Consider the following 61,210-nt stretch of genomic DNA (forward strand, 5'->3'; position numbering starts at 1 on the left):
CTCCAGCCCTCTGGCTACCGATTGTCCTGGCTCAGAGCCTCGCAGGGCTCCAGCTCCGGCTCGTGTCCCGGCAAGCTGCCGGCCGGAGAGGTGGCCACGGCGTGCACCTTCTGGTGGTGGTTCAGCGACTGCCGGTGCCGGAAGCTCTTGGTGCAGCCGTGGCACTGGAAGGGGCGCTGCTGGGTGTGCCGGCGCTGGTGCTCCTCCAGCGACGCTTTCTGGGGGAAGCTCTCGGCACACTCGATGCAGCGGTAGAGCCGCTCCCCGGCGGCGCTGCCCCGCGCCGGCCGGCCCGGCCAGGCGCTGCGGAGCTGCGGCCCGTGGATGCGCTGGTGCTTCTGCAGGTGGTGCTTCTGCACGAAGCCCTTGCCGCAGGCGGGGCAGCGGTACGGCCGCTCCCCGGTGTGGATCCGGTAGTGCTTGTTGAGGTTGGACTTCTCGTTGAAGCTCTTGCCGCAGGCCGGGCACTGGAAGGGCCGCTCGCCCGTGTGCAGGCGCTGGTGCCGCAGCAGCGCGGCGTGGTGGGCCAGGCTCTTCCCGCAGGACGTGCAGATGAAGGAGCCGTTGCTCTTCCTCTCCCGGCTCTGCTGCCGCGCCAGGAGGTTCCGCGTCAGCCGGACGCTCTTCCAGCCCGGCGGCAGCGCCCGGGGATCGTCCTGGGCACTCGGCCGCTCCCAGCCGGGCTGCGGCGACGCCACCTCGGCCGCGGGGTCTTCTCCCAGCGGCATGCCCTGGGCGAGCGCGAACGGCTGCTCCGTGCCCGCGCCCAGCGCCTGCTCCGTGGGGAAGGGCAGCCCCGGGGCAGGGTGAGCCTCCACCGGCACCACCACCGGCTTGAATTCCCCCAGGCAGAATTCCCCCAAGCCCTCTCCGGCCGCCTTCGGCCCGGCCACGCCGTGGCTCTCCCAGGAAACCGGCTGCTCCTGGCTGAGGGGAACCTCCTCGTCCAGCCTGACCGCGGGCACCATCGGCAGTGCCAGGAGCTCGGCTCCGTCCTCCTGTGGCTGCTGCTCTTCTGTCTTGATCACGATCATCTCACCTGTGGAGAGAGCACAGTTCATTCCCGGGAAGGGAAAGCCTCCCGTGCCTACAGCTCCAGAGTGGGAGTGGGAGCAGAGGTGAGAGGAACTGGCAAAGAACGAAAGGGAGCAGAAAGGAATTCCCAAGAGGAGATGAGGTGAAGGGGGGTTGACCAGGCAGCTTGTTGGACCTCAGGGACATCACGGAATCACGGAATTAGGGAGGTTTGCAAAGCTCTTAAATATCATCAAGTCCAATAATCGACCAAGCACTGCCAAGGTCACCACTGTCCCGTGTCCCCAACTGCCACATCCACACAGCTTTTAAATCCTTCCTGAATGGAGACTTCACCACTGCCCTGGGCATGCTGGACTCAATGTAACTATGGACTGACAATACAATCCTCACAAAAAAACCAAACCAGAGGGAATGTGAAGGCAAAGCTGAGGTACAGAGTCCTCCATCCTGGAAAGAACCCCATGAGGAATGGCAGAGTTTAAGCGTGTGAATCCAGGGAAAAGGATCAAAGCAAAGCCTTCCCAAAGCAGGAGGGAGCATCCACCCACAGGTACCCAGCTCCAGAGCCACTCTCACTGAGCCTTGCCCCAGGTTTTCCCATTTTCCATCCTTAAGAACGCTGCCCAGTCTGGGCAGGTTGTCAGTGCCCATCCTCAGTCACCCTCGCTGCCACTCACTGTCACCAAGCTGTCCTGGCACCGCTCCCTTCGCCGGCAGCCCGGGGCTCCCTGGATCCTCCCTGTCCTCAGCCGGTGGCAGCAGTGCAGGCTTGGAGCCAGCATCCTCGGGCCCTGGGAAGGAGGAGCAATGAGATGAATTGCTGACAGTGGGGACCACCCAAAGCGGGGTCCTGGAATTCCAGGACATCTGATCACACAGGCCACTGGCAGCCAAACCAGGCACGGGATTTTTGCTTATCCCAGGAAGTGCCTGATGGACACTCAAGCTGTAAAATTTCAGCCCAAAATTAATGAGTACTAAAATGTAGGACTCTCTGCAGCAAGTCCTGCAGGGTGATCCATGTACAGCCCGTATCCCAGGAAAAAACAGTGCAGGAACATTGGCTGCAGGACATGTCACCTGGAATCCCCCCAAGTTCCATGTGTGGAGGGTTTGGAAGCTGCATCAGCCCAGAGATGATGATGCTTCTGACATGATCTGTGTGATCCTCACCGGGAGGGACCATGGCCTCGTAGTTCCCCTTCCTGGCGATCCCACGGAGCTCCCGGCTGCCCACGCTCCCCAGCTCCTGCTCCAGCAGAGCGGCCTCCTCACCCTCGCCCGCCGCTGGCACCTGCAAGTACAGGAGGCTCCACCTGGGGGTCCCCACTGAGCCCCTCCCCGAGCCCCTGGGGGTCCGGAGCTCCTGTGGACAGAGCCTTATCAGGGGGGACATCCCCAGACACCCCAGCAAGGCTCAGCTGTTCCTCCCCAGACCAGGGGCAGATTGCCAGGATCCATCCTGGCAGCCAGGTGAGCAGTGACACCTCAGGTGGGAGCGGGACAGTGGCACCATCCTACATCACCCCAGTAGGGCCCTGAAATATGACTGAAACACTTGGGGTGGGTGTTCTGGTCCCCCTCTTCCCTGGGGACAGGGACAAGCACCAGACGAGCCATGTCCATCCGGCTCCACGCAGCTCCTGAGAGGCAACAGCACTTCCCACGGCCACATTTTCACCTGGGGCACTTTCCCTCTGCTTTGGGCACATCTCTGTCACCTGTGGCCTGTCCCTGCCACGCTGAGCACATCCCTGAGAGCTGGGACACATCCCTGTCCATCTTTGGCACATTCCCATTAGCTGGCGCTTGTCCCCGTTTGTCACCGCTGGCATGTCTCTGTTATCTGGAGCTTGTCCACATCAGCTGGGGCTCGTCCCCATTACCTACACCCCATCCCTGCCACTGAGGGCGCATCCCTGTTCCCTGGGACTCATCCTCATCACCATGGGCTCATCCCCATCCCGTTACCCAGAACTTGTCCCTGCCACCGCTGGCACCTCCCCGCTCCCACTCCTCAGAGCTTGTCCCTGTCCCCGTGGGCTCAGCCCGATCCCCATTCCCCGGTGCCCGTTCCTTTCTTCATTCCCTGGGGCTGGTTCCCCTTCCTCGGGTCGCATCCCCGTCCCCCGGGCCCATCTTGTCCCCGTGCGGGCCCGTCCCGGTTCCCTGGGCCCCGACCCCGTGGCGGTTACCTGTGTCCGCTCCCTGGCGGTCCCGGTCCCGGTGCCGGTCCCGGCGCGGTTGCCCCCGCAGCGGCAGCGGCGGAGCTGGCGCTGGATGCGGCGGAGGCGGCGGGAGTTGTCCCTCAGGAGCGCGGCCAGCCGGGCCCCGCCGGCCCGCACCGTGCGCTCCAGCCCCGCCACGCGCCGCTCCAGCCGCTCCAGCCGCCGCTCCGCCGCCTCCACGCTGCGCTCCAGCCGCCGCTCCGCCACCGCCACCGCCCGCAGCGACAGCCCCGCCGGGGCCGCCCCGCCGGGGCCCGCGCCGGGATCGGGGCCCGCGCCCTGCCAGGCCTCGGGCGCCCACTCGGGGTCCTGCTGCGGGGGAAAGAGGGCGGTGAGGGGCGGCCGGACCTGGGGTCCCGCCGGGGGCACGGGGGTGCCGGTGCCGGGGGGTCCCGCCGGTACCTGCGCGCGGCCCCACTGGGCCATGGCCGCCGCTCACCGCCGCCGCCGCAGCGCCCCCTGCCGGCCCCGCGCCGCCCGCGCCGCCCCGCCCGCACCGAGAGACCCCGGCCCGGCCCGGTTACAGCCCCATCCCATCCCATCCCATCCCATCCCATCCCATCCCATCCTATCCCATCCCATCCCATCCACAGCCCGACCCCACACTATCCCCATCCCAGGAGGGGTCAGGCTGGAAGGGGCCACAGTGGCTCATCTGGGCTCACCTCCCTGTTCAGGCAGGGTTATCCCAGAGCACATGGCACAGGATTGTGTCCAGACCATTCTGGAATATCTCCAGTGAGGGAGGCTCCACACCCTCTCTGGACAATCTGTTCAAGGGCTCAGTCACTGCACAGGGTGAAAGTTCTTCCTCCTGTCCAGGTGGAACTTCCTGGGCATCAGTTTTCTGTCTGTTCTTCTTGTCCTGTTGCCAGGTCCCACAGCAAAGAGCCAAGCTCTATCAGTCCCATCCCATCCTATCTCCATCCTCATCCTGGTTTCTATCACATCCACATCCCCATCCCATTCTGTCACATCCCACCTCATCCCAATCCCATCCCTACATCCATCCCATTCCCATCCACCCCCATTCCATCCATCTGTATCGCCTTTCACCCCCATCCCACCCATTCCATCTTCATCCCATCCATCCCCACCGGTGCATGAGGACCACAGCTCCAGCCCTCAAATCCCCAGTGCCCAGCAACCCCCAGTGCCATTCCAGAACCCCATCCAGACCCCCAATCCCATCCCACCCCATCTCAGACTGGGACTGCAGCCCCCCAGCAGCAGCTGACACCCCCCACCCAGCGTTCCATTCTCACTTTTATCATTCCATCCCACGGATCCCATTCCTGGTGCTGCCCACCCAGCTGGACCCAGCAGGACCCTCCCAGAGCCCCCTCAAGGAATCCACAGGCAACATCCTGGTTTCTATAGCATCTATTGGCACTCTCCAGAAAAGGGACCTACTCCCATCATCCCACCCACCCCACCAGGGCTTGGGAACAAGGAGCCCCCCTCACATGGGCTGGGCAGGTGTCCCCCGTCCCCACACCAGGGCAGGGGAGACAGAAAATGTTGTCCATGTTCCAGCCTTCAGCTGGAGAGGGACAGAGGGGAGAAGGTCTGACAGTGGCCTCCGGTCCCCAGGAGGTCACTTCAATATCCAGCAGCAGCATTGCATCCCTGGGAGTCACTTCAAGGTCCACTAGCACCATCTTGTTCTCAGGACGTCACCTCAAGGTTCAACAGCAGCATCTGATTCCTGGGAAGACACCTCAAAATTCATCACATATCCCATTCCTGAGAGGACACCTTAAAGCCCATCAGCAGCAGCATCCCATTCTTCACCTCAAGATCAGACAGCAGCCTCTTATCCTAGGGAGGTCAACTTAAAGTCCATCAGCAGCACCCTGTGTCCGGGACATCACCTCAAAGTCCATCAGCAGCATCGTGGGAGATCACCTCAAGTCTCTGGGACATCACCTCAAATTTCAGCAGCAGCTTCCCACCCCTGGGTGTACACCCTGAGATCCAACAGCGGCCTCCCGTTCCCAGGAGGACACCTCAAGGTCCGAGAGCAGCGCCCCATCCCTGGGGGGTCACAGCCTGGCTTCCCACCCCGTCTCCTGCTGCGGGTGCCGCCACAACGGGCCCCGGGTTGACGCAGGTGAACGGCCCCTCCTGCCGCCTGTGGATCCTCTGGTGCGCCTTGAGGTGGGAGAACCTCTTGAAGGTCTTCTGGCAGATGCCACACTGGTGGGGCCGGACGCCCATGTGCATCCAGTGCTGCCGGACGAAGTCCGAGACCCAGGTGAAGCTGCGGTTGCAGCAGGGACACAGGATGAGGTGGTGGCCGGAGTGCCGGCGCTGGTGCACCGTCAGGAAGACCTGGTTGGAAAAGGTTTCCCGGCACTCGGTGCACGTGTACATCACTTTTGCAGGTGGCAGCGAGCACCTGGCGGGGCCGGGCTCCTGCCACACCGTGCCACAGTCCCTGCTCGGGGCTTGTGGCTGGGAGGACGGGCACAGGGTCTGGCTGGGACACTCCTCTGGCTTCGAGGCCTGGCAGGTCCCATTGGCTGCCCAGGTTTGGGGCTGGGATGTTGGACACTGGGATGCTGGGCATGGCCCCTGGCTGGGACAAGCGTTTGCATCCAAGGGCTGGCAAGTGCCATTGGGTACCCAGGCTTGGGGCTGCGATGTTGAGCACGGTGTCCCCTGGCTGGGACATGCGTTTGCATCCAAGGGCTGGCAGGTGCCATTGGGTGCCCAGGCTTGGGGCTGAGATGTTGGGCACGGTGTCCCCTGGCTGGGACATGCCTTTGCATCCAAGGGCTGGCAGGTGCCATTGGGTGCCCAGGCTTGGGGCTGAGATGTTGGGCACGGTGTCCCCTGGCTGGGACATGCCTTTGCATCCAAGGGCTGGCAGGTGCCATTGGGTGCCCAGGCTTGGGGCTGAGATGTTGGGCATGGTGTCCCCTGGCTGGGACATGCCTTTGCATCCAAGGGCTGGCAGGTGCCATTGGGTGCCCAGGCTTGGGGCTGAGATGTTGGGCACGGCGTCCTACTGGGACACTCCTCTGGTTTTGAGGCCTGGTACGTCCCGTTAGCTGCCCAGGTTTGGGGATGGGATGCTGGGAATGGCACCTGGCTGGGACACACCTCCAGCTCCGAGGGCTGGCACGTCCCGTTGGCTGCCCAGGCGCGGAGGTGCCGCCTGATTTTCTTCTTGGACATGAACTTGCGGTCACAGTGGACGCAGACATAGGGCACCCAGTTGGTGTGGCCACGCTGGTGGATCAGGAGGTTGATCTTCAGCAGGAAGGTTTTCCTGCAGATGGGGCAGGAGTAAAATTCCCGGGCGGAATTTCGCTGCCAGGCCACAGGTCGGCCCACACAGGAGTCCTTCCCTGGCTCCCCTGGACTGGGATCTGCCTGTTCTGTCGTTTTGTGGACATCTGGTGTCACCTCCTTTCCTGGTTCTTCAGGAATGTTGGCTACCAGATCTTGGCCAGTATTCCCTGAATCTTTCACAGCCTCCTCTTCCTGACCCTTGCCCTCTTCCAGATCCTTAGAGGGTGTTTTGGGCATTGACGGCTTCTCTGCGGCAACCTCCTCCTGCAGCACCTCCATTGGGATCCCCGCTTCAGCATCTCCTGGGAATTTTTTAGAATCCAAACATCACTTTCCACATGGTTTTAAGGCATGAACAGCAAAGGGCTTTGCTCCCACCCTCACTCCCTCCCTCCCGCCCTGTTCCCAGCCAGCACAAATCCCGGCCCCACTCTACTCTTCCAGTTCAGTCTCTGGACTATATAAAAGCCAGGAACAGCCACAGCTCATCCCTGTAGATACCCCAGGAGCGGTATGAGGTGGAAAACATCACCAAGGGGGACAGGGGACTCTGACAACCCCCTGGGGCTTGTCTGGGCAGGTGCACTGATGCCTTGCCATATCCCTAACAGTTTCAGGGCTGGTAACAGTATTTGCTTCCCTTTCCTGGAAGCCCCAAGCCTGGAGAGAGGCTCAATAGACATCCCCAAGCTACTGGCCCCACCAAGGAGGGCTGAGGGTTCTGCCCCAGTACCTGCTGCAGGGGGAGAACAGTTTTGACCCACGGCTTCCTGGCAGTGCACGGAGAGCGGGTGGGGAGGGGATGGGGTCGGCTGGCTGAGATCCTCCAGGACAGCAGTGGCTTCCAGAGGGACAGGTGCTGTGAGGGCAAGAGCAGTGATGAAGGGGGGTAAGAACAGGCAGGCAGGGGTCCAGGACCCCTTACAGCAGCAGCAGGATTTGCCAGGCACTCACGTGTGCTGCAGTTCTCTGGGACCACTGGGCTCCTGCTTTCCTCCATCAAGTTCCCACTTTCCTCTGCTGGGTTCCCACTTTCCTTTGCTGGGCTCCTATTTTCCTCTGCTGGGCTCCTATTTTCCTCTGCTGGGCTCCTGTTTTCCTCTGCCGGGCTCCTGTTTTCCTCTGCCGGGCGCCTGTTTACCTCTGTCACATCCCAGATTTCCTTTATCAGGTTCCCACTTCTCTCCACTAGGCTCCAGCTTTCCTCCACCAGGTTCTCACTTTCCTCTACCAAGTTCCCACTCTTCTCTGCCACATTCCCGCTTTCCTCTGGCTCCCTGCAGCCCCTCTCCACTGTCTCTGTCTCCAGCAGTGCATCATTGCTGGTGCAGTTCTGAAGAGCTGGCTCTGTGGAGGACAAGGACATTTGGATTCATCAGCAGCCAGTGAAAAATCCCATTCCAGAGGGTGTCAGGATCTCTCACACTCAGCAGCTGCTGGGGCAGGGGCTTCCAGGCTATCCCCATGTCCCAGCAGGTGTTCCCTCACAGTAGACACCTCCCAATCCCTGGGAGCGTCCGTGGTTGGAAAAGGCTTGGAGCAACCTGCACTAGCGCAAGGTGTCCCTGCCCATGGCAGGGGCTTGGAAAGAGATGAGCTTTAAGATTCCTCTCAACCCAAACACAAAATTCTGGGATTCACGGTCCCAGTGAGCAGCCAAAAGCTGGTGGCACAGAAGGAACCCAGTGTCACCCACCTACAGCCAGCTCTGGGGACACCTCTGCTGCCTCTGGCTCCGATTCTGGGGGCATGCTCAGCTCTTCTCTTTCCAGCTGCAGTAACAGTTCAGGCTTGGACAGGGCAGAGTCTGGGCAAGAGCAGGACAGACATCAGGAACATGATGGGACAGGGACTCTGCACCCACAGCTGGGCAACAGAGCCAGTCCCAACCCAGGAAACTTCATGTCCAACCGCAGCCACGACGGGAGTTATGGATACAGACAGGAAACAGCAGCCAGAGCTGACAGGAGAATATGGAAAGCAGCCTCTGACAGTCCCCTGGGAACAACTGCAAGAAAACCCATCCTTGCTCTGCCCCTGCTACAGAATTCCCTGTTCTCCCAGAAATTCACCTTGCAGATAGGAAAATACCCTGAATGATGGGAAGGGAATTGTGAGGCTCCTGACTGCATGAGGGCAGTGCTGAGGGACCACCTTGAATCCCGGGGGCAATTCTGGGCCCCTCATGCCAAGGAAGACATTTAGGGGCTGGAGCGTGTCCAGGGAAGGAAACAGACCTGGGGAACAGAGCACCAGGAGCTGGGGGGCTCGGCCTGGAGAAAAGGAGGCTCAGGGGGACCTCGTGGCTCTCCACAACTCCCTGACAGGAGGGTGCAGCCAGGAGGGAATCAGACCTGCTCCCACAGCACAGGACAAGAGGAAACAGCTTCAAGGGGAGGTTCAGGTTAGATTGTAGGGAAAATTCTCATGGAAAGGGGTGTCCCAGGCAGAGAATTTTGGAGGTGACAACCCAGGGAGATGATAACACCAACAATGTACCTGTTCTCCACGAGGAAAAGACACCAAGCACTTACTACCCTGTCCTGCGTGTCCCTGCCACGCTCCAAACGCTGCCGGAGGGGACAGGGGAAAGGGAGGATTATTTGAGAGCTGGAAATTGCAGCGAAAGGCAAAGAGGCAGAGAAATGACCCCAAGAGAGCTCCCTGGGGCTGCCAAACCGGCGCAAACGCAGCCTACACAGGGACACCAGCATCTCGTAGTTGCCTTCCATGACGCTCCGGTACATTTCCTTCTGTCCCTTGTCCAGGCTTGCCCACTCCTGCCGGCTGAACCGCACTGCCACATCCTCGAACAGCACCGGGACCTGCAGCACCGGCTGGGATGGGGGACAGGGCAGCTACCCCGAACAACTCCCAGACCCTCAGACTCCCCCAGCCCTTCAATAGCTCCAAAACCCCCACACGGATTCCCCCTTACTTATTCCCAGTCTTCTAAACCAGCCTGCTCCCAGCAGCCTACTGGATTAATCCCGTCTCCTGAAACCCACCACAGCTCCCTCAAACAGCTCCCAGATCCCCAGGAGTCCACGTTCCTGAAACCACTGCTGCCCCCTGAGGAGCCACTCGAGCTGCTCCCGGCCAGCCGGGAATCCACTGGATTCCCATCCCGTCTCCTGAACCCCACCGCAGCCCCCTCAGGCGCCCCCCAGAACGCTCCCAGCCCCGAAGAGCCCGATGGGCGATCCCCAGGCTCCCTCCCAGCCACAAACCCTCCCTTCAATAGCCCCATAAGCGACTCCCAGCCTCCCCTTCAACCTCCCACCAGCCCCTCAGTGCCCCCCCAGGCTCACTCCCAAGCTCCAGCCCCACAATGACCCCATAAGTGACTCCCCCATGCCACTCCCAGCCCTCCTCGCCCCGCATCACTCCCCTAAGCGCCCTCAGTCTCACCCTCAGCCCCACAAGCGATCCCCTCTCGCCCCCTCCGGGGCTCCCCCGGTTCGCCCATCGCGGCGCTCACCCCGTGGAGCTGCAGGGCGGCGAGGGGCCGCTCCCGCAGCGCCGCCTCCGCCCGCTCCATCCGCCGCTCCAGCGCCTCGAGGCGCGCCTGGAGCTCCGCCATGGCCCCGCGCCGCCGCGGCCGGGGCGGGACCGCACGGGACACGCCGCCGGAGGGGCGGCACCGAGCTCCCGGAGGGCTGGCTTGGATGGACAGAGGGACGGAGGGATGGGTTGGGAGGGCGGCACCGAGCTCCCGGAGGCGTGGGTTGGTTGGATGGACGGACGGAGGGATGGGTTGGGAGGGCGGCACCGAGCTCCCGAAGGGGTGGGTTGGCTGGATGGACGGACGGAGGAATGGGCTGGGAGGGCGGCACCGAGCTCCCGAAGGGGTGGGTTGGTTGGATGGACGGACGGAGGGATGGGTTGGTTGGATGGACTGAGGGATGGGTTGGAAGTGGCTGAGTGGCAGCTCCCGGAGGGTCAGTGTCGGTGGCACGGGGTGTGTCTGCAGGAGGGGGCTCTGCTGAGCTCGGTGTTGTTTGCCTGGTTCATCACTGGCCTGGGTGAAGGGGTCGCTGAGGGCTCAAAGCTGGGAGGAGTGGCTGATCACCCCGATGGGAGTGCGGCCCTTCAGAGGGACCTCGCAGTTGGAGTGATGGGCAGAGAGGAAACTTCTGGAATTCAACAAGGCAAGCGCAGGTGCTGCACCTGGGGAGGAACAACCCCAGGTACCTGCACGGGCTGGGGGTCATCTGCTGAAGCAGCTCCGTGGGAAAGGAACTGGGGGTCCTGAGTGACAATGAGCTGTCCCTGAGCCAACAGAGTGTGCTGAGGAAAAGAGGCCAGTGGAATCCTGTAGTGGATTGGGAAGAGCATTCCCAGCAGGTCAGGGAGGATCCTGCCCCTGTGCCTAGCCCTAGAGGCACCTCTGGGTGCTGTGTCCAGCTCTGGATCCTCAGCACAGCAGGGACAGGAGCTCCTGGAGCTGAGCAAGGGCCTGGAGCATCTCGGTGCCCAGGAAAGGCTGAGGGAGCTGGGGCTACTCAGCCCGGAGAGGAGCCCCAGCTGAGAGGAGCCCTCAGCCCTGGCTCTCCCTGGGTGTCCCTGGCTGTCCCTGTGTGCAGGGAGGGTCAGAGCAGGGCCAGGCTCTGCTCCAGGGACCAGCGATAGCACCAGAGCCACGGGCAGGGACTGATCCCAGGAATTCCCCCAGCACAGGAGGCAGAACTTCTGCCCTGGGCAGTGCCCAGCCCTGAGCAGACACCAGAGAGGCTGTGGGATCTCCCTCACCGGGGATATTCCAGAACTGTCAGGATGTAATCCTGCACCCTGTGCTCTGGGATGGCCCTGCTGGAGCAGGGAGGTGCCACCAGTGACCCACTGTGGTCCCTTCCATTCAGAAATTCTGGAATTCCGTGTCCTGCGGGGAAGCGCCGCTGCGGTGGAACCCCGGGAAGGTTTCCTGCCCCTCTGATCAGCATCAGCCTCTTCACGGTGACTGACAGCTGTCAATCACTGCGGGGGCTGCCGGCCGGCGGGGGCCGCTGTGGCGGCGACGGAAGCGGATGAGGAAGAGGAAGCGGCGCTTCTTGGCGGCAAGGAAAGGAAAGGCGGCGGCGAGGCAGGGCAGGAGCGGCGGCGGGCAAGGGCCGGTCCGAGCGGAGAGCTCCAGCCCCGGTGCGGGGGGAACGGGAAGGAGCGGGCCGGCCCCCGTGTGCGGCGGCCGAAGCGAGGCTCTCCTGGCCCGCTGTGCGCCTCCGCCAGCCCCGGTGCCGCAGCCCGTCCCTGCGCTCCGTCGCTCCCGGTGCGGGGATGGAGCTGGCGGGCGGCAGCACCATCTCGCTGTGGACGGTGGTGGCGGCCGTGCAGGCGCTGGAGCGCAGCGTGGCCGCACACGCGTCCCGCCTCTTCAGCCTGGAACACCGCGCCGGGAACAGCGAGAAGAAGCACCTGGACTGCGAGAAAATGGTCGGGGAGTTCGGGAACCAGCTGGAGAGCAAGTGCGCGGCGCTGGGCACCCTCATCCAGGACTACGGGCGGCTCCAGCGGCGCCTGGAGAACATGGAGAACCTCCTGAAGAACAGGAATCTCTGGATCCTGCGACTGCCCCCCGGGATGGAGGGCCCCAAGGTAACGGATGGGTCTTTAAGGGGCCTGGGGGGGACAGGGACAGTGCAGAGGTGCCTCCGCTCCTCACCTCTCCCGGCAGCCTTCCACCATGGAAATCATTCTACGACCTCTGCCAAGATTTCTTCTGTCGCCTGTCGTGCTAAGGCACGAACCAGGAAGTGATTGCTCCTGTATATTGTTAGATTCAGCTAAGTTTCCCTACAAAAGGATGGGCTGTCACGTTTTTACTAACAGCGGGAAGTTCTTCCCCACTCTGAGGTCCCCAGTGGGCTCAGGCTCCAGGGGAAAGTAAGAATATCGTGCAATAGACAGTTCATCTCCCAAAGTTTAGCAAAGATCCTAAGTGTTACTCTCAGTGTCCAGAGGATGCCCCAAGGCAGGAATTTTCTTTCCCTGACACCTGGTAGCAGGGATAAGTAAGGAGTAGGATTCTCTGTGTTCCAGGAGTGGTGCTGAGTGTAACTTTTGGGATTGCAGGCCCCAGCTGTGGCGTTGGAAAACGACTCCACCGGCTTTTCCACTCAGGAGTGGGAAAACCTGGAGGAGTGGCAGAGGGAGCTGTATGGAAAGGTGCTGACAGGGAAGAGAGAAGCCTTGGTCCTGCTGGGTGAGTGTTGCTGTTGCGTCAGTTATCAGCACTTTCTGCTTAGGGAGTCTTTCCCAGACGTGGGAAGCAGATTTGTGGGAACATGGTGAGACTGCTGCCTGTGTTTGAGGACTCTCTGTGCTGCCCAGCCATGTGTTGTAGCTGCTGGAGCTGGTTTGGGGAGCGCTGCTGGGTGTGCTCCTCCCTGTGGATGCAGCACAGAAACATTCATTCCTTTCTCTGTTCCTTGTCAGACGATGTCATCTCCGAACCTGCCCTCCTGTCCCGGCTCCAGGGAGGAGAAGCACCCTGCAGTGAGGAGGCGGCAGCTCCTGGAGAGATCCCAGCAGAACCAGGTGAAGGCCAGGGATGAATTAAAGCTTTGGTCCTGAGGGTGAGGGTCGTGTGCTGCTGTCAGCAGACAGAGGCTGGCACGAGGTGATGGTCCTGGTTTGCTTGGACGGAACTACTTGGATCTCAAAAGGAGCAGGTTCAGGGGGAGTAACAGAGGGTGATAAAAAAGTGTAACAGGTTTGATTTTTAGGATTACAAGTCAGGAAGAAATTCTTGGCTGTAAGGATGGTGAGGCCCTGGCACAGATTGCCCTGTGGCTGCCCCTTGATCCCTGGAAATGTCCAAGGCCAGGCTGGACAAGGCTTGGAGCAATCTGGGATAGTGGCAGGTGTCCCTGTCCACAGCAGAGGGTGGAACAAGTTTAACCCAGACCTTCCTGGGGTTCTGTGATCTGATTCCATAATTTCTGGCATTGGCAGAGGCTCTGCTGTTTGAACTCAACGTGAGCAGTTGGGATAGTAGAGAAGAGCAGGAAAACCAGGAGGGAAGAGCAGAGCTGGCTGAACCTGGCCATGGTGAGTGTTGTGGAAGGGCCTGGGCTCGAGGGTGTGGAGAACCCTCTGGAACTGGGGAGAACAGGAGGAACCACTTCCCTGTAGGGCAGAACAGAGCTCCCAGAAGCAGGAATGGAAGGTGCTGGAGAGGTGTGTGCCAGCAGGGTGGGTGAGTGGGCACAAACTTCTGGGGCAGCAGGGGAGGAGTCCAGTGGGGCTGTGATAACCAGTAAAGGAGTTTCCTCTTTCCCACTAAAGGAGTTTCCTCTCTTCCTCAGCAGACTGCAGCATTCCAGAGCGGAGCTTTGCTGTCACCGTGAAGCAGGAAGAAGAGGAAGAGCCATATGCAAAGGAGCAGGGAGCCATGGAGGGTGTGGAGTTCTCTGAGCTTGGTCTGGGTGAGTTCCAAGCGATCCCACAGTGTCCTGTGCTGCTGGGGATGTGGGAATCCCTGACTTTCCTGCTGTGGAACAGGGTGCTGGGATGTGGGGTCTGAGGGGAGGCAGTGGGGAGAGAGCAGGAGCCCTGCTGAGGTGGGGAGTAGGCAGGAAGCCTGAGGAGAGGTTTATTTTTGGGAAGGTGGAAGAGCTGGGAGGATGAGGCACTGCAGGTGAGGATTCTGGCATACCTGGAATGAATCCCTCAGAATACAAGGAATTATTAAGTTGAGAAAAATTCAGGGCAGGGAGCTTGTTTCTGTCTATTTTAAAAATGCTGATTAAATTTGCAGCAGTAAAGACTTGATTTTTAATAAAAATAACAATAAGCCTGTGAAGTTCTAAAGGCTTTCTTTCAATCTTTTTTAATTTTTCACATCATTTTACCTGCTGTAAATGGTCAGTTGTAGTACTGTACCTTATGGATGGAGAGACAGAAGTTGATCTCAAATCAACAAAACCCCATGATGTTCAATCGTTTTTAATTGTTTTTCAATACTGTGGTGGAACCTGAGCAGGAGAATGGTTCTTGTGTGTGTATCCAAGATCCAAACAGGTCTGAAGTGTAAAAATGTCTAAAAATAGGGTGTAAATAAGCTCACAATACAATTCTCACGCAGATCACGTCAATCCTGTAGCCAGCAAAACATTTTCAGTGTTGTGGTTGTGATGGGTTGAGTCCAGGAAGAGAAAAAATGTTTAGTTTGTGGTTTCTTTTGAGTTTTTTGTTTGGTTGTTTGGTTTTTTTTTTTTTGTTTCTTGGTGAATTTCACTTGTGTTTTGATAGCAGCTGTTTGTTCTGGAACATGAGTTCAGGGGGGTTGTTGCCCTCTAGAGTCCCTGTGAGTGCTATCACAGGAGGGGTAGAATATTGCAATTTATAGAGAACCAAATATGGAGGGTGGAGAAGAAAGAACTCGAAAATAAACAGAACTTACAAATCAAAACACCTAAATAATAATGACCTCATTATTGTTTAGGTCACACAGAATTCAGTTTCCCATGGAAAAGTTTATACTTTCTGGTTCAGCATAAAATTTGGGCTTTCAGTCAAAATGCTCAGTTGTGAAGAGCATTTTTAGCTTGTTCTTATCCAAGAATCCATGGGTTCTGTGGCCTGTCAGATGACTTGAATGGAGTTTTCCCCTCCTGAGGAAATCCCTGAAATCAACAGTTCATCTCGCATAAAAATGTCATGGAGACATCAAGCCTCTTGACTCGGTGGTGTCATGACAATGGAACTGTTGGGGTTCCTGCTGCATTTCATCTCCTGTGGATTTAATCGTTGGAGACAGAAACCAACTTCCAGTCACAATGTGCTTGGTCAGATCTCACTCAGAACAAATGAGTTTAGAACTCTCCCTAAAATTTTGGTTTAGTACAGAAAGAGGGAAATTACACTCTGTGTTTTGGTCCAGTTAGAACTTGGATTAAAACATTTTATAGCTTCATTTTTTTAAATATTCTTTGTGCCCTAAATTGCAGGATAATATTGAGGCAAAGGCTTCCTGCTGGCAGAAGGCTGGGTTAGATGGGTTATTGGGAAGGAATTCCTGGCTGAGGGTGGGCAGGCCCTGGCACAGGGTGCCCAGAGAAGCTGTGGCTGCCCCTGGATCCCTGGAAGTGTTCAAGGAAAAGTTGGACAGGGTTTGGAGCAGCCTGGGATAGTGGAAGGTGTCCCTGCCCATGGCAGAGGGTGGCACTGGATGAGCTTTAAGGTCTGGATGAGCTTTAAGGTCTCACCCAAACCATTCCGGGATTCCATAAGAGCAGGATGTGTTCTGGGATAAAGAGGAAAAGTTGTGGCCCTGTGAAGCAGTGGAGGGACATTTGCGATTCCCTTGTGACCAGAATGTCCTGAGTTCTGTTTGAGATCATCTCAGCAGCACTGCTGGATTATTCTGCAAACAGCCTGAGGTGCCCTTTCTGGGCTGTTTCTGTATTTTACATGCTCTATGTTTCATCACTTTTTGAAGCTGCCTTTGATATCAGAGGTGAGGCAATATTTTAGTCAGTCACAGTTTCTCTGTTCCAGCCCAGCTCTCCTGAATTTCAGAGACAAATACATGTATTTGTAGCAAATCTCTGAGCTATTTTGGGATTTGTTTGAATTGCAAAATAGAATCCTGAATTCAAGACAAAATGTGAAGTGGCACAGAAAGGGACACTTCACTGCTGTGAGGAGACCCTGTTCCCTCATGGCTCCGAGGGGATCCTCAATCCCTCGCAGATCTGAGAGGACCCCCAAGCCCCTCACAGCTCGGATGGGACCCTGATCCCTCACAGCTCTAAGTGGGCCCCTGACCCCTGATGGCTCTGAGAGGATCCCTGATCCCTCATGGCTTTGAGGACGTTGTTCCGTCATGGCTCTGGGTGGAACCCTGATCCCTCATGGCTCTGAAGGAATTGGCCCTCATGGATCAGAGAGGATTCTGTTCAATCATGACTCTAGGTGAACCCTGATCCCTCATGGCTCTGAGGACCCTGTCCCCTCATGGCTCCAGGTGGAACCCCGATCCCTCACAGCTCTGAGGGGGATTGTGTTCCATCATGGCTCCGGATGAATCCTGATCCCTCACAGCTCTGAGGGGGATCGTGTTCCATCATGGCTCCGGGTGAACCCCATTTCCTCACAGCTCTGAGGGGGATCCTGTTCCCTCATGGCTCCAGGTGGACTCTGATCCCTCTCAGCTCTGAGGGGGATCGTGTTCCATCATGGCTCTGGGTGGAATCCCGATCCTTCACAGCTCTGAGGGGGGATCCTGTTCCCTCATGGCTCCAGGTGGACCCCATTCCCTCACAGCTCTGAGGGGGATTGTGTTCCATCATGGCTCCGGATGAATCCTGATCCCTCACAGCTCTGAGGACCCTGTCCCCTCATGGCTCCGGGTGGAACCCCAATCTCTCAGAGCTCTGAGGAAGATCCTGTTCCCTCGTGACTCTGAGGGGGACCCTGTCCCCTCATGGCTCTGGATGAACCCTGATCCCTCACGGCTCTGAGGAAGATCCTGTTCCCTCACTGAGGGGGGCCCTGTTCCCTGATGGCTCTGGGTGGACCCCGATCCCTCACAGCTCTGAGGGGGAATCCTGTTCCCTCACGGCTCTGAGGGGGATCCTGTTCCCTCACAGCTCTGAGGAAGATCCTGTCCCCTCATGGCTCTGGGTGGACCCCGATCCCTCACGGCTCTGAGGGGGGCCTGCTCCCTCATGGAGTGCTGTGGACAAGGCGCAGGTGTGCGTGTGGCCAGGGTGCAGTAAGGGTGGCCGGGGTCACGGTGGGTGGCAGAGGAGCCCCGTGGTGCCCCGGCCGCCCCTCAGCCGCCATTCCCCGCAGGGCCGGACGCCGCTGGACACAAGGCCCAGGCCCCGGCGGCGGGTGGGAACCGGCCGGGGGCCCGGAGCTGCCAGGACCGGGATGTGAGAGGGAATCCCACAGAGACCGGCTCCGGTGAGTGGTGCCAGGGCCAGTGGTGGGACACCGAGCACCTGCCAGGCTCTGGGGACAGCTGGGGTGTGGGTGGTGTTTTGGCCTGGAGCAAAGGAGGCTCAGGGGCCCTTGTGGCTCTGCACAGCTCCTGGCAGGAGGGGACAGCCGGGGGGTCGGGCTGTGCTCCAGGGAACAGGGACAGGAGCAGAGGGAACGGCCCCAGGCTGGGCCAGGGCAGCTCAGGGTGGGTAGAGGGAAAATTCCTTCCCCAAAAAGTCTGTCCAGCCCTGGCACAGCTGCCCAGGGCAGGGGAGAGTCCCCATTCCTGGAGGGGAAAATCCCTGTGGATGTGGCACTTGGGGACATGGTCAGTGGTGGCCTTGGCAGTGCTGGGGGAATGGTTGGACTCAATGACCTTAAAGGTATTTCCCAACCTCAACAATTCCACAATTCTGTGACCAGCATTTCTCCAGGGCACTTACTGTGCTGAGTTTGGCTTTCCAACTGCTGCTGTCAGGCATTCCATCCCCACCAGCCTTTCCAGGACCTTCCATCACACCCTTCTTGTCCCTCTCCTGGGAAATCCTCCAGTCCCTTGGCCAGATCTGCACTGTAAGGGTGCAGAGCACTGGCCCATCTGCTTCTCTTTATTTACTCTACAGACTTTTGTTTTCTTTTTTCTTGTCTCATTACTTTAATGAATTTCTTTAAGAACTCTGTTCTCATGAGTGTTTCTCTGATGGGTGAGAAATGGTGTGTGACTGAGAGGGATTGAAAAGAAAACAACAGAACTCTGGCAGCACCAAGAGAGAAATGAAACTCAAGGACAAGAATTCAAGTGGCTCTGGCCTCTCCTGGGGCCGTGGAGAACGTGTTTCCACTTGCATGAAAATTTTGTGCATTTCTCAGGCTCAAACATCTGCTGAGGGTTTTGTAACCAACATTTCAGGTCTGTTCAAGAGGCCTTGGTCAGCAGGAACTAGAACTGGAGCAAGGTTTTCCCTGGAATGTGAGCTAGAACAGAGCAGATCTGACTGGGCTGGGCTGACAATTGGAATTAATTTTGTATGGTGTTAAAATAACACTGGCTCTTGTTAACAGAAGAGAGCATAATCCAGATTAAGCAAGAGGAAGAGTTGCGCACTGCAGATCGGAAGGAGGAGGCTGCAGAAGCGCCTGGAGAGCCCTGCCCAGGTGAGTAACTGCATACCTCAGAGGGAAAATTAAATAGAGGGATTAAATTCCAGGTTGTGTGCTTAAATTCCCCATCTCTGCTCATGTATTCCAAATCTTTAAGAAGTTCTGAGCAGACTTGCCAGCAGATCCCCCAGGTGAGGGCTGGTGTTGCCCCTTTCCCTTCTCATGGACATTTTGGAGTTTGTGGCTGCATGGCTGGTTTTTATCTAAGTGTGGCTCTCCCTAAATTCCTTCAGGTTGCCTTTTCCCTCCTCCCTTCCCTTCTGGGGTTTTCCTGGGTAAGGAGGAGCACACAGACTCCTCTGAAAGGCTGCAGAGCCCAGGGCTCTGTTCTTTGCCCTCTCACTTGGAACCTCTTTGTTTTACAAATCAGCTGCTCTGCTTTGCAGATTTTCCTCACTCTTTATAAAGGTAGTGGTTCTGCCTGTTGGCTCCACTAGAACTGTACTTGGCTTCCTGTGTTTGTAGCCAGATGGGATTTTTAGACCTTTCCAAAGGTTTCCTTAAGAAACTGGGCTTGGGGGAGCTTGTCTTGGGGTAGCAACCTCCAGAGAAAGCGCAGAGCAGAGCAGGTTTTCAGCCTTGTGAAATCCTGAGTTTAGGCAGGTATGATACACTTCCCCTGGACTTCCTCCTTTGGCAGAGCGAGGATCTTACGAGGCTGAGGCATCCAGTCAGACCAGGAAAGGCAGCGAGGTGGATGCCAGGGAGCTGCCAGGCACAGAGGATGAGCACCTCCAGAGAGATCCTGTCACAGGTGAGGATCTGCCAAAAACTCCATTGCAGAAATTACCCCTTAATGGCTCTTGTGCCTTCCCTGCTGCTTTGTTACTGTAGTGCATTCCCAAATTATCCAGGCTTTGTGTCTTCCCCTGGTGTTTCTCAGTTGTGTAAATTCATCCCCAATGAACAGGATTTCAGACTTATGCAAGGGATGTTTCGTCGTGGATTAAACAAGAGGAGGAGCCACCCTGTTCTGAACAACAGGACTTGCAGAAAGAGGAAATCTCTGCAGATCCAAGTACAGGTCAGTAATGGATTTCAGCTGGGATTTTGGGGACAGTAAATCCAGTTTAGAGTATTTTATAATACTGTATGAAATGTCACAACCGTACAATGTTAACCATGACAGATCTGGGACAAACCTCAGTCTGCTGGTTAATATTTGGTGACAAAAATTTTGGGTTCTGCCAGCTGAAGAGGCTCCTTCCTTCTTGAGCCAGCCAAAAGCTGTCAGAGGCACTGGCTTGGGCTTGTGTTGAGGCAAGCCCAGAGCTGCATGGATCAAGTTTGTGCTGCTTTTATCTGGATAAAAACCTGGCTCAGGGCTGGGCCCAGAGGGCTGGGCAAGGGAGGGACATCAGCTGGTGGCCAGTTGCCAGTGGTGTCCCCAGGGCTGGGGACATACTGGGGCCATTGTGTTTGATGTCTTTATCAGCAGTGTGAATGAGGGGATGGAGTCCTGTTTTATGGCCAGAATTCCCTGCCCTGAGGACAAGTTTCTCACTTCCCATGCTATCAGTTCTTCCAGGCCTTTCTGGAAATGGTTTGGAGGCTTTGGGGATTTTTGGTGGTCTCGATCCCCACCCCTGTAATCCATTCCCACTTCTTGACCTCGTTCTCGCCTTTGCTCTGTATTGTGCTTATCTCCAGGAGCTACAACAAGGGTGTTTGTCCCAGAAGTTGCTGCCCTGTCTCCACATGGCACCCCCTTCTCCAGCCACATCTTGCATTTTCTGGGCATTGGGAGCTCAGTGGGTCTCACTTTGCACCTCAGTTTATAGAATTGCAGGAAGGTGGGCTTTTTTTAATCAGTGCTTTTCCATCCTGACTGCAATTCAAGTCAGTGACTTTCTTTGAAAGTTCCCTAACAAAAATGTTAGTGCCCCTTGGGTAGTTATTCAGGCAAGACAGATAGGTGTGAGGCTGTTCACTAAAAAACAGGTGCTTGTTCTTGGGAGCAGAGAGTGCTTCTGATAAGCTCAGGAGGGGAGGTTTAGGTTGGATATCAGGAAAAGGTTCTTCCCCAGAGGGTGGTTGGGCACCAAACAGGCTCCCCAGGGAATGGGCACAGCCCCAAGGCTGCCAGAGCTCAGGGAGCATTTGGACAGTACTCTCAGGCACAGGGTGGGATTGTTGGGGTGTCCATGCAGGGCCAGGGGTTGGACTCCATCCCTGTGGGTGTCTCCCAGCTCAGGAGAGCCCATAGTTCTGTGACTTGCTGAGCTAGCTCAGTGCCCTGCTTGGACTCTGCTCCTGGAGATGCTCAGGAGAGAGTCTGGAGAGCAGCTGGGAACACTGAGGTGGGACAGTGTCTGCTCTGTTATCTGAGTGAGAGGCTGGATCTGAGACTGCAGCAGTCATTTTTTATGTGGATTTAAAAAAATACAGTTGAAAAAAGTCCTGTTTTCCTGGAACTCTTGTTTCAATGGATGCTGGTACTTCGTTCCTCCCTCAGTATTAAAGAAGTGGCTTTGGGCTGGGAGGGACATTCCTAAGGGGACTCCTGAATTAAAAATCTCTGAAATCTCTTTCAGATGAAAATTTGAAGAGGGACCATCCAGGAAATTGCTTGGAAAGCAAGACCTGTGACTTAGAGGTACCAGGAAGGCCCGAAGAGGTGTTCCCCAAAGATCCCAGCCATGGAGTGACATGGGACAGTCAGTGGAATTCAGAAATGATGGAAACAGCCGCCATGGGGAATGGGAACAGCCTTGGAGGTGATGCTCAGTACGATTTCTTTAGTGCTCAGGAAAAGAGGCCCTGTATGTACAAGTGTGAAAGAAATTGCCTACAGCAGGACCAGCCTCAGCAGGCACTGCAGGGAGAAGGGGACATGTTTCCAGGCCCTACGTATGAGAGGATGTTCCCTCTGCTGCACCCACACGCAGGAGAGATGGGAATGGGCCCTGGAACTGCTCTCACCTCCTGTGAGGGGCCAGGGCCCCGCTCCGAGTGTGGAGAGACTCCCCCAGGCACAGGCAGGCCCCGTGAGCCGGACAGCCTGGGCACAGAGGAAGCTGCTGAAAACGAGGAGAGCTTCCCCACGGACACATCGGGATCCAGCCCCTGCTGGGAGCCACCCCTGGCCCGGGGCAGCCCTGCCCAGCAGCAGAGCCAGGGCCGGGGCAAATCCTACATCTGCAGCGACTGTGGGAAAAACTTTGTTTGCCATTCTTGGCTCGTTAGGCACCAGACAAGCCACACAGGAGAGAGGCCCTACAAGTGCTCCAAGTGTGACAAAACCTACAGGAGGAAGGATTACCTCCTGAACCACCAGCGCCGGCACACGGGAGAGAGGCTTTTCCAGTGTCCTCTCTGCAGCAAGAGATTTGTGCTCAAGAGAAGCCTGCTGAAGCATCAGGAGGGTCACATGCAGGACACCCACGTCCCACTGGTCAGCTGGCCCTGCAGGAACATCAGGGGCTCTGTGATGCATTCCATATAGGACATCCCCCACACCCCCTTGGTGGCTCCTCCCTGGGCCAGGGCAGCACCCCCAGCTCTGTGCCAGACCCTGATGGCAGGAGGAGGCTGTGGTGCAGCCATCCTGAGCCCCTCCCAGGAAAAGGGAGCTGGCTGGGGGTTATTTTGTGTTAGACAGCATTCACCAGTGCCTGTGGATTTGGGGAGGTGGAGTTTGGAGGTACTGCTGGCTGTGAGTCTGTGTGGGAGAGAAACCACGTTGACATGGAACAATTTGTGATGTATGTTACAAAGAAGAATTGTCTGAATAGAGATAAATTATCTAAAGTGTATCCAAAATGTTATCCCAGGAATCCAGAGTCCTTGGACTGGGCTGGGAACAAGTGAGTTAAAGGTATTAATTGTGCACTAACCAGTGAAACGTGTCAGGAAACACACACTTGGGTGAGGTGCTTTGGGAAAGGAAATGTTGCCCCTGTGGCTGTAGGAGGAAGCCTCTTTCTCCTGTGGCAAACAGAAAGAAGGCTGCAGAGCCTGGGAGGCAGCTTATTCCCACTCTTAAATCCTGGGACTCCTCGCTGCTGAGCCCCAAGGGAGAGTTCCTGAAGGGTGAGATCCTTCCTGGGAGTTGTAAGATGGCCAGGGAGCCTGGAATATGGTTTTAATTCTGCATAGCCTTAAAGTTGTGTTGCGTTTCTTTCCCCACATTGTTCACAGACTTCTGTGTTTGTGCAGTTTTCCAAACCCTTTGAAAGCAGAACATGGAGATGCTGCAGAAACCTGGGAAACACAGAGTTAATGAGCTGCTGTGTCCCAAGCACTGATAACAGGATCTGCTGGAGAGGAGGCTGTGTGGAGGTAGGGCAGCTCTGCTCCTCCAGCCTCCTTCCTCAGCTCTGTGTGCCCCACTCCCAGCAGGAAAGAAGCTCCCAAGGTTTGTAGATGCCCATGGTCAAAAAGGAATGACAGGTGTCAGAAGAGTCCAAAAAAGCTCACAAAGTTTCCACCCTCAGCATGGGAATTGGTATTTTTGCCCTTATCTTCTGGTAGGAAGAGAAATAGAAAGGTTAAAGAAAAGAGGGAGATCAGAGAGACAAAGGGAAGGACATCACCAGTCCTGGCTCCAGCATCAATCCAAGCTGTGTTCAGGATCCCAGAGGTGCCCTCTGAGCCCTGGATCACCCTTTTACAGCCAAGCTTTCCACACCCTGGGACTACTTTTTTCAGTTTTGATGCAAACCAGTCAGCAGACACAGTCCATGACGCTGGATCCTCTTAGAAATGGATCAGGGGGTCTCTGGTGGTTTTGATCCCCCTGACTGATCAGCCTTTGTTGGGCACTCCCTGTGCTGTGCATGCTGTGCTTATCTCCAGGAGCCAGAACAAGGGTGTTTGTCCCAAAAAAGAGCTGTCCCTGCTCTGCTGTGCCCCCCTTTTCCAGCCACATCCTGTCCTTCCCCATTCAGTGTCTCACACAACAGTCCTTGGCTGGCTCCACAGCTGAGACACAGCCCTTTGTCTCCTGGCCTTCTACAGAATCCAAAGTGATAAACCTGGGCCTGAAAAATAACCAGCCTGGGACTCTACTTGCTTCAGCAGAATGCAGGGAAAGAGAAATATTTGAGAATTAAGGTAGAAAAAAGCGTGGCAGAGAGAAATAAGACCCCAGAGAGGAAATGAAAGGGAGGAAAAGAGATGAATTATTGCTGTTAGTGAAAACTGAGCAACTGAAGAAAGAGTCAAGGAAGAAAAGGAGGAAGACAAGCCCAAAATTGGAAAAATCAGAGGGGCTGAAAATTTCAGAGGGTCCCCCTTTGCAGCCACACCTTATTCCAGTTTGTCCCTTGTTACCCAGGTTTGGGACACAGCAGCACTTTAACTCCTTGGTGCCCGGGATGGTGCACCCCAGGGCACTGCCCAAACGGTGTTGGGAACCCACAGCTCTTACTGGGGCCAGCTCAGCTGCAGCTCCAGAAATTCCCATTCTTGCCACGGCAGGAATTTGCCATTGTGGTACTTTAATTTTAAATCAAGGAGTGCAGGTGCCCTGTAGCCTCTGGAACTCCTTTGGGGTTAAGGTTGGCAGATTCCTGCTTCTGACCCAGGAGCCATAAATTAACTTGAGCAGTTTGGCACCGGGGGATTTGCTCCAGGGATTTTAACTCTTTGCCCTCTGGGTCCTACACCAGCATGCTGCTATGTTAATACTGGATATTATGCTCCCTGCTCCCGTGTCTATTAAAAAATTTTATTCATTGTTGACAAGAACCAGCTGAAATGTGAATATCCAGGCCATTATTCTGGCTGCATGGATAAGATTCCACTTGCTGCATGTGTGACCATTAAGGAAATTTCCCTGCATGCCCATCCAGGAGCCACTGTGGAGTCACAGCTGAGCAGTACCTGAGCTGGGACCGGCTCCTGGGAGCCCACGGGTCCCTGTTTGATCCCACACCACACTCACACAGGTTTCCTCGCAGACTCCATCCCAGATTTCCCATTGCGGAGCCTCGGTCGGCTGGATCCTTGCAATAATTTAACCTTGATACGACAGCAGGGTAACGGCTCAAGGTGGTGCCTCCATGCAAGGACCCCAAACAAAGGAATTCCACCCCCTCCCCGAGCCTTTCTCAATTCACCACCTAAACAGAAAATGTGGGATGACCGGCTCCTGCTGTGCCCCTCACTGCGCCCTTTGTTGTGCAAAGCTCGGGCAGTTCCCGGCCCCTGGCTCCGGATTGTTTCTCTCGTCAGCGCCCGGGATGCTCTTGCAAATGAACCTGGCTCAGATGGAACGGGATCGCTTTTCGTGAGCATTTCCCGAGCTCCAGGAGGTTTGGGGGGTGTTGGAGGAGGTAAGGAATGACCTTTGCCCGGTTCTCGGGATCACCCCGAGTTTCCATCCCGCTCTTCAGGGCACGCAAGCGGTTCTCTAATCTGTGCACTTGTAGCAGCTAAGGCTCCAAGGAGTTAAGGCTGTGCCCTAAACGCTGATAAGGAGCGGGAGAGAACAGGATATGGTTGGAGAGGAGGGCACGACAGATTGGCCAGTGCCGTTCCAACTCCCCCTGGGGACGCGGAGACACGACAAACACAGGACAACGCCAGCGGGGAGATCTGCAGAGGAGCATCGAGATCACCGCAAGCCCTCAAAGCCCCCCGACCCAATTCCAGAAAGGTCGAGCAGCAAGACTGCGCACACTCCCTCATTTGCATAGGAAGTGGGAAACCTGATGCCGGGGCGGGGAAAATTTACCCATAAGAAGGTGTCCCCACAGCATCCTCGGGACCCTGCACACCCTGGACACCCGGATCGGCGCTGGAGCCAGGACTGGTGATGTTCCCTGACCTCTCCCTTCTCCCCTCCTTCCTTTTTAATTTACGAATAGAAGATCAGGTGCTAATTCATCGTAATTTCCATGCCAAGTGTATCATTTACTAATCAAACTTCGTAGCTCTTTCGGCACCCTCTGTCGTTCCTTTTGGACCCGGGGCATCTCCACGCCTGAGGAACTTCCCTCCCCTTGGAGCGGGACACGGCACTGCTCGTTAAACATCTTCCTTCCGAGCCCTTCTGCTCATGTTCAGGGTCTCTCACGGGATTCTGTCGTGACCTTGTAAGGACACGAGTTACTCCTTTTACTAATAAGAGTCTGCATTTGTCACCTGTCACTTTGTCGGTGGCATCGTGGGGAAAAAAATAGAGAAACAAAGTCAGGGAAGAGCCTGTTTGGGGTCAGAGCTCCTTTAACTTAAAGGAAACTTCCTTAAAGGAGCTTTTTTGCGTGCGTGTTTCTGTTTGAGTTTTGTCCGGATGTTTGATTCGTTGGCTGGAAATTTCAGCGGTTTTAATTAAAATTGTCAAGTGCCACGGGTCGTTCTGCAGCGGGAGGGGAAGGGAGGAGCGAGGCTGAAGCCAGAGGAGGAATTTAGCGGCTGCCACCCCCCAAATCCCAGGTTTCGAGGCATCTTTGCATTGGGAAGAAACAGGCGGAGAGGCGGGGGCTGATCCCGGAGTCGGCCTGCGATCCAGGCGGGGGGGGGGGGGTCGGGGTCCCTCCGCTCCCCCGGCCCGGGACGCGCTCCGCTCCCTCCCACGGGTGCTCAGAGAGGGAGTCCCGGCCGGTGCTCGGTAAGGAGATCCGAGGCTCCGCTCCTGACCCGCGGCCGGTGCTCAGTGAGGAGTTACGGGGCTCCGCTCCCGACCCGCGGCCGGTGCTCGGTGAAGAGTCCCGGGGCTCCGCTCCTGACCCGCGGCCGGTGCTCGGTGAGGAGTCCTGGGACTCCGCTCCTGACCCGCGGCCGGTGCTCGGTGAAGAGTCCCGGGGCTCCGCTCCCGACCCGCGGCCGTGCTCGGTGAGGAGTCCTGGGGCTCCGCTCCCGACCCGCGGCCGGTGCTCGGTGGAGGATCCCGCGGTTTCGGCCGCGCTGCCGTTGCCATGACAACAACTGGACGCCGTCCCCATCTCCGCCCCCCTTCCCATCTCGCCCAATCAGCGCCCTGCTTTCCCCGCGCGCTGACCAATGGGGGTGAGCGTCCCTCCCCCCCTCTCCTCGTGGAGGCCCCCGCGCGCCGGGGGCTGGGCGGACCCGGCGGGCCAATGGCGTGGGGGCAATGATCAGGGCTGGGTTCCGGTTGGCTGCTGCTGCCCAGCGCCGCCTGTGATTGGCTGCTGCGGCTCGGCGTGGCTGAGGGGGAGGAAGATGGCGGCGCAGCGTGGCTGTGAGCGGGGCCGCCGGGGGTCCCGCGGCGCTCCCCGGGCTGCGGAGCCGTGTCAGGCCTCGCCCTGCCGCGCCTTCCCAAGGGCCCCCCGATGGCAGCGCCGCTACCCGCTCCCCCTCATCTGTGGAACGGCGAGAGGGGCAGAGACAGCCCCGGCATGTGCAGGCGGTGAAAGCGGGGCTGGGCTGGAGCCGTTTGTGTTCAAAGAGACCTGGAAGCTCATCCAGTGCCGCCCCTGCCATGAGCAGGGACACCTCCCACTGTCCCAGATTGCTCCAAGCCCTGTCCAGCCTGGTCATGGACACTGCCAGGGAACATCCAGAGCCACTCTGGGCGCCCTGTGCCAGCCCCTCCCCACCCTCCCAGCCAGGAACTCCTTCCCACTATCCCATCTCTTTCAGTTAAGCCATTCCCTGTGTCCTGTCCCTCCATCCCTTCTCCCCAGTCCCCCTTCAGGCCCTGCGAGGGGCTCTGAGCTCTCCCTGGAGCCTTCTCCTCTCCAGGTGAGCATTCCCAGCTCTCCAGCCTGGCTCCAGCCCTGCAGCAGCTCCGTGGCCCCTTCTGGACCCACCCCCAGGTGTCCCTGCCCTCCCCGTGCTGGGGACCTGGGACACCTGGGCCCCAAGGTGCTGATGTGCTGCTGTGTTCCAAACTCCCATGAGCAGCACGTTAGAACAGGATGTGGTTGGAGAAAGGAGGAACACGGAGGTGCGGCTGCACCGCCTGGGGCCGCTTCCCTTCTGCTCCAGGGAGATAAGGGCAGTGGGGAAAGGCAGTGCAGGAATGGGGTCGGGAAAGGGGCACAGAGTGTGTGCCGGAGATCGGTCCAGGAGAGGTGGTCAAGAGCCCCGAAGCCTCTTTCCAGAAAGCTCTGGGAGAAGGGACTGTGCATCCTCACTCATTTGCGTATAAAAGGAGAAACCTAATTCAAGGCCGGGAAAATTTACCTGTGAGAATGTGCCCTTGGGACAGGATTAGTGCTGGAGCCGGGATTGGTGATTTCCTTCCCTCTCCCATCGGAGCTCACTGTCTCTCTCTCTTCCCTCTTTTATTCTCTTATTTCTCTCATTACAAGAAGATAAGGGCAAAAGTACCAATCTCTACCGCTGTTTAATAATCAGGCTCTGTGAGCTTTTTTTGGACCTTCTGATCCTTGATTCTTTTTAACCCCTCGTGTCCTCAAACCTTGGGATCTCCTTTTCAGAGCAGGACGCAGCAGGATCCCTGGTTGGTTTATTCCCTTTTTCAGTGTTCCTGTCCAAAGATCTCCTCACTGATTGACACCCCTGAGACTCTCCTCTGATATGATGGGAGAGCTCTTGGTACACCCCAAACTTTCATTTTTTGGGAATTATTTGTCTCTCAGTGTGCTGTGTGCTGGATAACCTTTGGAGCTTGGTGTCTCTCGTGGAATCACAAATGAAAGAAGCTCACTGTGGAATCACAAAAAATACTAAGCTCACTCTGTGTGCACACCACAAGGGTTTATTAAATGTAAATCTGCATATTCTGGGGGCACTAAGCTGATTTTAAAGCCTTTTTTCCTTCTCAGATCGTTGATTTGAAGCAGCTGGGACAGACCTGGCTCCTCTCCGTGGGGAGCTCCTGTGGGGAGTTCAGTCCCCTGTTTCACTCGGCCACCTCTTTGCCAAAACCATGGGGTTTTCGGAGAAATGTAGACCTGTTTGGGACTGAGGTGGATGAAACTCCCTGAGCTTTCTCCCTGGTGTTTTTTTTGGGGCGTTCCCCCCGCCCCGGCCCGTGAGGATGGGTTATTGCGCGGCCCTGAACTGCCGCAACGGCACCAGCGGCGCCTACAAGAACAGCTCGGTCAGTTTTTATGGCTTCCCCCTCCAAAACAAAGCCCTGCTGAGGCAGTGGATCCAAAACATGGGCCGGGACATGGAGACCCCCTCCAAATACCACTGCCTGTGCTCGGAGCACTTCGAGGAGAGCTCCTTCGAGGCGGAGCCCGTGAAAATCCGCAAGAGACGGCGCCTGCTGAAGGAAGCTGTTCCCAGCAAATTCATCCTGGCCTTGGACGGGACCTGGCTCGTGGGCACCCCCCAGGCTGGCGGCGACGTGATGAGCAACAAAACCCGAAAAAGGATCCGGAATTCCGAGCCCTGTGGGGTAATGGAGGGGCTGGATAGTGGGGATAATTCCACTTAAAGGGAGATTTGTGTGTAAAGCCTTGGAAGCAGCTTGGAAAAATAGCCCTTAGAGGGTTTAATTAATAATAATAATATTGTTATTCCCTAATAATAAGCTTTCATTACCAGGGAGGAGCTTTTCCAGCCAGTCTGACAGACCATGGCACTGCCTCAGGGTTTATTTAAAACACTGAATTATTTTATTTTTCATTGAAGGAAGAACCACATTCCCTGAGGGGGTTGGGTGCGGATGCTGACCACAGATATCTGTTTTTATGACTAACTTCTGACCCAGTTGTTGGAGCAAATCATTGTTCTGGCTGAGTCACATCGCTTTAAAGTCTTTTCTCTCATTCTGGATTAACAGTAGAAGGTTCTTATGTAAAATCCTTCATTAATATGCTGCTTACACATAGCACAGACATCGCTGGGAGCAGCTGGGAGGTGCCAGCGTGTTTAAACTGTTGGGATAAGAGGGTTTTCAGGGATTCTCAGCTCCTCTGACTGTGGAGCATTTTGCTTTTTAGGTCCCTGGGATGTTTCCTCAGTGGCCACGTCTGCAGGATTGGCAGAATGAATTTTATAAGCAATTGCTGAAGGAGAAATTTGGATCTTTGATCGCACTGGGAAAAGGTCAGTTTTCCCTCTCCAAAGGGACACACACTGGTTCTGGCCTGGCTCTTGTCACTCATCACATCCCTGGATTTTCAGAGGATTCATCTTTAAGAGCTTGTGAACCCTTGTGAGAGACAAGAAACTCCACAATTTTCCTTTAAAAGGTTGCAGGACAGTTTTGGATCCCAGGGAATGCAGCTGCCAATAAAAACAAGGAACAAGGAATGGAAAAGGTTTTGATACAGGAGCTGCAGTGACACACTGTTGGTTTTTCTCTTTTTTTTTTTTTTTGTCTTGGTCGGAGTCAGGATTAAATGTGCAGAGACAATATTTCGTGTTTGGACTTAGATATTTACTATTTCTTATTTATATTACAGTCTTACAAGTCACAACTTCTACAGCATTTCACCAACACATTATAAAATGGCCCCATATTTATCTCTACAAGGTGTTTTAAGGAAAAAATATCTAATTAAGAAATTACACCAATTTTCTTTTACTTTTAACCTAATAATTAATAACTTGTGTCTTGTAATGTGGACTTTGTCTGATTACACAATACTACCCAAACCCATGAAGAAAAAGGTGAAGAAGAAGGATTAGTCTTCGCCCTAAAACTTCTATCTTCTCTTTATATGAATTACTATATTCTAAACCCTTAAACTCTGAGTTTCCCACCCTGTGATATCACACACTTCTATTCCACCTCCACACCCACAATCCCAGTTCTCTCATTCCATTTTGGAAGCTTCTCCACAGCCTCAGGTCAATGCAGTGTTCTCATGGGGGTCAGTGCCTGGCAGCACAGAAATCTGAAATTCTCAGCAGCCAGGGCTCCAACAACACACGGGCTCATTAATCCTGTACCTTCATTAATTACAGTGAAGTTGGGTTTTTGTCATCCCCAGACCCTGATGTATGTCTGGGTTTGGGATTCACTGAAGAGAATTGGAACTATTTTGATGCAGAAATAGTGAAAGATCTTGAATGATGCCCAGAAAATGAAGAAATCTTGATAATTAGCTTTAAATGCCCGACTATGTGTTTGCTTGAAGTCACTGATATTTTAAATCTGAAGCTGTCAGCCCTCCCTGGCTCCTCAGCATTCATGTAATTCTTTGGATTGATTCCTAGAAGAACCTGCTGAAACTGGGGGCATTGCACAAGGAGGAATTAGCTGGGAAAAAGACAGGACTGAACCATAAAATTCGGCACCAGGCAGCTGAATTTGGGGTTAAGGCTCAAGTCTGAGACATTCCACTTTTCAACATTTAATCTTCAACCTTCTGGGTGTCATTTCTGGAATATTTTATAAAAGTTGGAGCACAAATCCTTTTCATCCCAGATACCCCTTTAGACATCAGGGCAGCTGCTGCTTCTCCCTCCCCAATGGACCTTTTCCTAGAATAACAGAGATGCTCTTTAGAGAGTGGGTGATGCAGGGATTTGCTGGAAAACCGTCAGGGGGAAATATTAATGACCATCATTGCCATGTTCTTTCTGTTACTTGTTCAGACTGTCCTGTTCCCAAAAGCCACATTCCTGAAGGAGGAGCAGCATGGGTCAAGGATCCGCAGGATTTGAAGGGAAGGAAAATCCCTGCCAGCCTCAGCACAGGTGTGTGTGTGCTGTTGTGGGAATTCACTGGCACACCTTGAAATTGGTAGGATTGGAGGGATGGGGGATTGCAGCTCAGCTCTGCTTTTTTTTCCACCCAAAACGTAGGGGTTTTGTCCAGAAGCAGCGAATCGGGAATTGTTATTCTTTGGAGATTTTTCTGTCACATCAGATACGGGGAATGTTTGGAATCTCCTTGTTCCAGGCCATGGCGGTGCCAAAACCCAGGGACCATCCTCGGGAGCGTCCCAAGCCCTGCTCAGCCACTGCTCTGACCTGGCAGAAACCTCGGGGAGCCACCACAATCCGGCACCAAATCGGGCAAATCCCGTGAGAATCAGGAGCGGAAACAGAGTCCTGGCAGGGCAGGAGCTGGATGAGTTCAGGCGGTTCCTGCTGTACCACCAGGGCCAGCCCGAGGACGCGGCGGTGCCGTGGTTCATCTGCAGCGAGTGCGGGAGGAGCTTTGCCCGCCACGCGTACCTGCTGCGGCACCGGCGCGCCCACGCCGGGCAGCCGAGGAGAAACCCGCCTGCCTCCTGCAGAAACCCGCCTGCTTCTTGGAAAAACCTGCCTGCTTCCTGAGGAAACCCTCCTGCCTCCTGGAGAAACCCTCCTGCCTCCTGGAGAAACCCTCCTGCCTCCTGGAGAAACCCGCCTGCCTCCTGCAGAAACCCGCCTGCTTCTTGGAAAAACCTGTCTGCTTCCTGAAGAAATCCTCCTGCTTCCTGGAGAAACCTCCTGCTTCCTGGAGAAACCCTCCTGCCTCCTGGAGAAACCCTCCTGCCTCCTGGAGAAACCCTCCTGCCTCCTGGAGAAACGCTCCTGCCTCCTGGAGAAACGCTCCTGCCTCCTGGAGAAACCCTCCTGCTTCTTGGAAAAACCTGCCTGCCTCCTGGAGAAACGCTCCTGCCTCCTGAAGAAACCCTCCTGCCTCCTGGAGAAACCCTCCTGCCTCCTGGAGAAACCTGCCTGCTTCCTGAAGAAACCCTCCTGCCTCTTGGAGAAACCCTCCTGCTCCCTGGAGAAACGCTCCTGCCTCCTGGAGAAACCCACCCTCCACAGCCCCCTCAGAGTCCATCTCCCTGTCACCCACTTGCCACAAGCCTGCCTAGGGCAGAGCATTGCAGTCGGCTGTCAAAAATCCTGCTCTGCCCAGAAGTGGGGCTTTATAGTCCTGTGTGGGTTAGAGTAGATTCTGGGGATAAGGCAGGGCAGTTTTCCCACGTTTCATACTTTAGTTTGAAAGCTAACCAGCAGGAGATCCCAAGTCAGAATGACTAATTTAATAGGAAAATTAGAATCAAATGCAGTAGTACAAAAACACTGACAGTCAGGATACAGTCTGGTTAAATGGTGGCTGCAGCCCTCTTGCAGCGACAGGTGTGGTTCTGTTGGAGCAGGGATCCTGCAGAAGGGTGGAGTTTTCCTCTGAAAAACTTTCTTCCAGTGGTGGTCTAGATGGGCCTGGTCTCCCTCTGGGAATGCGGTGGGCAAAGGCTGCTGTGGTGTTCCAAAGCTCAGATTGTATCCAGTTAGGAATGCTTGGCTCCTCCCCCTGGGCAGAGCATCTCCCAAGGGGATGATGGAATTTTATCAGCCATGCAGGGACACTCAATGACTCATTGACAGAAGATATCTCCCTGGACAGAGGACAGGTCCTGGAAGAGATAAAGAACACTGCCCCACCTGGCTTTAACACCTGGTGATAGAATACATACTTTTGGTTACATCTTGGATTGCAACCCAAGACATGAATCGAGTTGTGATTCAATTTGCTGCTGCCCTGTCATTGATCAGGACCTGGATCACTCCTGTCATTCTTACCATGCTCCATCCAGCTCCTCCTTGGAGCAGGAGTAGGATAGAGCAGCATTGGCTGTACCAAAAGGGGCATTAAAAAAACCTGGTGCACCAAACAACACGTGCTGGAGAGCATCCAGAGTACCACAGAGAAACAGTGGAAGTTTTCAGGGATGAAAAATGAAGAATTGGGAATGGGATTGTAAGCTGATGTTTGGAACAATCAATTCCAGGCATTATTTCCCCACTTTAGCTGCTCTCCCATTACTGTACCTGCAGAACTAACTCTATTTTTGGGTTCTATTTTTATACTGACTCCATGTTTTCCTGTAGGGTGAGATGCTGCTTTGGTTTCTGAAATTCTGGGGAAAAACCCCATGGGTATATTCTAGATGTGCGTACAGTGTGTTGGTGATGTTCCTCTGGGAAGTGGAAATGCAGCAGGGAGAAGGGTGGAGGAGAGGAGACGGGAGGCAGCACATGCAGATTTTGTGTTTTCTCCCCACGTGCTGGTGGTTTTCAGCATTTTTGAATATTCCAGTTGCGTGCCAAGAGGGAAAATGTGTTGCCTCCAGTTGGAGGGGTGTCCTCAGTCACAGACTCCAGCTGGAATGAAGTCTCCAGGCTCAGCAGCCCCCGAGGAGCAGCAGAGAACACCCAGCTGGTGCTGTGCTGCAGTTTCAGGAGTTCTGAGCAGGACTGGGAAAATACACTTGGCCCCAAAGCATCCTGCCCATCCCAGGTACAGGAATAATGTCCCAAAAACCTTTTGGCACAAGCTTCTCATTGTTTCTTTCTTCATAAGTGAAGTCCTGGGGTTGGCTTTGCTTTTATTCCTCATAGAATCCCAGAAAGGTTTGGAAGGGATGTTAAGGACCAACCAGTGCCACCCCTGCCATGGCAGGGACACCTCCCACTGTCCCAGGTGCTCCCAGCCCCAGTGTCCAGCCTGGCCTGGGACACTGCCAGGGATCCAGGGGCAGCCACAGCTCTGGGCACCCTGTGCCAGGGCCTCTCACCCTCCCAGGGAACAATTCCCATTCCCAATGTCCCACCCATCCCTGCCCTCTGGCAGTGGGAGCCATTCCCTGTGTCCTGCCCCTCCATCCTTTGTCCCCAGTCCCTCTCCAGGCTGGGATGCTGCAGGCTGGGATGTGGTTTTACAGCCTGCACATCCTGCACTGCTCCCAGCCCTCAGGGGAGGGAATGTGTCCTGAACTGGGATGCAGCTCCATTCCCACAGAGGGGATGGTTCCTCTGTCTCCTGAGCCCTGGATCCCGTGGGATGCTTCAGGCCCCAGCACCCCTCACTCCTGAGGGGGCAGAGCTGCTGTGTCAGACCCAGCTTTAACTCCCCACTGCCACAAGGAGTGGGAACTCCAGCAGATGCTGTCCTGGGGATCAAAGTTTCTGAACTGCCATTCCCAGGGAAATATCACCTGTGTGGTGAGAGATGTTTGGAAAATTTGGGGAATAAACCAAGCAAACCACATCTGTGCTGTCAGCAGGTCAGTCCATGGCTGAGATGAAGAAACCTCAAAGGCTGAGGGAGCTGGAAGGGCTCAGCCTGGAGAAAAGGAAGCTCAGAGGGGCCTTGTGGCTCTGCACAACTCCTGACAGGAGGGGACAGCCAGGAAGGGGTCGGGCTGTGCTCCAGGGAACAGGAACAGGAAAATTGGAAATGGACTCGTATTTGGATTGGATATTGGAGAAAACGGCTTCGTGAAAATGGCTCAGCCCTGGGGCATGGGGCAGGGCCTCCAGGGCCTGGGGCGTCCCAGCTGGGGCCCAGGGTGCTGGAGGGGACAGGGAGCAATGACATCCTGGAGGGAAATGAAATGGCTGCTCAGGCTCCCGTGATGCTGCTCAGCCCATTAACCCTTCTTGTACCCCTGCCCTCCCTCCTGGGCCAGGGTCATCCCGCTCGCTGTCCAGCCCATCCGTACGGATCCTGGACCACCGAGGCTTTGGGGGAGCTTTTCCCAGGATAATCCCGGGAAGGTGGGACCGTGACGCTTTTCTGTGGCCTGGCCCCAGCCCCAGCCCCGGCACTGTTAAAACGAAAGATTCAGGGTCAGGATAAGCACACAGGGTGGTTCCCAAATGCAGAATGTCCCCCCACGAGGGTCTTCCAGCCAGGACGGAGGTCCTGGTGTGGGTGGTCATGTCCTCTTCCCCCAGGGCTCCTGGCCCTCGGTGCCACCCCAGTCGGTGTTCCCTGGACCCAAATCAGTCCAATGTCACCCACGCTCGTGTCAGCATCGGTGCTGATGTCATGCAGAGGCTGGTGCTGGTGGCAGAGCCGGTACCGATGCCCTCAGTGGTGCCAGAAGTGGAGGTGCCGGTGCCGGTGCTAGTGCCCGTGCTGGTGCCGGTACCCGCTGCCGTGGTGGAGCCGCTGCCAGTGCCAGCGGACTGTGGCGGTGCCAGTCCCGCTGGCGGTACCGGGGCCGTGCCGGTGGCGGAGCCGCTGCCGGTGCCGGTAGGCGGCAGTGCTCGGCGCTCCGCGCTGCCGCCGCTCCCCGCCCGCTGCCGCCCAGCCCGGAGGAGGCGGATGCGATTCCCCGGCTGCCCGTGGCTGCTCGGCGGGGCGGCGGGGCCCGGCCCGTGCGCAGGCACCGACAGCGGCCCCGCTCCCGGCCCCGGCCCCGGCCCCGACCCGGCCCCGCTCCGCGCTCGCCGCCGCCGCCGCCCGGCCCCAGTCCCAGCCCCGGCCGCGGCCGCCGGGGCCCGGCCCAGCTCCGCGGGGCCATGGCCGAGTGGGCGCCCGCCCAGGTAAGCGCGGCCCGGGGCAGCGGGAACCGGCCGCAGGCGGAGCCGCCCCGCCCGCCCCGCTCCCGCCGCTGCCCGGCCCGGCCCGCGCGCCCCGGCCGGGACCCTCCGGCACCCCCGGCCCGCGGGCCCCCGCCACCTCCGCGGACCGGACCCGCGGTGGCCCCGGTGCCCCAGGACGTGGCCGAGCACCCCTTCCCCGGGATGTCCGTGCGTCCCCGGTATGCGCGGGCGCCGCTGACCCGGGATGTCCACGTGCCCTCGAGATGCCCCGGGGTGCCCCGGGATGTCGCCAGGAAAGCGACCCGCGATGGCCCCGTGCTCCCGGGATGCCCCGCTGACCCGGGATGCCCGTGTGTTCCCAGCGTGTCCCCAGGCACCTCTGCCCCGGGATATCCCCGTGCCCCCGGGATGCCCTGGGTTGCCCTGGGATGCCCCAGAATACTCTGAGCAGGCTTCAGCCCAGAGATGTCCCAGGCACCTCTGTCCTGGCATGTCCCTATACGTCCCCAAAGTGTCCCTGGACACCCCTGGTCCACACTTGCCCAGGCTGCTCCCTGCCCATCCTCCTCCCGAGTGGGTTCCAGGCTGGGGAGACCCAGGAATGGCTCCCAAGGGATTTTGGGATTGGAGTGACAAGTTGGGAGGGGGTCACCATGGTGACCTGCCTAGTTCTGGCAGGTGTTCCATGGGGACAGGGATGGGCACCGACCCCATGGCCACCCTGGACAGCTGCTCACTGTCCCCTCAGGCCAGTGGGCAGAGCACACAGGGGTCCCCTGCAGTTCTGGGGCCGCTGGTGGTCAGAAGCCCGGGAAACGAGGAGCAGAGGCTCCAGGGGGTGACCCTGGGCCTCCTCGCACTCGTGCCCTCCCCGTGGCCCAGGTGCAGGAGTGGAACATGGAGGCCCCTCACCTGATGCCGCTGCAGCCGCCGCTGCTGCCGGAGCGGGCGCACGTGCGGGAGGCGCAGCTCCACTCCGCAGAGGCCTCGCTCTGGACCGTGGTGGCCACGGTGCAGGCCATGGAGAGGAAGATCGACCTCCTGGCCACCCGCCTGCTCAGCCTGGAGGGCCGCTCGGGCACGGCCGAGAAGAAGCTGCTGGACTGCGAGAAGACGGCCATGGAATTTGGGAACCAGCTGGAGAGCAAGTGGGCCGTGCTGGGCACCCTCATCCAGGAGTATGGGCTGCTCCAGCGGCGCCTGGAGAATGTGGAGAACCTGCTGAAGAACAGGAACTTCTGGGTGCTGCGGCTGCCCCCCGGCCCCCGGGGCGAGGTCCCCAAGGTAGAGTGTCCCTGGGGGCTGCAGGACAGTGGGGGGACCCTCGGTTTCCCTGGGGAGCGGGCACTACTGAGCCGGGGGGTCTTGTCCCCACAGGTGCCAGTGACATTTGTTGACATCGCCGTCTACTTCTCAGCGGAGGAGTGGAAGAACCTGGAGGAGTGGCAGAAAGAGCTGTACAACAACCTGGTGAAGGAGAACTATGAGGCTTTGCTGTCCCTGGGTAAATGTCCCTTTTCCCCCTCTCCTGGCAGGACGGAGCGATGGCTGTGTCTCCTCAGTGGGTCCCCAATGTGGGTGGCCTGGTCCCCTGCCGGTGGTCGGTGGTGCCACTCGCTGTGTCCTGGGACCATTCCAGAGGGAATGCTCCATGGCTTATGCTGTGTGCGGGGACAGGGTGACACCGTGCCATGCCAGTGCTGCCATGGTGCTGCCCAGGGGGCTGGAGAGGGTCCTTGTCCCCCAGAACACAGGACCTGAGTGTCCACACTGCCTCCAGCGTGGAGGTGCTGTAGGATTTAGGCATCTTCTCTGCCAGGAGGGACGCCAGGTCCTGGCATCCTGGTGTGTCCCCAGAGTGCCTCCCGAAGCCTGGCTGACAGGGAGGGGGTGACAGGCACGGGGTGACATCGGTCTGTGTCCCTGGCAGATGGGGCCCTCTCCAGAAGCGAGGCCCAGCCCCGCAGCGAGCGCGGGGACGGCCCCTGTGTCCCTGAGCAGCGGGAACTGGAGCAGAGGGAGCTGCCACCAGACACCTGCGCGGGTGAGGCACCACGGGAGGACCCGGCCCCACTGTCCCCACTGTCCCCACCTCACGTTCCTTCACCCTCCTCACCCCAGGGACGCCCCTCCTCCCTCCCAAACAGTCCCATCCCTGCTGGGCCCAGTTCTCCAGCTGTGACTGGGAGCTGCCGTGAGTGACCCCAGAAAATCCATGACTACTGTGCTGGAGATCTTGGATATCCATCACTGGGAGATCCACGTGTCCCCTGCTGCCACCATCTTGTGTCAGGGCCCATGGACTGTGTCACAGTCACTCAGTCCCATCAGTCGTGCCCTTGTCACCTGTCCCCAGTGGGGTGTGTCATTGTGCCTGTCTCCAAAGTCTGTCTCAGGGTCACCCACCCTTAAGGACCATCTCAGGGTCACCTATCACACCAAGGGCTGTCCCACAGCCACCTGTCCCCACAGCTCCCTGGGGCTCTTGGATGTCCATAACTGCTGTGGGATGGGGGTGTCCCCTGAGGCCGGAGTCCAGGGGTCACACCCCAGGTGTGGTGGCCGTGGGCCACACGTGTGGCTCCATGCCGGCCCCGGCCAAGTCTCTCCCTGTGAACAGAGTCGCTGATCTCCACCTCCGACATCCTGTCCCGGATCAAGCAGGAGGTGGCCTTCGTGGGGGAGCAGCAGTTCCCGGAGGAGCGGGGGATGCCGCCAGACCCCTGTGCAGGTGAGCCCGGCGCTGAGCCTGCCCCTCCGGAGCCATTCCCTCCCCTGCCTCCCGGAGCAGGGTGTGGCCCCGCGTGGCTGAGTCCCTGTCCCCGTCCCTGTCCCTCCCTGCAGGCGCGGACGCCCTGATCACCGCGCACGACTTCTTGTCGTGGATCAAGCAGGAGGAAGAGCCCTGTGTTCGGGAGCCCTGGGAGCTGCCCGAGAGGGAGATGCTGCCCCCGGGCCCTGGTCCTGGTGAGCGATCCCAACCATGGGGCTGGGGTGGGGGAGAGCCCCGCAGGACGAGCTGTGACTTGGGGACACCCCCAGTGTCCCCGGTAGGACTGACCGGTCTCTCTGTCCCCTGCAGCCAGCGAGGGGCTGCTGGTGAAGACGGAGGAGCGGTGCCCCCACGCCGAGCCCCCCGAGGAGGTGGGTTTGCCGGGCAGCTCCGGGGAGCTGCTCTTCCCCGGCACGGGCTTCGGGACCCCCGAGGGACAGGCGGCGGTGCCGGCCGCGGTGGCTCTGCCGGCGCAGCACAGACTGGGCAAAGCTCCGGGCCCCGAGCCGGGCCCGGGGGCCGATGCCGGGGGCGTCCCCGCGGCGCCGCCGGGCCCCGCCGAGGAGCGGCCGCACGGCTGCGCCGAGTGCGGGAAGAGCTTCAGCGGCAAGAAGAGCCTGCGGATCCACCAGCGCAGCCACGCGGCCGAGCGGCCCTACCCGTGCGCCGAGTGCGGCAAGAGCTTCAATTGCCACTCGGGGCTGGTGCGGCACCAGATGATCCATCGCGGCGAGCGGCCCTACAAGTGCTCCGAGTGCGGCAAGTGCTACAGCCGCAAGGAACACCTGCAGAACCACCAGCGGCTGCACACCGGGGAGCGCCCCTTCGCCTGCGCCCAGTGCGGCAAGAGCTTCATCCGCAAGCAGAACCTGCTCAAGCACCAGCGCATCCACACCGGGGAGCGCCCGTACCAGTGCCCCGCCTGCGGCCGCAGCTTCCGCTACAAGGAATCGCTCAAGGATCACCAGCGGGTCCACGGCGCCGAGGCGGGGCCGCCGCCGCTGCCGCCGCCCGGGATCCTGCCCCCCGGGGACTAGGGCCCGCCCCGCCGCGGACTGCCACCCCCCGGCGCGGGGACGGCCCCCGGCCACGCAGCTTCCCCCCGAACCGAGGTGCCCGGCCGGGGCGGGGGGCAGGCGGGGAGCCCCGGGGCGGGGACGAGCCCCCAGGTCCCCCGCCACGGACGGACGCTTCGCCCCCAGCGCTCCCCCCACGGACAATGTCGCCGCACGGGGTGGGGGGCAGCCCCCCGCCGTGTCCCCCCGCGCCACCCCCGCCTGCCGCTCTGTCCCCTCGCCCCCGCTGCTTATTTTTACTGCCCCCCCCGCGCCGTCCCGCTGTACAGTGCTTGGGGTGTAGTTTTGTATGGACGAAGCGATACGGAATAAAGTCGTGCTGGGCTGCAGAGCCTTCAGCGCCCCCGCCGCGCGTCCCCCGTGCTCTGTGGCCGCGCTCCCGCCCTGTCCCCGGGGTCCGGCGCCCTGGGAAAGCAGCTGCAGCAGGGTGGGAAAGTGGGAATGTCCCGGTGGGACACGGAGTAATGGGAATGGCGGCATTGAGGGTCCGGGGGTGTGGCGGCTCAGGAGGTGCCTGTGTCACCGGCTGCGGTGGCCTCGTGCCCGTGGGGCTGTGTGGAGACCCCCACTCCTGTCACCGACCCATCTCTGGGTCCTTCCTGTCCCCTGTCCTTGCCCCATCCCCAGGTCCTCCTACCTCTGATTTGGGGGTAGGAGTTATTTTACACAATTCTTTCCCCGCAGAATCCAGGGCCTTTCCTCAGGCATGCCAGGGTCCCCAAGCTGAGTGTCACCATCCTCCTGGGAGGCCACCACCAGAGCTGGGTGACCCTGCAAATGCCACAGCTCCTGCTGCCCCACTGTCCCCTCCCTGGGGGCTGCACCCTCCTGTCCCACCCCACCAGGACGTGGCAGTCAAGGGGCCCTGGGCACTGGGGGGCTGGAAGAGGGGACAGCACAGGGGACACAGCACAGAGGGCTCAGCAGTGCTGTCACCCTGATGTGGGCTGGAGATGGAGGGGGGAGACAGTGCTGGGGTGCCCTGGGGACACTGCACATACTGTGGGGACACTACACCTGCCATGGGGACCTCAGACATTTCCTGGGGACCCTGCACACTGCTGGGGACCTTGGGCATTCCCTGGGACCCTACACACTGTCCAGGGACCCTGCACACTGCTGGGGACCCCAAGCACTGCTGGGACACTGCACCTTGCCTGGAGACCCCAAATGCTGCTGGGGACCTTGGACACTTCCTGGGAATCCTGCACAAACTCTGGGAACACTGCACAATGCTTGGGGACCCTGCACACTCCCTGGGGACACTGCTGGGGAACTTGGACACTCCCTGGGGACCCTGCAAGCTGCCCAAGGGGCCTTGCATGATGCCAGGGACCCCCCACACTCCCTGGGGACACTGGACAGTGCTGGGAACCTTGGACACTCCCTTGGGACACTGCACACTCCTGGAACCTGTCAGGCTGCCTGGGCCCTGCACACTCCTGGGGAACCTCTGAACCTGCTGGGGACACTGTACACTGCCTGGGGACACTGTACATTGCCTGGGGACCCCAAACACTCCTGGGCAGGGGACCCTCCACATTACCCCTACGATGTGCATGCCCTCACCCCTCTCCAGGTCTGCAGAGCTGCTGGTTCCAAGCCTGCACAGCAGAGCTCCTGTTCCCCAGCCCTGATCCCACGGTGCTGGGCTGCCCCAAAGGAATGAGGTGAAGCTTATTTCATTTGTCCCATGGCATTGTCCCCATCCAGGGCTGCAGAGCCATGGGACAAACGACCCCCCCCCCGGCCCAGCTCCTCCCCCAAACACAGAGATCACACACAAAACCATCGTTTCTGGGTTTTTTTGGAGGCGTTTTTTTTAAACAGAAGTTTTATGGTTATATGCAAATTAGGTCATTAAATGATTTGCATAAAATGTTCGCACATCAGCGACTAAGTGTTTCTAACTCCCACCCCCCGACAGGTAGTAAATCCTACTGGACTAGCGCCGTCAGGCCGCGCTGTCACACGTGTCCCCCGCGGGCACGGCGGCGTCACCTCGGGGCGCTCCCGTGCCTCAGACCCGCGGGGACCTGCCCGGAGCGCTCCGAGCCCGCTGGGGCAGCGCCGGCCGCCCGCGTCCTCTGTCCCTTCCCGCGGGGATCCATCCGGGCGCCGCCCGCGTCACCGCACGCCGTCCCCCCGGGGCGGCCGCGGGCACTCCGTGTCCGTGGCGGAGCGGCTCCCGCCCGTCCCTAGCTGTTGGTGAGGAAGAGGCGTCTGTGTCGGGAAGCGGAGCCGCGCGGCCGCCCGCGGCGCCGGCCCCGGCCGCGGTTGCCGAAGGGGCTCCGGCTGGGCACGGCGGCGTCTGCCCAGCCGGCGCTCCCGGCCGGCGGCTCGGGGAAGCCGGGCTCGGCTTTGGGCTGCTCGAGGAGCGGGCTGGGGTCGCGGCGGGGCTCGGGGGGCGGCGGGGCCGGGCTCTGGCGGGCGCCGGCGCGCTCCTGGCGCAGGTAGCGCAGCTCGTCGCGGATGTCCGTGAGGACGCCGAGCAGGCGGAACTGCAGCTCGCGGTCCCGCGCCCGCTCCTCGCGCTGGGTGGCCCGTTCCTCCTGCCACATGGCCAGCTCCTGGTGGTACAGCTGGTCCCACTGCTCCTCCAGGTCGAGCAGGTGATGGATGCTAGTCCTCCAGCTCTCGCGGCGGTCCTCGCGCAGGCGGGAGCAGCCCAGCCCGCGGGCGGGGCCGGCGGCGGCCGGGGCGTCTCCGGGTGGGGAGGCGGAGGAGGGCAGCGACTCCTCGGTCAGGGCGCCGTGCAGCGGGGAGCGGGCCGGGGGCTCCTCCTCCGCCGGAGCCTTCTCCCAGGTGGGCCCCATCAGTACCCTGGGCAAGGCGCCCATCTCCGGGCCCGGGCCGCCCGCCTGCTCCTCGGGATGCGCCGAGTCGAGCCCGCGGCCCAGGGCGGGCAGGTCGGACACGCCCTCGTGCCCCCAGTCCGAGTGAGCGTCCGCGGGGTTGAGGGAGTCCTCGGGCAGGGAAGTGACGGAGCCCTGGGAGCTGCACCGGCGGATCAGCATGGCCTGGCGGGACAGTTTCATGTCCTCCTCCGCTGACATGGGGGCCTCGGGCCCCGGCTGCATCCCCGCGGCCCCACCGTGGCCTCTCTCCACCTCCCGGCCTTCCCGTTCCTCCTCCTCCGACATGGAGGCGTAGGACACCAGGGACTCGTTTCGCAGGGACGGGGAGATGGCCGACGCGTCTGGAGTGCGCAGCTCCGGTCCCGACTCGGCTGGGAGAGAAGAGAAACCTCTGGTGAGCCACAGCACTGCCCTGGCCTCCCCAGCACGTGGGTTCCAGCGGATATCCATCCTGACCCAGTGCATCTCCATCATGAGTCAGATGCTCTCCATCCTGACTCCACTCAAGCAGATGCCCATCCAGAACCCCACTGCCACTGCATCTTCACCCAAACCCTGCTGCCAGAGGATCTCCATCCAGATCCCACACTTCCCAGAAGGCATCCATCCTGACCCAGTGCATCTCCATCCACACCCTCCTCCCAACAGATCTCCATCCAAACCCACTCGCAGTGGATCTCCATCCCGCCCTGCTCCCAGCACCCCGCGCTGGCTCCCGCCGTACCGGAGCCGCCCTGCCCCTCTCCTCGGTACTCGCAGCCGCCGGCGGGGTCGGGGCTCTGTCCCGGCAGGCGCGGCACGGCCGAGCCCTCCACGTCGGGCAGGGCCGAGGGCTGCCCGTTGGTGTCGATGTAGATGCTGGGGTGGCTCACGCCGGGCTGCAGGTGCATGAAGGGCTGCTTGGACGCGCCGGGGAAGAACAGATCTGCGGGACACAGAGAATGTGGCCTCAGCCGGCGGGGACACGGTGGCCCCGAGGTACAGATGCTCCCGCAAGGCCATCCCGCGCCATCGCTCAGCCTCACCTGCCCCAGCGCCATCCTGAGCCCCCTGGGGGATGAGAGTCATGGGGTTGAGGAATAACCTGAGCTGGGAGGGACCCACAGGGATCCTTGATTCAGCTCCTGGACCTGCACAGACACCCCAAAATCCCACCCTGTGCATCCCTGAGAGCGCTGTCCAAACGCCCCTGGAGCTCTGGCAGGGTTGGAGCTGTGACCACTCCTTGAGGAGCCTGGGCAGTGCCCAGCACCCTCTGGGGGAAGAACCTTTCCCTGATTTCCAACCTGACCCTCCCATGGCACAACTTCATGCCGTTACACAGGATTTCTTCCTTCAGCCTAAACCCCTGTGCTTGGCACATGACAGCCGAGTCTGGGACACGTGGATGGAGCCTATGACGCTCCCAGTGAAACCAGAGGGGCCACTGAAAGCATCAAATTAAAGAAAAGAAGAAAGAAGAAAAAAAAGACCCACTCCTGCAAAGCTTGAGGTGTTCCTATGATTACTGTTGATCTGGCATAGTTTTCCCAGAGGAGCTGTGGCTGCCCCTGAATCTCTGGAAGTGTCCAATGCCAGGCTGGATGGGGCTTGGAGCACCCTGGGATAGTGGAAGGTGCCCCTGCCCATGGCACAGGGTGGAACAGGATGAGCTTTAAGGTCCCTTCCAACTCAAACCACTCTGGGATTTCTACAACTCACTGATCCCAGGTTATTTCTAATCCCAGCACACGCAGTTCCCTACCCCGGTGCCTGGCACTTGGGTACAACAGGACCGTCACTGGTGGACCCTGCAACCCCAAGACAAACCCCAGAGTCTCTTCCCACAGCGCACAACAGCCAGCTGAGAACACCAGCGTGGCCAGACATCCCTCAGGGAGCGCAGCCAGAGCTCCAACCACCCCCTGCCCGCAGAACCGCCACCACCCACCTGGGTCCAGGATGATCTCGGGCTCCGAGTCGTGGCTGGCCTGCAGGAAGGTGGAAGCCACCATCTTCTCCAGGGGCGTGAGGCGCGGCTTGTGGAGCGGCCCCCCGGCGCGGTTCATGGGCAGGTGCTTCTTGGAGGTGATTTTCTTCTTGACGTCCAGCCGCAGGTCGCGCCACTTGTGCTTGAGGTCGTCGATGGAGCGCTCGGTGTAGCCCAGGAAGTTGACGCGGCTTTGGATTTGGGTCCAGAGCTGCTTCCGCCGCACGGGGTGAGCCCGCAGGGCCTCGGACCCGTACAGGGCGCTGAAATGCCGGACCACATTCCAGACCAGCGTCTCGGTCTCGTCATTGGAGAAGTTGGCCTTCCTCTTCCGGCCAGACGCTGGCATCGCCTGCGAGGCTGCGGCAGAGGTGGAAGGGGCACAATTGAACCTCGGTCCCCACTCCTCTCTGTCGGCTCCTGGGGAGAACATGGGGCTGCGGGAACCCGAGGGAGCCGCGGAGGAGGGAGCCGAAGCAAGAGCCCCGGAGGCATCCATGGCAGGGGAGGCTCGGGCCGGGGAGGATCTAAAGAGCCGCTTCGGCACAGCACGCGGCACGGGCGCACCGCATCGCCTCGCCCGGCTCGAGGGCACCTGGGAGGGGAGAAAAGGAAAGGGCAGCGGTGGCTGGTGGCAGCGCGGGGGGACGGCGAGGGCCCCCCGGCTCTCTCCAGCCAGAGGCACCCGGGAGCCCCCGGGCAAGCGCCACGGGGGCCGCGGACGGGGACGTGATCGTGCTGCGCGTCAGCACCACGGTGAGGGGTCGTAGTGAGCCTCGGGCACGGCACCCGCCGTGGGGCCACAGAGCTGCCTCACAGGGTGCCTCAGAGCGCCTCCGGGCCGGGCTGAGGGTGATGGGGACACCTCAAGGCCACGGCAAGGGGCTCACGACAGTGCTGGCCACGATGGGGAAAGTCCTGGGCATGGTGAGCACTTCAGGTTCCCAGCAGGGCCTCGGGGCCACAGCACCGACCAACACCTGAAGGACAGGTCTGGGGGCCTTGGCCACAGTGAGCACCTCAAGGCCACGGGGAAGACCTTGGCAAGGGTCTTGGCCATGGTGGGAGCACCAAGAGCCCAGTGAGCACCTCGAGCTCCTGCTGAGGACCTTGGAGTCATGGTGAACCCCACGGCCACATTGAGAGCCCCAAGGCCATGGCAAAGGCATCACGGAAGGCCTTGGCCATGATGAGCAGGTGAAGCTTACAGGGAGCACCCTGGCACTAGGGCAAGGACCAAGGCCATGGCAAGTGTTGCAAGGCCATAATGAAGACCTTGGCCATGATGAACACCTGAAGAGGTGGAGAAGCTCGGAGCCACAGAAAAGACCTTGACTACGGTGAACACCCCAAGCCCCCAGCAAGGACCTTGTGGACGCAGCAAAGACCTCGGCCACGGTGCACACCTGGAGCTCCCAGTGACAATCCTGGGGCCACGGCAAAGACCTCGGCCATGGCGAACACCCCAAACTCCTCGAGAGGAACATGGGACCACATCAAAAACCCTGGCTGTAGCGAGTGCTCCAAGGCCACGAGGAAGCCCTTGGCCATGGTGCGCACCCGGACCAGGTGCGCACACCTCAAGCTCCCACGAGGACCACGGGACCGCAGCAAAGACCACCGTGCCCACCCCAACCTCCCATCGCGCCCTCGACCCCCAGCAAACCCCGGGAGCAGCGCAGCAGCCTGGCGCAGAGCCCGCAGCCCCGCGGTGCCTCCGCCGGCCCTGCCGTGCCCCGAGCCCCCTCCCCATCCCCGGGGCCCCCCGGCCCCCCGGCAGCGCCCGCACCCGCGGCCTCGGGGCGCCCGCTGCGGGGCCCGGGGGGGCTGCGCGCTGCCCTCCCCCGGCTTTGTTCGCGCTCCTCTCGCCGGGGACAAAGCGGCCGGGCCGGGGCCTGCCCCGCGGACCCCCCCCCATTCGGGATCCCACCGCGGGCGGGTGCGCGGGGCAGGCACCGGCAGCGGCCCCGCGGCTGCCCCCGGCCCGCCGGCCCCCCCGGCCCCGGGGCAGCGCTTACCTGCGCCGGGACGGGCGTGCGGGGCGCGGGGGGCGCGGAGCGGGGCCCCGGCGGCGGCGGGAGGGGGGGCTCAGGTCCGGCGGCGGGTAATGGCTCCCGCCTCGGCGGAACTCGCCTTCATTTCCTCCGAGCGCCGGCGCGGGCCCTGCGCGACACCGCGGCCGCGGGCCCCCCCTGGCGGCACCGCCGCGAACCGGCGGGGGCGGGACCGCGCGCGGGGACAGCCCCGGGAGGGACCGCGGGACCGGACAGCCCCGGGAGGGACCGCGGGACCGGACAGCACCGGGAGGGACAGCACAGAGGGACCGGACAGCCCCGGGAGGGACAGCACAGAGGGACAGAACAGCGGGACCGGACAGCCTCGGGAGGGACAGCGGGACCGGACAGCCCCGGGAGGGACCGCGGGACCGGACAGCCCCGGGAGGGACAGCACAGAGGGACCGGACAGCCCCGGGAGGGACAGCACAGAGGGACAGAACAGCGGGACCGGACAGCCCCGGGAGGGACAGCGGGACCGGACAGCCCCGGGAGGGACCGCGGGACGGGACAGCCCCGGGAGGGACAGCACAGAGGGACCGGACAGCCCCGAGAGGGACAGCACAGCGGGACCGGACAGCCCCGGGAGGGACAGCGGGACCGGACAGCCCTGCGGGAGGGAACAGCAGAGCGGGAGGTGACAGCAGAGAGGGACATCCCACCGGGACCGGACAGCCCGGTGGGAGGGGACAGCACACCGGGACCGGATAGCACACCGGGAGGGACAGCTCCAAGAGGCACAGCCCTGCGGGAGGGACAGCACACCGGGACCGGACAGCCCTGCGAGAGGGGATAGCCCTGCAGGTGGGGATAGCACACCGGAACGGGACATCCCCGCGGGAGGGAACATCCCACTGGGACCGGACAGCCCACCGGGGTATCTCTGCGGGAGAGGTCATCCCCACGGAAGGGGACAGCCCACTGGGAGGAGAAAGCCCACCGGACAGCCCACCGGGAGGGACATCACACCGGGACCGGACATCACACCGGGACAGGACATCCCAAAGGGACGGAACATCCCTGCATTCCACCCGAGGGGACAGCGGGTACCCACTGCGGATGTATCTCCGTGGGGGTCCCCCCGGGGTGATACATCCCTGTACCCCACTCCCGAGGGCACCGCAGGTACCCCTGTGGGTCTGTGTCCCCGTGGGGATCCCGCCATGCCCCCGTCCCTGCACCCCCGGAAGGTGTATCCCACGGGGGCCCCACCCCCGTGTACCCCATGTACCCCCAGGATCAGGATGGGGTGTCCCCGTAGGGATCCCCAGTGCAGGAGCCCCTGTGTCCCCCCTTTCCCAGCTGTGGTTGTGTATCCCCGTGGGGGTCCTGCCTGCTGCACCCCCCTCCCCTGGGAGGAGCTTCATGCCCATCCATGACCCTGTATCCATGTGGGGATCCCCCTGTCGCCTCCATCCTGTACCCCCTGGGCCTGTAGGGACACCTCTGTCCCTGCCTGGTTGCCTCCAGCTGCCCCTGACCCTCTGCAAACAAGCAGAGACATGGACCTCAGGGACCCCCTGTGGGGGACAGGGTGCACAGGGGGGGCTCTGCAGGGGACCCCAGGGTGCCACCGAGGCTGGCACAGCCAGGACAGGGTGATCAGCCAGGTCCTCACTGCCTGCAGGTGCTGCCATGGCCCTGGTACCCGGGTGGGGATGGCACAGCTCGGGGTGGCTGTGCGGGCCACGGTGTCCCCAGGAGGGGAAGGGGGGTTTGGAGTGGCCCCGCTGCTCCGGGAAGCCCCGGGGAGCTCTGCCCCTCTCCCAGCAGATGTGACAGCAGAATAAAACCACCCGTGCTTCGCTTTGCTGAATTCCAACTTTTTAATGCCTGTAACAATCCTCCGGGCACCACGTGGTGACAGCAGCCGGAGGCACCCGATTTCCCCGTGGGAAGGAGCTGCTCTCCCCACACGGGGACACCCCAGCACCACCCACAAGCCCCCATGGCAGTCACAACTACCCCACTCAGGGCAAATCCCCGCTGGCAGCAGCTCCACATTGTTTCCTGCTGGCTGCAGCAGCCACTCCCTGGGAGAGAAGGTTCTGGCAGCAGCTTTGTGTCCCCAGCACTGCCACTGCAAACCCCACGGCAAACTGCAGGGAACAGCAGCCAGGCCAGCGGACCGGGCCAGTGACAGCCACAACGAGCACCGGCCCCTCTCACGGGCACGGGGGGCGGCCCGGTCACTGCTGGGGAGGGCTGTCCCCGAGGAAGGCTCGCCCTGCGCCGGCTGACACCATGTGCACCGCGTCCTCCAGCTCGTAGAAGGCCTGGAAGAGGTCCGGCGAGGTGGCCTGGCACTCCAGGTACCGCCGCAGCGTGGCCAGGCTCCTCCAGACCTCCCGTTCCGAGGGGCAGGGCGGCACGGCCGCCAGCTCGCCCGCGTCCTCGCCCTCCGCCGTGCCCTCGTCCCCGTCCGCCTCCGCCGGGTCCCCGTCGCGCTCCGACCGCTCCCGGCCGAGCGGGCCGGGGGCCGAGGTCAGGGCCACGGCCTCGGTGCCGGCGTCGGGGCCGAAGCCGGCGGCGCGGAAGCAGCCGGCGATGAGCCCCGGGCGAACGTCGCCCCAGGCTTGCGCCAGCATGTGCAGCACATCCAGCAGGCTGGGCTGCCCCGCGCCGCGCTCCGCCGGCAGCCACCGCAGCAAACGGCGCCGGTAGTGGCCCTTGAGGTCGCCGGCGATGCCGCGGTCCAGGGGCTGGGCCAGGGCGGCGGCCGGCGGGACGAAGACCATCCTGACGTTGGACAGCTGGAGGTAGGGGTGCGCCTCGTGCTTGGCCAGGAGGAGGAGGACGCTCTTGCCCCGCCGCCGCATCCCCTCGTTGAACTCCCGCAGCCACTCGGCGAAGAGCGGGGCGCTCAGGCCGGCCGGGCCGCCGGCGCGGTAGCTCCACGGCATCTGCTCCAGGTTGACGCCCCGCAGGCAGCGCGGCCGGGGGCTGTCCCCCACCGCCCGCAGCGGCACCTTCTCCGAGCCGCTGGCGTTGGCGCACAGCAGCAGCGTCAGCCGCTCGCCGGGGCTCTCGCCCTTGCCGGGGGCGCCGGCCGGCAGCGGCACCGCGGTCTCCCCGCAGGCGAAGATCTCGGCGGGCGCGTAGCTGCGGAGGAGCGCGGGCAGCACCGCGCCGGCCCAGTGCTCCGCCGTGGGCTGCTCCGCGTCCCCTTTCTCCGCCGGCGGCTTCTTGCCGGCGAGGCCGTGGCGAGCGCCCAGGCGAGCCAGCCAGCCGCCGCTGGGCTCGGGATCGGGCCGGGCCGGGTGCGTGGCCCTGAGCTGCAGCAGCGGGCGGCCCGCGGGCAGGTCGGCGGCGTGGGCACCCTCCACCCAGCGCAGCAGCGCGGCCTCCAGCGCCGCGTCCTTCCCCTCCCGCTTGCGCTTACGCTCGGGGTCGCCGTTCCGGTGCCACTCGCTCAGGATGCGCTCCTTGTTCTTGATGATGCGGCAGATCTGGGGCTGCGACACCCCGAAGCGCTTGGCCAGCTCGCTCTGCGACACCTTGGGGCCCTCCAGCATCTCCAGCACGCGCACCTTCTCGGTCAGCGACAGCTCCTTCCTCTCCTTCCGTGGCGCCGCTGTGGCTCCCTCCGCCGTGCCCGGGGAGCGCCCCGTGCAGGGCCCCGGGCGGTGGGGGCTGCCCGTGGCCCCCAGCCCCGCCGGCTCGGCGAGGCCTCTCCCGCAGCGGCCGCAGGCGTAGCCGAGCTCCGTGCCGCGCCCCAGCCGGTGCCGCACCAGGTCCGGCTTCTGCCCGATGCCTCGGCCGCACTCGGCACAGTCCAGCGGCGGCTCCCCGGGCCGGCAGCGGCGGCTCTCGAAGGCGGGGGGTGCGGCGATGAACACTCCGTTACCGGCACCGGGATTCGGCTCCGGCTCGAGGACGCCGCAGTAGCTGCAGCCCCGTTCCCGCAGCGGGACGAGGAAGTCGGCGGGGCCGGCGTGGCGGGACGGGGGCGAGCAGGGCGGTGGGGACACCCCGTCCTCGCTCTTCACCTCCTTCCCCTGCCAGTCCCCTGCGGACACAGGAGCGCGTTGGGGAGCGGCCGCCCCACCGGGAATCCCGCGGGAGCAAGCCCCCGGCTCGGCAGGATCCGGGGCAGTGCCCGCCTCCTGCTCCCGGTGCCCCCTGGCCACGATCCCGCCCGTCCCCGTGTCCCGCTCACCCTGGGAGGGACCGGGGGGTGCCGCGTGTGGCCGGGGGCTCTGGCGCTCCCCGTAACGCCCCGCTGCCGCCGCCACCCCCTCGTCCCCTCGCTCCACCTCGGCCAGGATGTCGGGTTTGGTGACGGCGTGACCTGTCATAGAGACAAGAGGAGGGACAGCCGGTGATGCCACTGGCCATGCCAAAGGACATGCCACCAGAGATGACATCGGTCACAACAGGCCAGGGCTGGCTGCCCGTGGTGATGGGTACATGCAGCCGGTGTGGTCCCGTGGTGACCCCAGAGCCACCCCGTGACCTCCTGCTCCCGATATCAACCCGGTGAGTGCCGGTCTCGTTCGTGGCCCGGCCACGACCGGCAGCGCGAGGAGCGGTGCCGGGATGGCCCCGGTGCCTCACCCAGGTCGACGGGATGCTGGCGGTCCTCCTTCATGGCACCGGCACCGTCCCGGTCGTGGGAAACGCGCCGGCAGCTGCTCCCGATGCTGCTCCCGCCGAGGCCTCAGCAGCGCGAGGGATGGCGGTGCCTGAGCGATGCCGCACCGGGATGACGACGCGCGGCTGGGCGGCGGGACGCGACGTCGGCGGTGCCCGCGGAGCCGGTGCCGGGCCGCCGAGCCCCGGTGGGCCGCGGTGGCGTTGCCGCACCTGTCCCCGTCCCCTCCCGCCCGCTCGGTCCCGCCCGGTCCCGCCCGGTGCCGCCGCCGCCCCCGCCTCGCGCGGCCCCGCTACCGGCGGCGGGAGCGCGCGTGACGCCGGGCCCCGCCCCCTCGGCGCTCCGCCCCCCGACTGCCCGCGCCGCCGCCCAGCGGGCGCGCGGTCCGCCCGCCGCCGGGGGTCGCTGTGGCGCCGGCCGCCGCCGCCGCCGCTCCCAGCGCGCCCCGCGCCCTCGGCATGGCCGCTCCGCCCCGCCGCTGCTGAGCCGCCGCCGCCGCCCGGCCCCGCCGCCGCCCGCCCGCGCCGCCGCCCCGCACCGCCCGCGCCGCCCCCCGCGCCATGGCCGACTGGGCCCCCGCTGAGGTAAGCGCCGCCGCCGGCCCCCGCCTCCCCCGCCGGCCGCCGCCCCCCGGCCCGGCCCCCCGTCCCGCCCCCCCCGCGGGCTGCGGGCGCGTCCCCGCGCTCACCGGCGCGCGTTCCCCCGCAGGAGCTGGAGTGCATGATGGAGCCCCAGGAGCTGGGCCTGGAGCAGCCGCTGCCCGCCCCCGAGCAGGGCCCCGGCGGCGAGGCCGAGCTGCCGGCCGCCGAGATCTCCCTGACGCTGGTCACCGAGATCCAGGCCGTGGACAGGAAGGTGGACACCCAGGCCGCCCAGCTGATGAACCTGGAGGGCAGGATGAGGATGGCGGAGACGAAGCTGATCGGCTGCGAGAAGACGGCGGTGGAGTTCGGGAACCAGCTGGAGAGCAAGTGGACGGCGCTGGGCACCCTCATCCAGGAGTACGGGCAGCTGCAGAAGCGCCTGGAGAACATGGAGAACCTGCTGAAGAACAGGAATTTCTGGATCCTGCGGCTGCCCCCGGGGGCAAAAGGAGAAGTCCCCAAGGTAACGGTTTGGGTTTGCTGCTCCCCGCTGTAAAACGGGGCTGTTCTGCACGTATGCTGGGCTCAGAACCCCGTGGCCTGTGCTCACAGCCCCTTACACTGAGCTCACAGCCCCATGTCCTGTACAGCCACATGTCCTGTGCACTCACAGCCCCATATCCTGTGCACTGTCAGCCCCATATTCTGCACTGACAGCCCCATATCCTGGGCACTGACAGCCCCATATTCTGCACTGACAGCCCATATCCTGTGCACTGTCAGCCCCATCTCCTGGGCACTGACAGCCCCATCCCCTGTGCATTGTCAGCCCCATCTCCTGGGCACTGTCAGCCCCATCTCCTGGGCACTGTCAGCCCCATCTCCTGTGCATTGTCAGCCCCATCTCCTGGGCACTGTCAGCCCCATATCCTGTGCACTGTCAGCCCCATATCCTGTGCACTGTCAGCCCCATATTCTGTGCACTGTCAGCCCCATATCCTGTGCACTGACAGCCCCATATCCTGTGCACTGTCAGCCCCATATTCTGCACTGTCAGCCCCATATTCTGTGCACTGACAGCCCCATATCTTGTGCACTGACAGCCCCATCTCCTGGGCACTGTCAGCCCTACATCCTGTGTACTGTCAGCCCCATATTCTGTACACTGTCAGCCCCATCTCCTGTGCACTGTCAGCCCCATCTCACATTGGCAGCCCCATATCCTGCAGTGACAGCCTGATCCCTGCACTCACAGTCCCATTTTGGGACAGCTGCAGTGCTGAGAGCTGTTCATGGCTCCCCCACAGCCCTGTCCTCCTTTAGGTGCCCAGAAGGACCAGCACAGGTCCTGCTGTGTTGCTCATGCCCTACTCATGCACGTGTGGTCTGGGAGGGATGTCACAAATTCCTGTGTTTGGATCACGTGGAGTTTGCTGGCTCAGCCCCGTGTAACTGGGAAGGTTTGGGAATATCCCCAGGGCTGTTCAGAGGTGATGAGCAGCAGAATTGTGTCAAAAAGGAGGTGGAAAGGAGTCTGTGCCAGGCACTGTGCACGGGGCATCGCCTGTGACAGGAGGAGGCTGAGCAGGGGGAGGTGACAGGCGGGTGACAGGGGAAATCCCTGTTGTGTCCCTTGAGGCATGAGGCACGTGGGAAGGAGCAGATCTTCCTGTCTGCACAACACTTGAGGAGTTTGAGTGAGAAAATTGAATGAGAAAACATCCCCAGGTGTTTTCTTAAATGTGAAACAAACCCTGTGGTGCTGCTCCTTGCAGGTCCCCGTGGCCTTCAACGATGCCTCGTTTAACTTCTCTGAGGAGGAGTGGAAGAGCCTCAACGAGTGGCAGAAGGAGCTCTACAGGCACATCATGAAAGGCAACTACGAGGCCGTCATCTCCATGGGTAATGGCAGGCCTGGCTTTGCCCTCAGCCTCCTGGCACAGAGTTTTCCTGGGAGCTGGTGGATGGAAGCAGCGCTGACCCTGCAGGGTCAGGGAGGGGGTGCTGTGCTCTGGGGAGGTGTTACACAGCCCTGGCAGTGAGTTCAGCTCTCACAGCCACGCTGAGGGTGGAAGGATGTCGTGAGTGTCACCACAGGGACAGTGGCTCCCTGATGGTCCCTGCAGCCTGGCGAGTGCTGGGATTGTGAGGAGGAGGAGGAGGGGAAGTGAGAGGACCCTCAATCCAAGCAAAGCTGGGAAAGAGGGAAGTTCCTTTGTCACGCCAAGGTCCACAGATCCACTGCGCTGGGTGCATCAGCCCGCTGGCTGCTTAGGGCAGCGGAGGGTGCCCTGTGCCCTGCCTCTGAGGTTCCTTCCAGCCCTTTCCGTGGGGAGTTGTGCAGACTTCCCTTTCCTCTCCCATGAGGGAGAAGTGACATTTGCCTGGGTGCTCTGTCCGGCCCCAGGGAGCGAGTCCTGCTCGAGGTGCTGCGGGGTCTGCTGGGGCAGAGCTGGGGAGAAGCAGTGGCTGGGGGTGAGCTCTGCCTCCTGCTTTCCCCTCAGCAGCTCAGGGCAGTGCATTCCCAGCCAAAGGAACGCGCTCCGCTCGCTCCTGCCAGTCCTGGCCGCGGGAATTCCCTCTGGGGAACGCCTTGCCTTCACAGCATGTTCCAGAAATGACCTTGCCTTGGCTGGACCGGGGGTGGGAGCGCAGACGCCGTCCCTGGTAGCCAGACACTTCCCTGTGCCGAGCCCAGGCTCATCTGCCTCCCTGCCATCCAGCTCTGCCCAATCCAGGCCTTTTCTGCTTTTTTTTTTCCCCCGTTTATTTCTTTGAACAGAAGTTTCCTGCAGTCCCTGTGTGCCAGGGAGAAAGGTGAAGGGTAACCACAGCCCCCACTCTCCTGTTTCCAAAGCAGTCCCGTGTCCTGCTCCTGAGGCACGGGAATGCAGCTGCAGGGCATCTGGGGATCTGAGCCTGGAGCTTAGAGAAACCTATCTGTGCTTCATCCCAAGGTTTCCCTTGAGAAACGAGGTTTAGGGCTTTGGCTCCCGTGTAAGGCAAACGGATCCACCGGAGCAGAGGTGGAGTTTAACCCCCAGGGCCTCCCTCCCACATGTCTGGAAGTGAAGTTTTCTGCTCTCCGCCCGAGGAGAGATGGTGACTGTCCCCTTTCCCCCACCAAAATCCGCGAGCAGCCCGGGACTCGGACGAGTAGGACGGAGCGGTCCTGGCTGGAGGGAACCGCACGGGGAGGGCAGTGCTGGCAGCTCTGCTGCTGCCCCCGAGCTGAAGCCCCCATTGTAATGGATCCGCGGACCTTAGCGCAGAGGAGAAGACAGGAGAGCCTGCAGGTAAGCCTGGATGCCTTTTCTTACTGTCCTCCTCACGCTGCAGGCTGGGAGGTGCTCCTCACCTGAGCAGAGTGTGCTCCTGCATCCAGGGCCCACGCAAGGTGAGCGGGGCAGAGGGCTGAGAGCAGCTTCCCAAGCCTCTCTCGTTCGTTCCCCAGCGAAGGAAGGTTGGTGGGCAAAGGCTGCAGAGTCTCTCTCCCGCCAGGGCAGGGGAAACATCCTCATCCTCTTTTTATGTGCAGACGCTGCTATTTCCAAGCCTGAGCTGCTGACTCGGATTGAGCAGGGAGAGGATCCTAATGCTGAGGATCAGGAGGACTCTGAGGGAGGAGAGACCCCCACAGACCCCACCACTGGTGAGCCACGAGATTCCTGGGACTCGGGGGGAGGGAGGTGGAGGCAGATGTGGGGCTGTTCTGTTTTGTCAGCTCTTTCCTCAGGTGCAGGGGGGCTTTGCTTTCCTGCTTGTCTCCCACCTGATGCATCCCTCTCTCCTGGAATCCTCTAAAGCAGCTGGAAGGTTGGAGTGTAACTCCTGCTCTTTTCTCTTGCACAGAGTTTTTCTTCCCTGGGCCCGATGACAGCTCGTGGGGTAAATATGAAGACACTCTGGCTGAAAGCCACGAAGGCTCTGAGGAAGAGGAGAGCATGGAGGTCCCTGGTACATGTGAGTGCACTGAGCTGCCTTGGGAAGTGTCCCTTGCCTAGATGTGCTTCTGGCTTCCCGGCCTCATTCCCAGGAGCAGCTCAGCTTTTCTGGATGATGCTTTTCCAGGATTTCAGGAAGTTGCTTTGAGTCACAGTTTATACCATGGGAGATCCTTCACCCTCAGGCACTGTTCAAGCCCATGAAGGAAAAGAAGTTGTATTCCCTTTTTGTCTGTTTTTTGGGCTTTATCCTAAAGCACAAGTTCTTAAAGACCTGTCCTGCTTCAGGAACCTTCTTTTTTCCTCTGGCTACATATAGCTAAATTATATATATAATATTTTATTACAACATAATTGAAGTCAGGAAGTTGCTCGAGTGTGTCCAGAAAAGGAAATGGAGCTGGGGAAGGGTCTGGAACACCAGGATCGGCTGAGTGAGCTGGGAAAGGGGCTCAGCCTGGAGAAAACGAGGCTCAGGGGGAACTTCTGGCTCTGTACAACTCCTGACAGGAGGAGACAGACGGGGAGGGTTGGGCTCTACTCCCAGGGAGCAGGGACAGGAGGAGAGGAAAGGACCACAAGCTGTGCCAGGGAGGGTCAGGTTGGAAGTCGGGAAAATTCTTCCCTAAAAGAGCCTGTTGCACATTGGGACTGCCCAGGGCAGTGGTGAAGTCTCCATTGCTGGAGGGATGTAACATTCATGTGGATGTGGTGCTTGGGGACACGGTCAGGGGTGGCCTTGGTAGTGCTGGACTTAATGATTTCCAAGGCCTTTTTCAACCTCAGCAATTCCAAGATTCCAAGTCCAATCCCTCTGGACAGAGTAGGTGCTCCCCGTTGGCCTCACAGCCCCGTCAGTGCCAGGCTCTGAGCTGGGTGTGCACAGCAGAGACCCCCGGTGTCCCAAGGGAGCTGAGTAAGTAACCCCCCAGTCCTTGTGACCCCAAATGACTCCGGTGTCTCTGCTCCACCAGACGAACAGCCGTGCGATGAGGAGGGCTCCGAGAGCCTGGAGCTTTCCAGGTCGTTGACAGGAAAGTGGGAAGAGGTTTTCTCCAACCCGGAGGAGGAGATGCAATCGAGCAGCAAGAGCCAGAGCGGGTCGGCCCCGCCGCAGCGAACGGCGACGGGCAACGGGCTGAGGCGCTCCGTGCGCCGCGGGAGAGACTTGGCCAGGAAGGATCCCGAGGAGGCGGCGGCCGACAAGGGGCCCTACATCTGCTGCGAGTGCGGCGAGAGCTTCCTGGACAAGCAGCTCTTCGCCACCCACCAGAAGGCTCACGCCAGCGAGGAGGCCTGCACGTCCCTGGAGCGCGGCGAGAGCTTCCGGCAGAAATCCAAAGCCAAGGGCCAGGGCCCCTCCCGCTCCAAAGCGTCCAAGCGCCCCGACGGGGAGAAGAGCTCGGGATTCAAGTACGGCTTCGTCAGGCATCAGGTGAACAACATGGTGGAGAGGCCCTACACCTGCTCCCAGTGCAAGGAGAGCTTCAGCCTGGAAGTGAGTCTGATCCTGCACCAGAAGCTGCACACGGGGAAGGGCGACGGGCCGCTGACGTGCACCTACTGCGGGAAGGACTTCCGAGACCTCTCCAAGGCCATCCGCCACCAGCGCATCCACACCGGGGAGAGGCCCTACCAGTGCACCGAGTGCGGCAAGAGCTTCATCCGGCGGGACCACCTGCTCAAGCACTGGCGGGTGCACACCGGGGAGACCCCCTACCAGTGCCCCGTCTGCGGGAAGCACTTCCGCTACAAAGAGTCCCTGAATTGCCACCAGAAAATCCACTCCCGCAACCCGCGGCCCGGGGAGGATTCCCAGCACAACCTGGGCTCGGCGGGCACCCAAACCGACCATTTCTGCGTGAAAAAAGAGACTAAGCAGTAGCCGTGGTGGGGCCGGGGCAGGAGGGCTCGCGGTGACCGTGACGGTCTGGCAGGTGGACGTGCGGCATGATGGCAGGTGACTTGTATCGCAGCTAATCCATGTGGTCATGCTACGAAGCCCGCTTTGGTGAAGCATCCAAGGAATTCCTCTTAAAGACTCTGCTCGGCCGGCCCAGGCAGCTCTGGGACCCCGCGGGGTTCCGTGGCGCTCCCACCGCGGCGCAGGCCCCGCGCTCGCTGTTCCCTACGCAGGGTTGGATTCTGCCCGTAGAGAATAATCCCGAGCGATTCTCTGGGCTCCGTATTTAGCAGGTGTTCCCCCACCTATCTTTGTGCATATTCAGGAGTGACAAGCTTTCGCTTTCTTTTTTCCACTCGTTTCACTGCAAGGCTGGAAGCGCGAGGAGGGAGGGAGGGAAGGAAGGTGCCGTTCCCGGCCGGCCGCCCGCTCCCGCTGCGTCGCCGCGTCCCGAAAGGCTGCGAGGCCAGGACTGGGATGAAGGCCAGAGAGGCGAGGCAGAGAGGTGGTCAGGGCACGACGCGGGATTTGTGGAAGGCGGAAGAGCGGAGAGGAGAGCGTGGCAAAGAGCGGGGTGAGATAAAGCAGGTGCAGGAGAAGGGGCTGAGGACATTGGAGCAGGAGGAGTCGGGAAGGGCAGCGTTTGGAGGCGTGCTGGGGTCGCTCACACGAGGAGGACACGTCTCCGTGCTTCTGGAGGGTGTCACTGGCACCAGCCGGGCTGTGGTTCCCCTCTGGCCCGAGGGAACGGCGCCGCTGGGCCGACACGCGGACTCCTGACAATGAAGGTGATTTTATTATTATTTTTTAACTGGGTTTGGTCTCACTCAGGTAAGTCAGACGAGTGAAAGCAGCTTCTCCTAACCCCTGTAAAGAGCTGTTTGGTTTTTAGTTAACCTAGAAGTAGTCTTATTATTATTAATTATTATTATTATTATTATTATTATTAATTATGATGATGATAATACTACAAGGAAAGGTGTGACACTATATTTCACAGTTGCTCTAAAACACTTCCGTGTATGCGATAACCGCCCGGAGTTTTCCAGCTGTTTGTGTAAATATTGGATGACTTCTGGAGCTGTTGGTGTTGTTCTGAGGTGGCTGTACGTGTGGTGTCTCTTCGCTCTGTATCGTCAGCTGCTGGTTCGTGACCGTGTTTTGTAATAACTTTTGTAAAGTCTGTCAATACAGTGTTTCCATTCTGAATTCCGTGTCAGCCCTTCGTGGGTACCTGCAGCTCCCTCATCCTGCTCCTGGCTGGTACTCGGGAGCTTTTCCAGGTAATTGTGGAGCAGGTGAGCAGCACAAGCCAAGCTGAGCTGGAGAGCCAGGCCTGGCAAACGAGGGCTGCTCTGGGATGCTCCATCTGGGATTGGTGGTTTTAACTTGATTTGGGTTTGTGCCTGTGCCACACACAATGGGGCTGTGGACAGCTGAGGAATCCTTGGATCTGTGGTGGGATGGAGCTGGGACATCCCACGCCCAGGATGAGGGACAGGGAGAAGTGCTGGTGGCTGTGGCCACCTTGGAGCTGGGATCAGGGGATCAAAGGATGGGTTGGAAGGGGCCTCATAGGCTCCTTCCAGCTGGTGCCACACACTGGGGGCTTTTTCCTTCCAGGCTCCCTCTCAGCCCAGCACTCCCCAGGCTCTTCCCTGCCAGAGCCCAGGACACAGAGACGGTTCTCTGTCCCCACCAGAGACCCCCCCAAGCTCCAGCAAGGCCCAGGGCTTGTTCCAGCTTGGGACCTGGGAGGGGAGAGGGCAGCCCTGAGGTCACAGCCACCACGGGGATGTGGCACTTGGGGTCCACAGAGAACAAGGAGTACCATAATTCCTCAGCCATTCCAACCTGTGCTGGGTGCTGAGGGGGATAGAGTGAGTGACCCCAGTGAGTCCCCCCAGTGAATCCCCCATGCTCTGAGTGACCCCAGTGAATTGAATCCCCCCAGTGAATCCCCCACGCTCTGAGTGACCCCAGTGAATTGAATCCCCCCAGTGAATCCCCCACGCTCTGAGTGACCCCAGTGAATCCCCCACACTCTGAGTGATCTCAGTGAATTGAATCCCCCACACTTTGGAGCCACTCTGTGGGCTGCCCCACATGGGGATGGAGATGCTGGAGATGGATTATGGGGAGAAGGAGGGAAAGGGAAAAGGGCTAAGGGAAGGAGCAGCCTGTGGGATCCAGGCTGGGGAGGATGGGTGCTGCCAAGGACGAGGCTGAGCACAGCTCCGAGCACACAGAGACACCCTGGGGACACACGAGTGTCCCTCTGGGGACACACATGTGCTCTGTGTGTGCACACAGGGCTGGTCATGGGCACATAGCACTCCAGGGACATGGCTGTATCCCAATCCTGCTCACTCCACTCCTGGCAACAACAACACCTGGTGATCCACAGCCATCTCCACAGGGACAGCGTGGGGCCTCCCACAGCCAGGGTCAGGCACTCCCTCTACACTGGGATGTACAAATTCCAGCCAGGGACACCCCTGAATTCCAGAGCTGCTCCTCGTGTCCCCTCCCAATGGATCAGCCCTGGACAGGGGTTGTGGATTCCAGGGACAGCCCAGGAGGGGCCTGGACAGAGGGTCTTTACTTGCTGGTCCCCCACCTGCTGTCACACCCCTGTTCCCCCCTAAGCCTGGGTGACCCATCCCACTTGTTCTCTCCCTTTTCCCACAAACCAAAGGGTTTCCTGCCCTTCCCTGTGCTCAGTGCCACCAGCTTCCCCCCCAAGGTGTGCCAGGGCTGTTCCAGAGCAGGCAGGGATGGCACTGGGGAGATGAGACGGGGATGGGGCAGATGGGATAAGAACGGGTCCAGTGGGACAGGATGAATGGAATGAGACGGGATGGAACTGGATGAGACATGGATGGAATGGGATGTGATGGGACAAGATGTGGGATGGAAGGGTGGGACTGGCTGGGACAAGAGTGGACACAGCATGGATGGAATGGCACGGGACAGGATGGGATCAGCCAGTGCATGGAGTGGGATGGGCCGGGACATGGAGAGACAGCGCGGATGGGTGGGACAGGAGGACATGGATGGGACAGGGCGTGGTGGGATAGACAGAATGGGGCAGGAAAAGATCGGGAAGGACCGGACAGGATGGACTGGGATGGGGTGGGAGAGAATAGGAATGGATGACGTAGACGGGAGGGGACAGGACGGGACAGGACGGGATGGGATGGCATGGGGCGGGAGGGACGGCATAGGATGGGACGGGACGAGACGGGACGGGATGGGATGCTGCGGTCGGGTCCGGCAGGGAAGCGGGAGGGGAGGGGTCGCTCCATTTCCACGGCGGCGCCGCCTCCGGCCGCCATTTCCGAGCCCGCAGGGATGGGCGGTGGGGACCCGACGGGCGGGGCCGGAAAAGCCGCCCCGGGCCTCCACAGTGACCCCCTGGTCCCTCCCCTGCCCCGCCATGTCGCACTGAGCCCCCCGCACTCTCACCTCTCGCTCGCCCGACTCAAACCAGCCCCTCCCGTCACCTCGCACCGCACCCCGGCGCCTTCCCCGTTACTCCTCGGTCCCCCCGTCCCCCCTGGCGCCCCACTGCCAGCCCAGCTCCTCGGGCAACCCCGATTGCCGCCAGTCCCGCAGTGCCTCCAACGCCCCCAGCCCCGTCAGTTCCCCAGTCCCTCGGTCCCCGCAGTCCCCCCGGTTCCCGCTGCG

The 61,210-nt window shown here is 60.2% G+C and overlaps 6 protein-coding genes across 7 annotated transcripts in view; 3 read left to right on the forward strand and 3 right to left on the reverse strand.

The window, feature by feature from the left end:
• LOC311157618 (uncharacterized protein) overlaps positions 1 to 3,692 on the reverse strand; it is a gene marked incomplete at its 5' end in the record, with an annotated part of 3,965 nt that extends 273 nt beyond the window's left edge. The window contains 4 exons of the mRNA XM_084212414.1: positions 1 to 1,039; positions 1,716 to 1,829; positions 2,212 to 2,332; positions 3,234 to 3,692. The exon at positions 1 to 1,039 is cut by the window's left edge and continues 273 nt beyond it. Of these exons, the coding sequence (XP_084068540.1) occupies positions 15 to 1,039; positions 1,716 to 1,829; positions 2,212 to 2,332; positions 3,234 to 3,692 (1,719 nt within the window). The 3' untranslated portion in view covers positions 1 to 14. The remainder of the gene's footprint in view (positions 1,040 to 1,715; positions 1,830 to 2,211; positions 2,333 to 3,233) is intronic.
• An 8,033-nt stretch (positions 3,693 to 11,725) lies between these two features.
• LOC311153475 (uncharacterized protein) lies at positions 11,726 to 22,148 on the forward strand. Its single transcript, XM_084205404.1, has 10 exons — positions 11,726 to 12,158; positions 12,636 to 12,765; positions 12,999 to 13,100; positions 13,518 to 13,613; positions 13,874 to 13,990; positions 17,364 to 17,477; positions 18,558 to 18,650; positions 19,297 to 19,410; positions 19,567 to 19,680; positions 21,191 to 22,148. Exons 1-10 carry the CDS (start codon positions 11,841 to 11,843, stop codon positions 22,099 to 22,101), a joined length of 2,109 nt encoding a protein of 702 aa, XP_084061530.1. The 5' UTR covers positions 11,726 to 11,840; the 3' UTR covers positions 22,102 to 22,148.
• Positions 22,149 to 35,544: 13,396 nt separating this feature from the next.
• On the forward strand, positions 35,545 to 39,952 carry LOC311162098 (zinc finger protein 777-like; the record flags this gene model as incomplete). Its single annotated transcript, XM_084220246.1, is given in 8 exon segments — positions 35,545 to 35,644; positions 35,647 to 35,765; positions 36,648 to 37,049; positions 37,143 to 37,269; positions 37,696 to 37,809; positions 38,386 to 38,496; positions 38,610 to 38,732; positions 38,848 to 39,952. Coding segments are annotated over 8 exon segments (1,824 nt in total). The 3' UTR covers positions 39,576 to 39,952.
• A 1,654-nt stretch (positions 39,953 to 41,606) lies between these two features.
• On the reverse strand, positions 41,607 to 44,913 carry LOC311157701 (uncharacterized protein; the record flags this gene model as incomplete). The annotated part of the gene is made up of 3 exons (XM_084212540.1): positions 41,607 to 42,843; positions 43,197 to 43,397; positions 44,403 to 44,913. Coding segments are annotated over 3 exons (1,743 nt in total), but the record flags the coding sequence as incomplete, so codon positions are not given.
• A 3,507-nt stretch (positions 44,914 to 48,420) lies between these two features.
• LOC311162076 (tigger transposable element-derived protein 3-like) lies at positions 48,421 to 51,207 on the reverse strand. 2 transcript variants are annotated; one of them, XM_084220210.1, is made up of 3 exons: positions 51,053 to 51,207; positions 50,655 to 50,786; positions 48,421 to 50,504 (listed from the first exon to the last, which is right to left on the reverse strand). In XM_084220210.1, exons 1-3 carry the CDS (start codon positions 51,084 to 51,086, stop codon positions 48,685 to 48,687), a joined length of 1,986 nt encoding a protein of 661 aa, XP_084076336.1. In that variant the 5' UTR covers positions 51,087 to 51,207; the 3' UTR covers positions 48,421 to 48,684. The 2 variants fall into 2 exon arrangements, with proteins under 2 accessions (XP_084076336.1, XP_084076335.1); XM_084220209.1 differs by having other exon boundaries at positions 48,421 to 50,786.
• Positions 51,208 to 51,580: 373 nt separating this feature from the next.
• LOC311162104 (zinc finger protein 783-like) lies at positions 51,581 to 58,669 on the forward strand. The gene is made up of 6 exons (XM_084220256.1): positions 51,581 to 51,673; positions 51,798 to 52,196; positions 53,449 to 53,575; positions 55,212 to 55,325; positions 55,526 to 55,636; positions 56,592 to 58,669. Exons 1-6 carry the CDS (start codon positions 51,650 to 51,652, stop codon positions 57,500 to 57,502), a joined length of 1,686 nt encoding a protein of 561 aa, XP_084076382.1. The 5' UTR covers positions 51,581 to 51,649; the 3' UTR covers positions 57,503 to 58,669.
• Positions 58,670 to 61,210: the final 2,541 nt, after the last annotated feature.

Source organism: Fringilla coelebs, assembly GCF_963513975.1.
Source record: "Fringilla coelebs genome assembly, chromosome: 1".
In the NCBI taxonomy this organism is placed as follows: Eukaryota; Metazoa; Chordata; class Aves; order Passeriformes; family Fringillidae; genus Fringilla; species Fringilla coelebs.

Coding starts and splice junctions, on each gene's coding strand:
- LOC311162104 (XM_084220256.1), top strand. CDS start 51,650: ATGGCCGACTGGGCCCCCGCTGAG. Junction 52,197..53,448: donor CAAAAGGAGAAGTCCCCAAG/GTAACGGTTTGG, acceptor TGCTCCTTGCAG/GTCCCCGTGGCCTTCAACGA. Junction 55,326..55,525: donor CCCCACAGACCCCACCACTG/GTGAGCCACGAG, acceptor TCTCTTGCACAG/AGTTTTTCTTCCCTGGGCCC.
- LOC311153475 (XM_084205404.1), top strand. CDS start 11,841: ATGGAGCTGGCGGGCGGCAGCACCATCTCGCTGTGGACGGTGGTGGCG. Junction 13,991..17,363: donor GTTCTCTGAGCTTGGTCTGG/GTGAGTTCCAAG, acceptor CATTCCCCGCAG/GGCCGGACGCCGCTGGACAC. Junction 19,411..19,566: donor CCAGAGAGATCCTGTCACAG/GTGAGGATCTGC, acceptor CCCAATGAACAG/GATTTCAGACTTATGCAAGG.
- LOC311162076 (XM_084220209.1), bottom strand. CDS start 51,086: ATGAAGGAGGACCGCCAGCATCCCGTCGACCTGG. Junction 50,787..51,052: donor CCAGCATCCCGTCGACCTGG/GTGAGGCACCGG, acceptor TCTCTATGACAG/GTCACGCCGTCACCAAACCC.